At 39.9% G+C, this 72,089-nt stretch overlaps 1 long non-coding RNA gene and 1 pseudogene across 1 annotated transcript; one reads left to right on the top strand and one right to left on the bottom strand.

Moving 5' to 3' along the window:
• Positions 1-11,875: 11,875 nt before the first annotated feature.
• On the bottom strand, positions 11,876-40,425 carry LOC148048218 (uncharacterized). The gene is made up of 3 exons (XR_015695818.1): positions 40,345-40,425; positions 25,959-26,268; positions 11,876-12,097 (listed from the first exon to the last, which is right to left on the bottom strand). It is a non-coding gene; the product is annotated as an uncharacterized LOC148048218 (long non-coding RNA).
• A 3,253-nt stretch (positions 40,426-43,678) lies between these two features.
• Positions 43,679-45,954, top strand: LOC106556667 (kinesin-like protein KIF2A pseudogene; annotated as a pseudogene).
• The last annotated feature ends 26,135 nt before the right edge of the window (positions 45,955-72,089 follow it).

Here is a 72,089-nt window from a genome sequence, read left to right as displayed (position 1 = left end):
CTGTGAAAGGGTCCCCCAAAGGAGTCCCGACCCACAGGTTGAGAACCACTGATTTAGAGTTTTGCAGTTCCAATACAGTAGCTATGCTATTGTCCATCTGTAAGGATATGCTATCCTTACAGATAGTAAAATAGATAACACTAGTTTAAGGCTGACCTATCTGGTCTGTGAAAATCCAGATGGACACTTAAATGGCAGCAATAGCTTCTGCTATTTAAGCTATTTAGTTTTGTTGCTGTTGTTGTTGTTTTGGGGGGGGGATTACAGCCCAATGTTATTTTAATTCATCCAATTCATTACTGCCACTTACTGTATAACTCAAGGATCTCCTCATGCTCTGGTATTCTTTGCCTTTCAATCTCTCCAGAATCTGTCATCTCAGACTTCATAGTTCAGCAATTTTGACTGAGTATAATTAATAATTAAAGTGCTCTTAATTAATTCATCCAATAAATGCCTTTATTATCAGCTTGCTTCCATTTTAATTACAGTGAAGAGTAAAATTTCTGTTCCACAGATACATAGGCTCCTCTCCTGATCAGATCCTTCTGTTCTCATGCATAAAACAGTGGTGTTGTGGATGATGATGATGATGATGATGATGACGACAGTGATGTTTAGTTTTTAAGAGTCGCTTATAGAAGGGGACTGAGTGAAAATTTCCTTCTCTTCCCTACTTTGCTGATAAGGTCATTTTTCGGAATGTGGTAGACTATAGTGCAAAGACAGGAGAAGAAAGGAGGATATCTTCCTAAATTGGGAAGAGATATATATGCATGTTCCTTCCCTCCCTACACACACACACACACACACACACACACACACACAGAGGCACACACGGATGCACACACACACACACACACACACACAAATTACTATGTGTTGAAAATAATTTTCTTCCTAATGGGAAACTCTGACGCCACTTAAAACAATACAAAGTATACCCATAAACTATACACAATGAAATACATAACTCAGAGAATACTACCATCAGAAACTTCCTCCCAAAAAATCTCAAACATAAGAGGAAGCACAAAGGATGTGCTTATTTAAAATATTTCCAAGCCACCTTCAAGGATAAATGTTCTCTTAAGAAAGTTGACATATATAAAAGGATATTAATTTTCAACTTAACCTATCAATAGTTCTTCCACACTTAGTTGGTTCCAACATTCCCAAATAAATAGCACAGTAATTAGAGAATTCTGGAAACAAGAGAAGAGAAATTTGACTGAATTTAAACCTTATAATTCATAATACATTGAACATTTTCTGATACGATTTATAACATATTGGTATTCAGAACCTGAACAGGTCAAAATGTAGATGACCAGTCTGAGTCCAGGGAAGGGGGTCAAATGCATCATGAGTCACTAGTCCCTGCATGCCAACAAGAGATCTAAGTCCAGCCCACCTTGAATGCCTTTTATCTCCCACTCATTTCCCTTGATCGTTAGTTGGTCAGATTCATGTAGAGAGCTTAAGCTTGCAATAAACCTTTATACTAATTTGAACTGTCTGAATCTCCTGATTTCCCTGGAGCTCAATACAAAGATTGTATGAGAAAACAGATACAAAAGTTGAATGTTATTGGATGGAATGGTAGAAATTCCAATGGAAAAAGAATATTGTTCACCTCATATATCATACTTGGACATAATTAATATTAGATGTTTTATTACTGCTGTTTTAGTCCAGTTGTATGACTGCTCAAATCAGTAGTTCCTTTTTCTCAAAATGCAATGAAAATATTGCTTATCTTCATCCTTAAGACTGAAGCAGCCCTCCACTGCTACTTCTAGAAAGCCAGGGAGACTGCCTCACATCATGGACCAATAATGGAACAAGACAGGGCATTCACACCACCCTTGACTTCCTTATAGTCCAAATAAGAGACAAAACTCTATATCCCATTCATTAGAAATTACCTGTTTTTTCACCTTTGAAATAAATTCTGAAAGCATTTTTTTTCTATTTAAACACTAATAGTAAAGAAATATAGATGCAGTTATTTTATCACAGTATTCTTTACATACCCTTGATCAATAAAGTTAAGCATACATCCCCATCCTTCTGTTTCTTTGGACTGGAAGAAATGTAGCTTTCCGCAATTTTACACTCACCAAGAGTGGGATCTCCCACAAAATTTACCCATCCTCCCTAGGAAGCCTCATTGAGGTGATTTAGAGTTGCAGATGGGAAACTATCTCAAAACTGCTTCAAGGAGGCATCCAATTTTTTTTTAAAAAAAAACTGATTGGAATCGCTAGTACTATAACACAATACTTCATTTCTAAAAATCTGGCTTTTGTCACTGATGTAATGCTTTTACAGAATTCAGCCAAAGTTTTAAAAAGGAGAATTTAAAGAATGAATAACAATCTTTCTAAAGCTGAAAAATCTGATCATATCAAGATTTTGGAGTTTTTATTTCTCATTTTACATGGCTTCTTTGACTATTGTTACGGGTCCCGTCCCACCCAGCCCCAAATACTAAAGAGAAATATATTTCTTAAGATCTTTAAGAACTCTTTAATGGAAAAAAAATATCTGATATTCAAACAGCCTCTTTCCAATCACTTTTCATGTCGGCAAAAAGATTTCATTGCTGTATTATATTTCATGGCACTGTATGAGCTTTTTTCAGCTGTGAATTTGATCTGCAGTTTTATGTGATGTGTGTACATTACATTCCTCAGGAAAAAAAATCCTTTTGCACAATTAAAGAACTTAAAAGTCAAAATACAGATGGTTCAGTGCTATAAAATTCATTTGGATGTGTGTATCCCTTTAGATTTTTTTAGACAAATTTTCTTCTCAGACTAGCAGCCGAAGTCCTAGTAATTAGTGGCAGTATTTATACTAAACTGAACTAATTACTGGTCTAACTACTAATGTTTGCATTTGCTGATAGGGACCCAGAGATGGAAGTACAGCTATTCTTTTCCCTGTATCCATGGAAATCAATTGCCAAAATGATGGATAGCTTAATAACATTCAAATCGCTTGAGTGGAAGTCCACTTACTCTCCCTGCTACATTCCCAATCCTGCTACGCAGGCCAACAAAGCCTGCAGGTGTCTAACCATTTAATTAACAAGTGGTTTACAAGAATCATTTTGAGGAAGGCAATGAGGCATTAGGGTGCAAAGACCTGTATCACTTCCACCCTGAAATTAAATGTTGGCTAATCGGGCATCCATCTACATTGTCTCTATCAACCCACTGCAACTTCAACTCTGAAAGGGACGTGCATAAGCGCACCAACGTGCCTTTACTGCAAGTAAGTTGGGGCAGAAGACAAAGCTGAACCCGGTTTAAAATCTAACAAGTTTATTTTATTTATTCATTTATTTCGTCTAGCATGTATTAGATAACATATATAAGTATAAACAAGATTATGAATACATGAAATGGATACGAATAAAAGAGAACATTAGGACAGGGCACGTTGGTGTCTTCTGCACCAACTTACTTGCAGTAAAGGAGGTGAGCTAGGATTCAGCTAAGTCCTGATCTTCTGCTTTTCAATGTCACCTAAACCTGATTTGAGGTCATTGAGACCAACTACTCTGTGGAGATAAGAAGCACCTGTGAGGAACTTTCATCCCCTTTTACTTTTACTGTGCAACCAATTTGTTGGCAATCCTCCCCATCTTTTCACAGAAACCCAACCCAAAAAAATCTACAAGGAAAAGCTGTTTCCCATGAGGATGTTCTTTATCATTTAGCAGCCCATTCTCCTCTGCTGGCCTTGATAAATCAAGTATTAAGAAATTAGTGCCCAAACTATCTTGTTTTCTTTTTCTTCTTTTCCCTCCTCAGTCTTTATTCCTTTTGCATTGGGCTTAATTAGCCTATAAGCCTAACAGAGACATCTAGTTTTTATCATCATGTCATAATAACACCTCTGTTATAACTTGCCTTTCCATCTGACAGGCATTCTCAAGAAGTCTGGCAGCAACAAAGAGTGAAATAAATTAAAAAGGACATAATGCAGAAAAAATTGCCTCCTCATTATCGCAAATAATATTGAAGGGTGTAAATTGAGGCCTGAAAAGTGAGGCAAAAATGCTGTTGCCAATATACTAATAGATGACAGGAACAACAACTATAGCAAAGTACACACCTCATCCTTTATTCTGTTTTGAGTTAAATAGTGTTATACAAAGGGCAGAAAAGGAGTAAGAAGATATTGCAATCAAATTGAGCTAAATTTATCATTACCATCCATTTCCCTCATCGCAGGAAAAATAATGATTTCTTGATAAATTTACACAAAGGCCATTCATAACTTTTGCTCCACAATTTTTTTTTCCCTGAATACCATCTTTCTTTCCATACATTGATGCATACAATGTCTCTTTTTTAAAAAAAAAAAAACTTCTCATTTTTTTTGGTGGGAGGGGGAAAGAATCTCATTAGGTCTACCAACTTTGGCCATTATGGTTCCTATTTTCCACCTCCCTTCCCCAGTAAAAATGATCTATCCATGAATAAATTATTTGGTAAACCTCCAAAGTTGACTGTAGGTTCCTCTGCAATATGTATATTGTACATATTATACAATTTAGTATAGACTTTGTTACAATAGGCCAGGGAATCAGACCTAAATTGCCAGTGGTCCATCCAGATACATTCCCTGGTTAGACCTAGGCAAGGGTGTTACATTCCTTTCCTTCTAAATCCTGACAGATGATGTGGGGGAGGGAAAGGGGGGCAGTATAGTTGCTAGGCAACTACAGAAAATCTCAGGTAACTTCTCATTTCAGGAAAAATAATTGATTTCTTCATCTCAGTTATTTCTTTGCACTAGACGTATTAGCAACAACATTCTCAATATCGTATGCATTAAAAAGCAAAAACTTACATGCTATGGAGAATGTACATGTAAGATGATGACAATAATAATAATAATAATAATAATAATAATAATAATAATAATAACAACAACAACAACAATATAAATATAAATATAAATATGAAAAAGTATGGTACATTGACATTGCAATACCTGAAGATGCACGAATTGAAGATAAACAACAAGAAAAAATCACAAAGTACCAGGACTTGCAAATTGAAGTTGAGCGACTATGGAAAAAGAAATCATGTGTTGTCCCGATTGTAATTGGAGCCCTTGGAGCAATACCTAAAGGGCTACCTCACTATTTGAAAATTTTAAATTTATCAGACTTGAACATTGATTCTACAAAAAACCACCCTACTTGGAACAGCTTATATCCTCCGACATTACCTTAACAGTTCCTAAGTCCTTGTTTAGGACTCGAGCTGTTGAGCTACCAAACAGCCCCAAAGGCTGTGAATATCACCAAAGATTAACCACATAATAATAACAATAATAACAATAACAACAACAACAATAATAATCAATCATAGACATCTCAATACGAGGTGATATAAGGGTCGACGAGAAGGAATATGAAAAAATCGCAAAATACCAGGACTTAAAAATCGAAATTCAACGATTATGGCACAAACCAGCAGTGGTAATTCCAGTGGTAATTGGCACACTGGGTGCTATTCCAAAAGCACTGGAGTTACATTTAAAACAGTTAAAAATTGACAAAATCACCATCAGTCAAATGCAAAAAGCCGCACTGCTTGGATCTGCACGCATATTACGAAAATACATTACGACGTCCTAGGCCCCTGGGTGGGGCCCGACTAGTAATCAATGTCAAATTCGGTGAAACAACTGGCGGCTGTGATACAATTCTGTTGTTGCGAATAATAATAATAACAACAACAATAATAATAAGGCGGTGAATCTCACCAGATTAACCACATAATAATAATAATAATAATAATAATAATAATAATAATAATAATGATGATGATGATGATGACTGAAAAACCAGGAAACTAATGACAATGCACTACAGTTTACATCCACGTGGTGATACTGATAGACTATATCTGCCCCGAAAATCAGGTGGCAGAGGATTATTACAAGTGAAGCAAATAGTTGAAGAAGAAAAACATGCACTGGCTGATTATTTAAAAGAAAGTCAAGAACATCTATTAATCGAAGTAAAGAACAAAAATCTATTGAAGGTCCAACAGACGAAACAAGAATACAGAAAAGATGTGATAAAATCAAGAATGAAGAGTTGGCAGAACAAAGCATTGCATTGCCAATTTCTGGAAAAAATAAAAGATAAAGTGGACAGTGAAAAAACTTGGTTATGGTTAACAGCAGTTACATTAAAGAAATAAACAGTGTCACTAATCCTGGCTGCGCAAGAACAAGCTATCCGCACAAATGCCATTAAGGCCAAAATCGAAAAATCCTGTGATCATGCCAAATGCAGACTTTGCAAAGAAGCTGATGAAACTGTTGATCACATACTCAGCTGCTGTAAAAAAATCACGCAGACTGATTATAAATTGCGGCACAATTCAGTAGCACAAATGATCCATTGGAATTTGTGCAAAAGTTATAATATTAAAACAGCAACAAACTGGTGGGAACATCAGCCTGAAAAAGTCACCGAAAATCAGATGGTCAAGATCTTGTGGCATTTCCATATACAAACGGACAAAATACTGGCGCATAATACACCAGACATCACACTGGTTGAGAAAAATAAGGTCACAATCATAGACATCGCAATACCAGGTGATAGCAGGGTTGCCGAGAAGGAACATGAAAAAATCGCAAAATACCAGGACTTAAAAATCAAAATTCAACGACTATGGCACAAACCAGCAGTGGTAATTCCAGTGGTAATTGGCACACTGGGTGCTATTCCAAAAGCACTGGAATTACATTTAAAACAGTTAAAAATTGACAAAATCACCATCAGTCAAATGCAAAAAGCTGCACTGCTTGGATCTGCACGCATATTACGAAAATATGTTATGACGTCCTAGGCCCCTGGGTAGGGCCTGACTAGTAACCAATGCCAAATCCGGTGAAACAACTGGCCGCTGTGATACAATTGTATAATAATAATAATTTTAAAAAAAACATTCAGATTTGCCTATCCCACGTCCTTGGTAAGGATTCGATAGGTAGACAAAAATGACACCCAGTTTGAACATCTGAGTGACTGTGCAATCATCAATAATATTGGAATAATAATATATATTGAATATTGAATTGCTTCCACAGTGTGTGTATGTATGTATGTATGTGTGTGTGTGTGTGTGTGCGTGTGCGTGCATGTATGTATGTACCAGATAGGGTACATTTTCTTTCTCCCTCTTCCTCTTCCAGGTGGTCCTCAGCTATTATATCTCCTCCGCCTCCTCTTCTTCTTCCTCTTCCTCCTCCTCCTTCCTTCCCAGAGGCAATACCAAGTCATTATCCATTGGGGCAACCCAATGTAAAAGATCGTAGGGCTTCTAAATTTTAAACGCTAAGAAAGGAAATTTAGGTCATTTTTTTTACAGAACTGTACACCTTGCCCCCCCCCCCCGACTTTTGTCGCTAGCTCTGTTCATGGGGGAGAAGGGGCTTTCCACTCCCATTATTCATTTTAATTGGATTGTAGATATTTAACTCTGCTTATATTGTATATTCCATAAGCCTCTGAAAGTCAGATTGCTTTATAATGTCCCTTGTGGGAAGATATTCTGTACTATTTTTTTTTAATTCATCTGTTTGAATGTCTACAGAAGAGAAATTATTGGTGGGTCTTCTGCATGCTGCCCAGAGTGAAGAAAACATCAGAAAGATAGTTGAAAGCTAAGCGGCTTGGATGAGTGAGTTCAGCCAACTGTACTTAAATCCCTGCGAAAAGCAGTGTTGAAACTCAGATTTCTTCCATCTCTACAAAGCCCCTTTCCTTAGAAAGGTTAAGCTTGCAAAGGGCAACTCTTTGTTAATTTCATCTCTACATTGGAAGGGCCTTCTTTCATCTTACTTGGAAAAGGAAGGAGATCAAAGGCAATTTGCAAGGCTTTGCCCAAAGCTTTCAAGATTTGCAGCGTTCAAGAATTAAAAGATGGTGTCAGTTAGGCTAACTCCAGATATAAGTTCTATAAACGTAGAAACCTAAATTCATGACAGTTGGGGGAGCCTTGAAACATAAAAGGTCAGTAGTGAAAACTGTTACTTCTTGTGAAAGCCTGATTTCACCATGGAAACGATGGCTCAGTGGGGTTCATGTTCTTTCACAGAAGAGTTTTGTGTTAATTTTGTATTAGGGGTCCTTCACTGAGCCTGCTTCTTAGGGAGACACATTTAAGCAAATATTTATGATTTGCAATTGTTGAATAAATACTGATTTGTCTGCTTAACTGTGGCATCCTTGAGGCAATAAACAAATATTTGGAGAATTGTTATTCCTGTGACAGCTGGTAATTTTTTGGGCTTAGTTGTGCAAACCTTAATTCAATAGGACCAACCTGCAAATCTCCTTACTGCTCTCCATATATGATATCCCCAATTCCTACCTCAACGTTTCTCTTAGGGTGAAGGAATCAAATCGAAATCTTTATTTTGGTCATTGATCAACATAGCAATGTGCAATCATTGCTACTGAAGATGTAAATAAGCGTTGGAGCCAAATCCTTAATTGTAGATTTGATTCATGTGTGTTTTAGGTGCACCCCTGCTAGTTGCACTCTTTCCCTTTACTTTCCAGGCTCCTATATGTAATCTTTCTCTTTTCTCATGTTCCAAGCTCCTGCTGCCACTCTTCTGAGCCATTTCTTTTAGCTGACCTTTGGATTGTACAGTTGAATTCTTGCCAACTGAAGTCCAGTTTGCTATTTCAAAATATGTCCAGATGGGTATTAAGTGTGGCATCAGATGAGGTGGAGGACAGGGATGAGTGATTGTCACCCGGGAATCCTTTACGGCTTTTAGGGGAACTGTGTCACAGGTCATTGGATGTGAGACCTTGTTCATTTGCTTCGGCTCTAGGGATCAGTTGGGATTGTTGCTCTTGTATTACTCCCCCTGCCCAAGTTCCTTGACTTGGTTAATAGTCCCTTTCCCTAGACTTATGGTTCTGGGGGACTTTAATCTGCTTTCCCTAGGAATGGGGTCTGAGATGGCTCAGTAGTTCATGACCACTGTGACAGCCTTGAGCCAATCCCAGATCATCCAAATCCCAACACAGAACAGTGGTCACACTCCAGATCTGTGTTACTGTTATAGTAGTGGCTGTGTGATCTTTTATTCTCTTGTCATGGTCAGATCATGTCCATTTCCATGGGATTCTCTAGTCTAGTGCCACTATCAACTGCAGGAAGGCTAGATTCATTAGATTGGTCTGCCCACAGAGATTGATGGCTCTGGATGAATTTCAGAGGGAGCCGCATAATCCATCTCAAGTCTTGGTTGCACTTAGAATGAGACAGCTATAAGGTGATCCCCTCTCCGGGATCACACTGCTTCCCATGGTTTATGAAGAATTGAGGGAGATGAAATAAGAGAAGAGTCACCTGGAGCATTGCTGGCACTAAACCAAGGACAAACTCCACTGAATACAGGTTAGAGCTGCTATTAAGACGTACGTGATTTTGACACAAGGTCTGGGATCCGAGGGAACTGGAGACATGTTTAGATGGTCCGCGATTGAGGTGGATATCATCACTCCATCGCTGCCTGGCATTTGTATATTTTAATTTTAATAATCCCCAATTTTTAAGGTTTATTTTTAAATGCTCATTTTGTATGTGTTGTTTCTTACTTGATTACTGTACATCACCCAGACACATTTCTTGTGAAATGGGCAGCCATATACATTTGATAAATAAATCTCCAAAGCATTATGCTCCATTGATGTACTTTAACAGAAGCTAAACTGAATTTTGTCAGCAAGTTTATTAAACAAACCACCAATGTCTGGAAAAATCCACAAGAATGACAGGTGCTAACTTTCATTCTTCCAATGGACAGCTACTGCTGCTTCATGAGGCCACCCCTAGAATCTTTTTTATAGAGGCATCTGTTTTGCTGTATTCTTTTTTTAACTTACTATTTAAAAAAAAACGAAAAGATCATGCTAGTTTCTAAAGTTCCCACTCCCCAGAATCACCGTTGATGCAATTCATTTTGCAACACAATTGTAATGTTAATAAGTTGCAAATTAATGTATTATGTTTATTAATCTCAGAAGAAATGTGTTTTAACATTGTAAGATCCCTTGGCTCATTTTCTGTCCTTTATTTTCCTTTAAGGGCGAAGAGAAGCATTTATATATAGGATTCTGCATGACATCTAATTACAGCAGATGAGAAATGCAAAAAGGCAAAGAAAAGAAAAGAAATGAACATTACGTTGTCCAGTTCGAATTATATTGCACCAATCTGCGTTATCTGAGATTTATACCTTGAATAGAGGGAAGAAGCTACAAGAGGATGGAAAAATAAGCCATAAGTAAAGTTTTCAATTCAATTTTTGTGTGGTTTTTTTTCTTCAAGTAATACCTCACAAAATCCAATTTATCATTTAGGATTTTGGAGTATTAATAAGACACAAAGAGAACTTGCTTAAAAATTAAAAGGCAGATTATACGTTTTGTGATAAACAGCTTGCTATCTCCTCTAAATTTTTTAAGGTCTAAAAAAGATTAGACACACCTGTGAGATCATTTCTGAAGATCTTAGTGATAGTGTCATGTGAATTTAATTATTTTATTTTTTTTATCTTTCTTTTATCTATTAATTCAGATTGATTTGGGACAGAGGTGGGTTCCTACCGGTTCGGCTGAACCGGTAGTGGTATGCCGGCTTGGGTCGCAGAACAGCAGCGATCCAGGCTGGACACACCTCTGAAGTGGTTCCCGGGTCACCACCGTCGCCATCTTGTTTTTGAGTTCTGTGCATGAGCAGAACAATTTCCATTGAACTGCGCATGCACGAGAGAACCAGCAGTAACACTGGCCAGAACCCACCCCTGATTTGGGGTGCCTGCAAGTTTGAACAACATTTCAAGCCATACGTTATTTTCTAATGACAGGCTGCCCAGTGATACAGCTGAAGAGCTCTAAATCTTGTCCTATACATAGTTTCTTGCCAAGACTTCCAAACATGGATAGTCACATTTGGTTCCTAAAACTGACTTCAGCATAAATGGCTAACGGATGAAATGTTGGATTTAGCCAGTTCGGGCGAACCGGTAGCGGTGACCTCCCACCCGCCCCTGCTCTATGCCATTCTATTTAGCCATGTTTTTAAAGCTGTGCACATCCATGCAAGCCGCGGGTGCGAGCAGAGTGCATACGCAGAAGGCACACATGCTCACGAAGGGAGCGTCCACACGTACAGTGAACTGGTGCTAGACTTCTGTGAAACCCACCTCTGATTCAATGAGTTTCATTCCTGTTTGTCAGGGTGCTACCAATAACAAACCAGATCACTAGCACAACTGCAAATAGATTTCTTGTTTTTTAGACATCTCAATGTGTTTCATAATTTCCTTGCACCTTTTCTGTCTTTTATTTTTTCTTTAGGGAATGCTAGCCAACTATATACAGGATTTTGCTTGTCTTCTAATTACAGCAGAATGGAAACTGGGAAAGCTTACAAGAAAACAGATCAAACAAAGGCTGCAATGCAGCTGTGGTTGGTAAAGTCTTTCATGGAATTAACAATGGATGCCAGAAGACTAGATTAACATTCCCCTCTGAAAACATGCTTCACAATAAAACAACAAGCTGAAACTAATAGGGCACATTATATCACTTTTGTATGATGACGGGTCCCCGAGTGTTTGCCTTCAGTGTTTAGAAGGCATCATTTCTTCGTTGCGAGTTTAGCATTTTCACATACTCCTTTCTGATAAAATTCCGTCCAAAATTTTGTGTGTCTCTCACCACTTACACAATAGCGGGCAGTTTGATCACCAGAATGGTTATGAAACCATATGAATAAAAGTACATAAAGTATTGTTAGGTTGCTTGCCATTGTTTTTAGTTTGTTAGCATACAAAAGATGACTTCAGAATCCTAAGAACGGCTGTCTTCAAGATAAGATATGGGTGTTTTTAACTGTTAATAGCTTTTAACTTACTGCTATCAATCCACTCCAGAAGATTAATTTGGACAGTGTACCCCCAGACAGTGAAGAATGTGCCACCATTCAGTCTTATTAATGTTGAATGAAGAGTATGCGAGATTTTCCTGTGGATAAGAACACAACAGTTGGTCTCAGTGGAGGTACCATATTGAAGTCCGTCTAATACAGGGGTGGACAATCCAAAGCTCACAATCGTATTTGACCTTTTTGACTGACTTTTGCAACCTTCAGTGCTCCCCAAGGCCATGTTCTCTCCAGATGGAGACCTTCTTCATCATAAAGTTTGGGCAATTATCAGACAAAAGTAAAGCTAAGCATTAGATAATAAATACTAGTGAATATCTACTGAACACATCTAGGGGGGTAAGGTTAAAGGGAGAATATTGGTATGTGGGAGAATACTTAACTAAGGAAACCCTTAACAAGAACTTTATAGACTTTATTCTAAAAAACGAACAGCTTAAAAATAGAGTTGATTATATTTAAACTAGTGTCTTGTCCTTTTTAAATCCCAAACATAACCAAGAGAACTCTGAAAATACCTGCATGCAAGTAATATGAATAGCTTGCAATCCTCTAAAAAAGCTGTTATCAGAATTATCATCTTCTTGATCAAAACCATAATATAACTAGGAAGGTCTAAACCAATGATGGCTAACCTTTTTGTCGTCACATGCCAAAAGTGCATTCACACTCATAATGTAATGCATGTGCAACCCCTGTGCACGTCCTCCCCCCTATGCATGCACCCCACCCCCCACGGATGCGCACCTAACCCCCACACATGCATGTGTGACCCCCGGTGTTCCCCCATTCATATGACCTACACACCCCTTGCTCATTTTTGGCTTCCAGGTTGGTGCAGGAGGCTTTCCAAAATGGGGCGCGGGGGGGCGTTTTGGGCCTGGAAGGCTTCCTGCACCAACCTGGAAGCCAAAACAGGGTGCAGGGGTGCTGCACGAGCCCCCAAAATACAGTGCAAGCACACACACCCATGCATGTGCCCTGCCCCATGCATATACATGTCCCCCACATGTGCGTCAGAGACCTGAAGACCAGCTGCGCGGCAGGAGGCACACACACATGCATGATGGAGCTGGGCTGGAGGTGACTACTGACGTGCCCATTCGCCATCATGGCCCTACACCATTTCAGACAAATGGTTGTCCAATCTTTAAATGCTTCTTATATGGAAAATCCAGGTAATGAGTGAGGTGAGGGGTGGCTGCAAGATCCACATCCCTCAACAGTCTGTGTGTGCAGAAGTGAATGAGCACAAATGTGTATGCAAACACAGGCAAGAGCAGCAGTGGGACTAGTTACAGCAGCAAGCATGCCTGCCTCTTACAAACGTCGTGATCTGATCGAGCATTACACTTGATATAGTCCAGGAATGTTTCAAAGCCTGCTTAGCTTGTCTGTCTGGCCATGGAGATATTCTATTTGACCTGAAGCTTGATTGTGCTGAACTTCTGTGGTCTTGCTCTCCTGTCTCCCTTGATTTCAACTTGACCTGTACTGCTGTCACACCCATAAGCGATAGCCGCTGGTGGAATAAAGCACATTTCATGAGCAAGGAACAAGGAATGCATGTAATAAATCAAAAGAGGTCTAGCAGTATATAGGCTAGAGGGGAAGTAAATGGATTAGAAATCAAGACATTTTGCAAGGGGGCACAAATGGCCATTACCATACCTTTGAACATCGCTAAAATGGAAGATACTTGCCACTGATACATGTAAAAAACCTCTAATATAATTACTTACTCTGATGCTTGAGGTATCCAAAGCTTTATGGCTGTTTAAAAAGAAGGTTTGTTCCAGAGATATATGGCATGCCCTCAGAAATTTTAGATGCTATTAATTCCTATTACCGTAGGGAAGGTACTACAGTGCTGTTTAGCTCCTAACGTGTAAGTTTTATTTTGACTCTAAACTTCTAGAAAATCAAGGCACAGGTTTAGTAGGCTCAGAATTTAATGTACTGTGGTAGTGAATTCCCCTCTACCACAAAAAAACATCTGGTGGTAAAGAAATGAAAAATGCCAACTGGTTCAAAAGTTACAATTCTGTGGCATTCAAGTTTTAAAGAATGGTAAATAGTATGCAAAGCAGAGGCGGGATAACAGTATAGATCCGGGATGGTGAACCTATGGCACACGTGCCACAGGTGGCACGTGGAGCCATTTGTCAGGGCATGTGAGGCGTGCCTTCCGGTTTGCTCATAAGGTTGTTTTTTGCACTCCGGAGGGGCAGGGGAGGCTGTTTTAGCCCTCCCCAGGCTCCTATAAAGCCTCAGGAGCCTGGAGAGAGCAAAAAAAGAATGCAAAAAATGGGGGGGGGAGTGCCTGTCATGCGCGCATGCGTGCTGGGGGGATCGCACATTGCATTATGGGTGCAGCACACCCGCGCATGACCCCCCAACTGCAGCGCCCCCCCCCCAGTTATGGCACACGAGCCAAAAAAGATTCTCCATCGCTGCCCTATAAGCTGGAGACAGAATTTCCAGCAACTGTACAATGGTTGGCACAATGGAGGAAAGGCATGGGCTGAAGCAAGTTGGTGCTTTTCCTTTAAACATTTAGTTACTTAAAGCTGAAAAAGCTCAGTTGCTTCCACGGCAGACTAAAGATGAGATGAATACAACAACATAGTGAAGATACGGAATAAAATAAGATTGCTGGAATATGTTCATACTGTGATTAGGGGGTAAATGGATCGCAGGACCATCAGTCTCACATCAGCTCTGCTTGTTGCACAGCATAGAAGAGTTGGTGTGTGCCACATCCCTGCTATCATCTGATCAGGTCCAGAAAATGTGTCCAATTGCACACCCTGTGGAACAGCTTAAACTCTCTGCCCACCCCCAAAATCCAGATAGTCCCAACTTCATTGGCCTTTCATATTACTCTAAAGATCTGGCGTTGTGCTATAGCATTGAGTAAACAAACTTATTTCCAGTAAATATAGTAATATTTTAGTTAATATCTTTGGTTGCCAATTCATTTCGGTATTTTGATATTTTTACTGACTATTTCAGATCTGTTTGCATGCTGTGTAGCATCAAATTAACTCATTTAATTCCATGTAAGTTGAATTCATAAATCCTATGTCATTCTCCATCCCAGAGGCTCATCTAGTGCCTATAATTTTGTATATTAAAAAAATGCAATTACTACATATTACTTTGCTACTAACTTTATTGCACTCTTCTTCCCATATTAGTTATTATTCTATGATATCTAAAATATATATAGTTTTTTTTAATAGTTTACATTGTATTTTAGACTACATGTTTACCTATTTGTGTATCATCTAGGGAACTGAGGCAGTACAATAAAGTAAACAAAGAAAAAAAACCAACCCAGTAAAACTCATATTCAGATTTTAGAACAGAAATTGAATCTCAATGCAATCGTGACTGCAACAGAGAATTTAACTGTGAGTATCCGAAACAGCATGTGGAATACAAATATGCAATGGATGAAAATCCTGATCAGCCCAGTCTTGGAACCAGATCGAGTTCATTTAGCCTGAAGGGATGAAGTTCAAAAGGTAATTTATTGCTCATTTTTCATGTTCTCCTTAAGGTCATTTTTATGGCTTATTATATAAGCCAAGACAGACTGTGCAAGAAATGTCATTTTTCAGGTACCCACTAGTCCAGAATTATACTGATTTTTTTTTTTATTGTCTCTCACTCCTATAAGGAGTCTAAAGGAAAAAAAATACATGCACATACATGCCAAAATACATTTAGACTATATTAAAATATCTATTTCCATTTGGAATAGAATTTGCCAGACAAATGATCTCAATGCCAAGCTTGAATGAAAACCAGTTTTCTCTTCAAATTGCACACAAACTTGTTTGGCTGATTTTGTCACAATAGCAGACATTTCTTTTGCTATTGTTCTTTCATCTTCCTTCCTTTTGAAATAATTGGTTGATTAGCTCAATCAAGAGAGAGCAAGTAGGAGGGAGGGAGAAGTTGATTCTATTCATTTTCAACCCAATCAACCATTTAATTTCAAGCTAAAAGCAGAAACAATTTTTTTCTATCATTTTTGTCTGCTGCGCAATCTCTGCAGCTGTATACGATGCGGCTATCGCCAAATAGTTAAGCATCTCCAGGAATAAGATTCTTTGCTAAAACCTTGGGGACCTGCCCATTCATATCAATAACAACAACAATAATAACAATAATTAATTTGGTATAAAGCCACTTCCAATGTTCCTCCAGTTCCTCTACAATGATTGTCACACTCCCTCAAATGTTAAAAATTACATTTGCACAAAGAAATGGTGCAACTATTACCTGATGTACACCCTTGAAGCTCAAAATGATGGCTGTTCCAGCAGGCGTGGGGCTGTTGACCTCACTGTTGAGGTCCAGCCCCGATTAGAATGAATGTATGAAGTGTTGCTATTTTAAACCGTTTTCTTTGTTATGTGTTCATTATGTGTCTTTTTTTTCCTCTTTATTTTTGTAAGCCGCCCAGAGTCCTTCGGGATTGGGCGGCATATAAATGTGGTTAATTAAATTAAATTAAATTAAAATGTGATGACTAAATTTCTGCTAACACAGTTTGCCACAATGGGATTATGGCATGCTGACTGACTGCCCTTGCTCTCTTACCACCAAAGCCAAATGGCACACTAATTTCAAAGTAATGCCCAGCAATGCATCTCTTCTGGTAATATTTAAAGCAGATGGGCTACTATCTCTTTTTCTTCAATATTTTTCTGTCCATTTTTCACTGGCTGTGACTTATGAGAAGGATTAGAATAGCCATACATGATTATCACATCACAGGTCATGTAAATATTAGCAGTAGATTAATGATGGGAAAAGACACTGGTAGTAGGTACATATTTAAACTAGTATGAAGTTCATCTTTTCCCGGTCTGTTGTTCTCTAGATCTGTTGCACTACAATTCCTTGAATTTCCAGCAAACAGACATGCTGGCTTGGAATCTTAGAATTCGTACGATCACAATAATTTGGGGAACATTGGTGTAACACAACCAATGAACTACCCTAAACAACCTTTTAACAGGCTTATCAAGAATGTCAGGATTCCTCCTATTGCCTACATGGAAACGAATTTCCTTTCCGATTAAAAAATCTCTTATTCGAAAGTCCTTCATAAGAAGAACTTACATTTCTATCTTTCCAGGCCTCTGATATTTGGGGAGAAAAGCCATCTAAAGCCTGGCAATATCAGCAGAATACATTTTTTCTTCAAAATATAGGAGAAAATTGAGAATATTAGATTATTTTACAGAACTGGAGACTCCAGCTAAGTTGATGTTAACTATCTCAGGTTGACTTTGCATAATTTTATCACAGTATCTAATTACACTGCCAGAGAGATAATCTTAACACAATGAATTATACAACTCATATTATTAGAACTGTAAATATAAAAAGGAGGAAGAACGGTAAAAAAAGAATGACATGTAGAGACTCAATGAATAATGGATCCAAAGCTCTGTTTAAGCACTGCATTGTCTACATCAAAAGGATCTTCAGCTTGGTTTGACAGGCAATCAAGGTACTGGTACTCCTTGACTTAGGACCACAATCCAGCCCAAAATTTCTATTCTTAAGTGAGACATTTATTAAGTGAGTTTTGCCCCATTTTACAACCTTTCTTGCCTCAGTTATTAAGTAAATCATGGCAGTTGATAAGTTAGTAACCCAGTTGTTAAGTGAATAGTGCGTCCCTATTGGCTTTGTTTGTCAGAAAGTCGCAAAAGGCAATCACATGATATTGGGACACAGCAACGGTCATAAATATGAGCCAGATGCCAAGTATGTGAATTTTGATCACATGATCATTGGAATGCTACGAAGGTCATAACTGAGAAAAACACTTTTCTGAGTCACTTTTTTTCAGTGCCGTTATAACTTTGAATGGTCACTAAATGAACTTCTGTAAATTGAGGACTACCTGTAGAAAGATGTTTTGGGCAGCCCTCACAAACATGACATCCTCCGGGTATTTGAGGTCACAATGCATACAAGTACTAGCCAGCATGGCTAATGGTCATACATGACAAGAGTCATGAACTGAATATTTGGTTAATTGCAGATAGGAAAAGCAGCAAATTGTGTTTGCTATTTTGTTGCTTTACTACACTAGCTCCTCCTTGAGAATGCATGGGGAGAGAGTGTAAACCTCCAATACTTGATTGTCAGAAAGTGGTTTATTTCTGCCTAGCATAACAATACTGTTTAGCATGTTTCCAGCTTTTGGACGAACTTCAAAGGCTATTCGTTCTTCTTACTTTTTAATCCTGGCTATCATGAAGGTCTCCAACTTATAGATTTGCCTCTTGCCTTAAATTGCCATTTATATAAGATTGAGAGTCCACAGCATAGTGTTCTTTGAAATATTCTCTCCTAACAGTAAGGAGGGAGAGATGCAGGGAGGCAGGGAAGGAAGGAAGGAATTGTAAAACAGAAAACAACAACAGCAACAAATAATGTACAGAATAAATTATGAAAGAAAAAAGAAAAAGAAATCAAAGAGAAAGCTAAAACTGCAAGAAAGGGGGGGGGGGGATAAAGAAAAAGGAAATGGCTTCTGATCTTCAAAGCAGTTACAAATAGAATTATAAATTTACTTCTTGCTCTAAACTAATGTCTCTTTTCTTTCTGTAATCTATCCTGTCTAATCATCAAAACCATAAATCATAAATTCATCTCCCTGGTTCTATGCAAAAAGGTCATAATCCAGTATCCAATCAACTATAAACATAAGTATTGTCTTTTCTCTGTTCAAAGAAGTCAATTTGGCCATCTCAGTGAGTCCTATCATCTTTATCAACCACGCCTCCATTGTACGTATTTACAAATTTTTCCATCTTTGTGAATACAATAACCTGCAGTTATCATTCAGAAAAACAGAGTTCCATTACTTTTTTTCTAACTATTTCTCATCAGTCCCAAAAGAAAGACCTCTGGTTTCAAGTGTATATTAACCTTCAAAAGCCTATGAATCAGCGTATGTATTTGAATCCAAAATTTTCTAGCTTTTTTACATGTTCACCAAACACGATAAAATGTTCCTACTTATTCTTGACATTTATAACATGAATATGAAGTAGCTAATACATTCTAGACCACTTCTCTGGTGACAAATAGCTATGGTACATCATTTTATAAAAATTCTCTTTAAGATTATAAAATATAGACTTTGCCTTACAATAGATTGCTTAATGACTGTTCAAAGTTAGAGAGACTTTAAAAAAGCTACTTATGACCCATCTTCAAAGTTGACACTGCCAAATGCTCCAAGGTCACATGATTGCATTTCAGGTGCTTGGCAGTAAACTCAAATTTACAATTGGTTGCAGTATCTGATAGTCATGTGACCACAATTTGTGCCTTTTTTGTTGTTTGCCAGCAGAAATATAGACATGCTGGATTTGCTTAACCACCACATGGTCTGCTTAACAACCATTATAAAAATTGTCATAGCATCATCAGGTCACATGACTTATGATCAAAATTCCTGCTTCAGTTGTGTATGTACATTGAGGACTACCTGTAATATAATTTTCAATTCTTTCAATCACATACTTTTCCATTGTTCAATATGTATATTATATCTAAAATTGTTAATCACATTATTAGACTTTCTAACACTTGTTTTTTTTCTTTTCTTTCAAACTTTAATACAAATTTATACATTTTAGCAATAACATGTTCACCATTTGCTCATAATTCCATCTCAAACAGTGTCACAATATTCAAAACCATACACTCTTTTTGCCTATTTTAAACTTTTCTCATAACTATAAGAAAAATATTGGCAATTATGTCCGTTTGTCACTAGTTCCCCTTGATAAAATTCTACTATCTCAGAATTAGACATTTGTGTTACCTATTATTTCTCATCTTTAAAATGTTTCTTATTCTCAGATCCAAAAAGATGTTTTCACGTAAAATCTGAGTTTATTTATACTTAATTGCAAATTTCTTTAATTCTCCTTTTCTCTTAATGTTATCCAAATTAGTTTGTTTTTCACGCTTCTCCTTTTTGAGTTCATGATTTTATCATATAATAAAATACCTTTGATTAAAGTTTTACTTGCATCCCATTCTTAAATCAATACAGTATCTTAGTTTAACTTTTTAAAAATGTATTTTAACTTGTTTTTAACATGTTAATCCTCCATGATTGCTTTTTTATGTAACCACATTTCAGCTATATTCCATCTAAAAAAGTGGGTATGTTTTTTATAAATCACACTCACAGGATCATGATTCCAAATCATGATTTGGTAATATTTCTTTCTGAACAGCCCAATTCTTCTAAACCCTTTGAAATATCTATTCTAGAAAAATAATGTTGTCTTTTAGAAAAGTAGCTGTATTCTCTTGAATTGCCATTTTTCTTTCTCCATATGTCCACAAGCCCCAAATTGTCCATTAATCAAAGATAACTTTTGGTAATTTAGTAATTTTAATTTTGCCTCAGAAGTTCTATCTAGTTATGGGAAGGAAGAAGCACTCTTACGGTTTGAAAAACTTCATTTAACATTTCCACAATGGCGATGAAGAATAAAATAGTTCACTCCATAGCAAGCCCTTCCCTCCCGGAAGATTGAAATATTTGGGAGAATATTAAAAGAAACAGATTATTATATTTCCCCAAAGGGAGAAATGGAGAAAGATGCTCTTCAGGGAGGCAGAAACTAGCCCCGTTTTCCTGCCCCAAGCAGAAACTGAGGAGGCCAGCTTTTAGAAATGCAGTTTTTATAATCCATTCAGAAAGACAGGGTCAAAACAGAAACTCAGATAAGCAACGAACAAAAGATTGACAAAATTAGCTCAGGCAAATACCTACGACTTGCATTCATCCTTTTGCCTATAGAGCCAGCCATAATCCCAAAGGAATCTGACAACAGCCAATAGAATAAGGACATGTTCTGGAACAGGAGGCTCCAATACAAAGCTCAAGGAAGGTATAAAACCCATCCACCCTCAACTCCATTTTGTCAGCTGCCCAGAATCACATGCGGTTGGTGGTTCTGCTTCATCAATAAAGAGAATCTCTTTCCAATCAGCCTCCAGCCTCCATTTTGTTTCCAGTGCCTTTTCTCCCGGCTTGGAACTGAACCAAATGGATTTTCTTTCCAACAACTTCATAAACCTTTTCCAGATGATTGCATGGCAAATAGCATTAAAACATTCAGTTAAGAAAATGCTAACAAGTGTCCTCACCCCCCTCCCAACAGTAATCCTCAAGCCCAGCTTGTTGTTTGAAAAAAGGATTCTAGGATTAGTAGACCTTAACAACTGCCTGATACTTCACACTGGTGCTTGCTTTTGTCAGAAACTCTGCCTCAGTGCTGTGTTTATTTTTCTCTTCTTTTGCCTCTCTATCATGCTCTTTTGTTTCTAATTTTTCACTTGGTCTCTTTATAAAAAAAAAATCACAGACTCGGGGCCATGTTTCATTACCCTAAATTAAAAGATGCATATCTGCTGCTGGTCGGGCTGCCTCGTTGTAAATTGATTGCAGGCAATCTTTTAATGTGTAAGAAGCAGTTTCCTTTTATTTTCTCAATACCAATCAACCAGGGGAGGTGTAATGTCACCTCAACAAGTTGTGCTTTGTCAGATGGATTTTGTACTGAAGTGCCTGCGTGCTCCCGAACATGATGCAATGTTTAAATCATCCTATATATTAAGACAATACATCTAAGTATGGATTATTTGGTAGTAAAATATTAATAGGGCACTTTATTGCTATTGATATTATCCCTCCCCATTTCTTTGTAAACTGCCATGCCATCCCTGCTGGTGTCACTGCTTGCTTCTATAAAAATCTTCATTGCAATGAATGAACTCTCTCTCCAGGCCAACAAAATTACAGCAATAGCAAATCTGTCCTGGGGTTATTATCTAGTTTATGCTATGAGGATAGCTTCTCCCACTATATTTTTGAAAGCTGTCTGGAAAGAAAAAAAGAAATCAATAAACAATCACCTTGATTTATATAGAAATTTGCAAAGGCCTTCCTGGACTCCACAAAAGGCAGCAGTCTTTTTTTAAAATAAAGTCATTATTGGAATATGGAGTTCTGCAGTACCACCTTGCCATGCAGTCTTCAATGCAGAGATGCATAAAGGACACTTTTTAATTGTTCATCAACCAAATCCAGAAAATTAAAAATGGTATTATTTGGAATACAAGCAGCATTTAGAGGTCAATATTAAACTAGCAATGAAATCTCAGCCTTCTAGGGCAATGCCATTCCTCTTCATTTAAAATAGAAATAATTGCTTCCATAATACTTGTCATTTTCTCATTTTGTCATTTATTAAGATTTATAGGCCGCCCTTTTCCCTGAGGGGACTCAGGGCGGCTTACAATCACAAGGGAAGGGGGTGCAGTATCAAAGGACAAAACAAAATGTGAACAAAGAAAAAAATAAAAACACAACTTTCGTTCAGCAATCAACACTCGGGCGGGTAACTTGGAAACCTATCCCCAGGCCTGCTGGGAGAGCCAGATCTTGAGGGTTACGCGGAAGGTCTGGATGGTGGTGAGGGTACGAATCTCAACGGGGAGATCGTTCCACAGGGTCGGAGCTGCAACAGAAAAGGCTCTCCTCCGTGTAGTCGCCAGTCGACATTGACTGGCAGATGGAATTCGGAGGAGGCCCAGTCTGTGCGATCTAGTTGGTCGAAGGGAGGTAATCGGCAGGAGGCGGTCTCTCAAGTACCCAGATCCAGTACCATGGAGTGCTTTAAAGGTGGTCATCAGTACCCTGAAGCGCACCCGGAGACCGACAGGTAGCCAGTGCAGCTCGCGGAGGATGGGTGTAACGTGGGCGAACCGCGGTGCGCCCACTATCACTCGCGCGGCTGCATTCTGGATTAACTGTAGTCGCCGGATGCACTTCAAGGGCAACCCCATGTAGAGCCCATTGCAGTATTCCAGCCTAGAGATCACAAGGGCTCGAGTGACTGTTGCGAGAGCCTCCCGATCTAGGTAGGGCCGCAACTGGCGGACCAGGCGAACCTGGGCAAATGCCCCCCTGGTCACAGCTGACAGCTGGTAGTCAAAAGTCAGCTGTGGGTCCAGGAGGACTCCTAAGTTGCGGACCCTATCTGAGGGGTATAAAATTTGACCCCCCAGCCTAAGTGTTGGTACATTAGCCAAATTGTTGGGAGGGAAACACAACAGCCACTCGGTCTTGTCCGGGTTGAGTACCAGTTTGTTAGCGCTCATCCAGTTCTTAACGGCCTCAAGACCCTGGTTCATCACGTCCACCGCTTCATTGAGTTGGCACGGGGCGGACAGATACAGTTGCGTATCGTCCGCATATTGGTGGTATTTTATCCCGTGCCTCCGAATGATCTCGCCCAGCGGTTTCATGTATATGTTAAATAGTAGGGGGGATAAGACCGAACCCTGGGGCACCCCACATGTTAGGGGCCTCAGGGACGATCTCTGCCCCCCGACCAACACCGACTGCGACCTGTCCGAGAGGTAGGAGGAGAACCACTGCATAACAGTGCCTCCCACTCCCACCTCCCGCAGTCGTCGCAGAAGGATACCATGGTCGATGGTATCGAAAGCCGCTGAGAGGTCAAGGAGAACCAGGATGGACGCATAGCCTCCATCTCTGGCCCTCCAGAGATCATCGGTCAATGCGACCAAAGCGGTTTCTGTGCTGTAACCAGGTCTGAAGCCAGACTGGAAGGGGTCAAGATAACTAGCTTCCTCCAAGGCCCGTTGAAGCTGGAAGGCCACCACCTTCTCAACAACCTTCCCGATAAAGGGGAGGTTGGAGACAGGACGAAAGTTGTTTAAAATGGCTGGATCCAAGGATGGTTTCTTCAGGAGGGGTCTCACCACCGCCGTTTTAAGTACGGCGGGGAAGTGCCCCTCCCGAAGAGAGGCGGTCACGACTCTCTTCCAAGCAAAAGTGAACAAAAGGCAAAAGGAGCTGGGCTCTGAAACAGCCCAGCTGCAACTATAAGGGGTTGCCACAAAGAAGTGGGAGTCAAACTATTTTCCAAGGCACCTGAGGATAGAACAAGAAGCAATGGGTGGAAACTAATCAAGGAGAGAAGCAACTTAGAACTGAGGAGAAAGTTCCTGACAGTTAGAACAATTAATCAGTGGAACAGCTTGCCTCCAGAAGTTGTAAATGCTCCAACACTGGAAGTCTTTAAGAAGATGTTGGATAGCCATTTGTCTGAAACGGTATAGGGTTTCCTGCCTAGGCAGGGGGTTGGACTGGAAGACCTCCAAGGTCCCTTCCAACTCTGCTCTTGTATTGTATTGTATTGTATTGTATTGTATTGTATTGTATTGTATTGTATTGTATTGTATTGTATTGTATTGTATAAACTTTCCTTTAACTCTATTTTGCAAAAACCACCCAGAATTGTATGTCGTATAAGGGACTTTAAATTATGTTATCTCAGCCTTTCTAGAGTACATTTGAGGGTTGTAATCAAATAGGTATATTTCACTGTGCCTGGTGGTAATATCCAATTAGCTTCTTAGGGTTCGGTCCAACAGTTCTGGAGAAATTGGAAAAATGATGCAAGAACCTTTGGTAATTAATTCTAAGATAACTTAAGTAACAAACGCTAGTATGGTTTTATTGTTCATTCCCCCAAAGGCATAACATGGTAAAAGAGGGGGGGGGAAAGGATTCCATTTCTGGTGCTAGCTGCCCAAATTTTATTCTAGCAAATCACTGGAAAACTAAACAAGTATCTTTATGGATCAAAGGCATTTAAAAGGATGGAAAAATCAGCATTAGCTGAAAAATAAATAGCAGAGAATCTCTTTTAATTTTGTTTTACTGCACATTTGATCTCAATTCCTTTATTACATTATCAAAGTAATTTGTAACGTATAATCTCTGTATCAATCTTTTTGCACAGAAATATTACAACCTTATTGCTTTTTAAGATGACAAATGCATTTTCATACATTTCAGATTACGTGTTTTGTTTGCCTCCTATGTATCTTCTGTGTTTTTGTTTATTCTGTTAAAATGCTGCCATAAAGGTACAAGATTTCTTGATCTAGCCCACATTAAAGGAGCTGTAGCAGATAAATGGAAATATATTATTAAGTTCAGCATTTCTGGAAAACTGTATTGATATTATGCAGCAAGACAGAATGGCTCAAGATGGACTACATATCCCAAATTTGCCTGGGAACCACCCAAACTCCCCCTCCTTTTCCTGTCCCTCGTACTTTCCTTGCCTATCAACCATATCACAGCTGCCTTGAAGATGTCAGGAAAAGAGGCTTGCTTGCTTCTCTTCATTTTAAGTTTCCCTAGCACATATGTGATAGTCATTCCTGACTCTAGGGGACGGTGCTGATCTTCCTTTCAAAGCCGAAGAGCAAGTGCTGTCCAAAGACATCTCTGTGGTCATGTGGTCAGCATGTCTAAACACCGAAGGCGCATGGAACGCTGTTACCTCCCACCAAAGGTGGTCCCTATTTTTCTACTTGCATTTTTACATGCTTTCAAACTGCTAGAGTTGGCAGAAGCTGGGACAAGTAACGGGAGCTCACTCTGTTATGAGGTGCTAGGGATTCGAACTGCCGACCTTTCTGATCAACAAGCTCAGTGTCTTAGCCACTGAGCCACAGCATCCCTTACATCCAGAAAGGCAGCTCAAATATTGGAAAAAAGTCAAGCTTAAATTTTACATCATTAGCTTGCCTAACTCTTGACAGCATCAACTTGAAAATTTTCAGTTAGGATCTTTCTCAGGACTAGTGGGAGATGTCAAATTTTGGATCAAGGATTCTCTGAATGATAGCATTTCTGCAGCGCTAGGAATTTGAACCGCCGAACTGCCGACCATTCTGATCGACAAGCTCAGCATCTTGTTCTCCCTATCTACAACCTAAACTGCAACAAAAAACCCACTTAGTGCAAAATGTAAAGGAGAAGTATGGTACCTTCTTTATTCAAAGGCAATCAGTCTTTGCCATCTGAGGTAGCAGGTTCTGGTAAATCTGATTCTCCTTTTTGCCAGAAGTATTAGAGCTGCAACTCTGAGAACTGCCAGAGGTGATGCTGCCCAACATCTTGGAAGATAACCGGCTTGGACAAGACTGCACTCAATATCAGAAAATTGTCTATTATTTAACAGTTCTTCCTTCAGGGTCTTCCTGCCTGGGCCCTCTTGAGAGATTCATAGTTGAAATGCAGGATAAGCTTCCTCTTTCCGATAGGAATCTTGGCATCATTTTTTAATGGCTCCCATATCTACAATTTTCATAGAAAAATTTAGTAAGCAACTACTGGAAGAGTACAGAGTGGCACTTATGCACAGCTTCACACTGGAGAAAATTTAGGTACCAGTCCCTAACCAAATGTTGCAAAATCCAGCTCTTAGGAGCTCGAGCCAACAATAAGCATTCAGCAACAAGGAGAGAGTCACAAAGCCCAACCCTTGCTTTGAGGGGAAGCAACTTTTTTTTTGAGATCTCACATTTTGGAGCAAGTGCCAGCTGGTTCTCTATATCTGTATCATCCCTTTCAGATAGTTAGGTAGACAGTTTATCTTGCTTTTTGGCACTGTTAGGGATAATTCCACAAAAAATCTTATGGATGAAGTGGAACATCTCTTAATCTAACAGTTGTAATACAAGAGAGATGTGTGAGTTTTGTTTCATTATGTAATTCCTCCTCTGAAGTTCTGCAACCTCAACTTCCCTTATTTCCATTACAACCCAAAGGTCTACATTGTGAGGCAATTCCTCCCAATGAGCTTCTTCACTAGTGATACTATACAGGCCAGTGTTATAGTGATTTTTTCCTTCCCCAAGAATTTAGTGGAGAGAATTTCAAATGCCCATTTGGGTGTTACTCGGCTTCCAGATATTGAACAGACAAAACATGCAACCGCAAACTTTAACACATGCTTCAATTTTGCCCCTAAACCTTTTACTCTTGTGAGATCTCAAAAGCAAAGGCCATGTTTTTCATCGTTTCTCCACCCAAAGGACAACAAACTATTTGCTTGTTTATTTGTTAAGCCCTAATACAATATTAAGCCCAATTGGGCACGTGCTAAATAATTTACAAAGCATATTAGCTTTGGAGGAATATACCCCCCCTCCCATTAACAAAAGGCATGTGTTCTGGTGGTAATGTTTAGGCTCACCACCTGCTCTCCTGCTGCAATCCTAAATGAACACAAAAATATTTGACCTTCAATGAACATGCCACCTCCTTACCATTTAATTGGGGGGAAAAATCCACTTGGGAGATCTAAAAGCACCATTGCTTGTCTTTGTATATTCTTAGAACAAAAATATTACAACAACCACATTCTAATTTCTAGACTCATTCTTTGTTTCTATAATTACTGTGGTATACAATTAGGTGGCTTTGGATCTTTCAGTGTTAATTAGAAAGCTAATAACTTGAAATGCTATAAATACTGAAGGGGGAAGGCTAATGTGCCAGGCAATTAATCCTTTGTCAGTTATTTTTTAAAATCTTTTAACTGGAGACTGGCTTTCACTCAGAGTATATAATATTGTTGGGAAATTAATGGCTTATTTTTCTGCTGCTACCATCTTGGAAATTCCAGCACATTTACATCTTCAAGAGGCTTATTTCTTTTTAAATGACTCAGCCATTACCCAGTCAGCTTCCAACATATCCTGATAAAACCAGAAATATCCCACCATGATTAGTTCCTGCCAGGATAGATAATACACAGACAGATGGACAAATGATTGACTTTTCTGATTCTGAGGTAGGGTTGAGGCTAGTTATCTAAACATATTTCATTATAGGGGATAAATCTCATGAACACAGTGGGGCTATTTCTTTGTCAATATGGATAAGACTGTCATAACTAGCAAACAGTCATTAGATACCATGTTCTATGGAAATTGCATGGAGAGGAGCCACAACCATCTTTAAACTCAAGTCTCAGTGGTATCTTACTGCTGGGTAAGTACTGGTGAAACTATTTGATATCCAATATCCAACTTAATTAGCTTGTTTCAATTGGAAGCCAGAATTGGATGGAGAGAAACAGAGGTGGGCTATTGCTGGTTTGGACCAGTTCGGGTGAACCAGTAGTTCTGATGATCAGCTGGTCCCGCCCACCCACACCCGCCCTATCCTGTCCTATATTTCCTTGTTTCTGGCTCTGCTGATTTGCACAGCACAGCTGATTTCCGCCCCTCCGCTGTTCTACTTAGAAGGTAAGCAGCTGAGCTTCAAATTGCTGTATATGTTGAATGCTATGTGCAAAGCGCTTTAGACGTGCATGCTCGCAAAGTACGCGATCACTGAACCAGTGGTTAAACCAGTTGCAGCTTACCCCTGGAGAGAAATATCTATCTCAAAATCAGCTCCACTGATCTTGAGTCAGGGTTATGTTTTAGGAGTTGCAAACCTGAAGGAATGTCGTGCAGCCAAGGGTTTCATATCTAGAAATAACAGGAACTGCAGAAGGGGAGGCCTTGGGGAATGGTTGCTGCCCTTCTAACATTTACAGTTAGTTCTGACTTATATTCAATCCTGCCTCATGTTTTGAGCATTATTTGATGGAAATAAAATAATTTGTCATCACTGGTCTTTTAGACCAGTGATGACAAACATATGACATGCATGTCAAAGCTGACATACCATAACATTTTGGAAGACACACTAGCAATTACTAACACCTGACAACTATTCTTGAAAGCATTCCTCATACTTGCATGATTTTCAAAGACTGCAGAATGGTGTGTGCTCCTGTGGGGCCTTCTGAAATCATACAGAATAGGACATGCTTTTTCTGGGGTCTCCAGAACCCTCTAAAGATTCCCTGAAGCTGCTTGTGTGACCCAAAGCTGCCTGGGAGTAGGCCTGCCAACAGAAAGAGAACTGAAGCTAAGCAGCAGCACCGTGACCCGTCAAAACCGCGTTCCACAAAAGCGCGGTCGACGAAATCGCGTATGTGACGTCATCACAACGCGACGAAAAAGATCGAAAAATTGAAATAAAAATTAAATTACAGCAAGCCGATTCACATAAAGGTAACGGTTAGGTTAAGGGTTAGGGTTAGGGTTAGGGTTAGTTTAAGGGTTAGGGTTAGGTTTAGAGCGTTAGCGTTACGTTTAGCATTAGGTTAAGGGTTAGCGTTAGTTTTTTGTTAGGTTAAGGGTTAGGTTTAGGGTTAGGTTTAGGGTTAGGTTTAGGGTTAGGTTTAGGGTTAGGTTTGGGGGGGTTAGGGTAAGGTTTTCGCTTTATTTTTACATTTTTCGATCTTTTTCGTCGCACTATGATGACATCACATACGCGCTTTCGTCGACCGCGATTTTGTCGTCCGCGGTTTTGTGGTGGAACCAAGCAGCACATTGCAGGTCCTGTGATCACACACAATTGCACTATATGTTTTAAAATAAGTGAGTACTGTATTTTTCAGAGTATAAGACGCACCGGAGTATAAGACGCACTAAGGTTTTGAAGAGCAAATTTTAAAAAAAAGGTTTTGCACTCTGCAAATCTCCCAAAAAAGCACTTTTTTCTCAAAAAAAGAGGCCTGAATAGCCTTTAGGGGGCTTGCAGAGTGCTCCTGGGGGATGCCCCCCAAAAAAACGAGCAAAAAAAAAACTGCATGCCTAGTCTGTAGAAGGCTTATAGAGTGCTCCTGAGGGCTGGGGGGGGGGGCAAAATTGAGCAAAAAAACGGCCCGTTTTTCACTCATTTCTGCCCTCCCCAGCCCCCAGGAGCTCTCTGAAAGCCTTCTACAGGCTCTGCATGGCCATTTTGAATGGGGGGTTTGGGAGACAAAAAATGATGTATTCAGCATATAAGACGCACCCAGATTTTCAGCCTCTTTTTTGAGGGAAAAAGATGCATCTTATACTCTGAAAAATACGGTATGTAAAGAATTCTCTTTTTTGGGGGGACAGAATGTGTGTGGTGTGGGTGTATCTGTGTGTGTATGACAAGTTAGGCGTTTTCCAAACCTTTGACCTGCTGAGCCCAAAAGGTGTGCCATCAAACTGGCATGACAGGATAGAAATTGACAAATCAAGATCATTCTGAAATATCTGTAAACTCCTGTTGGATCACACATTCCAAAAAATAAGGTAAGGTGAGCCTCCCCCAATCAAGACTGAGGTTGATACTTTTTTTTATTTAAAATGATATACCTCCTTAAAGCACATTTCCCCTGGAAGTACAATTGGATCCCATTCTGTTGCTTTTCCGAAAGGCCCTGAAAAACATGGTTTTGTCAGCAGGCCTGGGTACCACAAATGGATCGAGGGGTTGGTCTGATTGTGTTCTTGCTAACATTGGGGGAAAGGTGTGGTGTATGGTTTTAATATTGTGAATTATTAATGTTATAAGCTGCCCAGAATCATCTACAGCCATATACATTTGTTTCAGAAAGAAAGAAAAAAGAAAGAAAGAAAGAAAGAAAGAAAGAAAGAAAGAAAGAAAGAAAGAAAGAAAGAAAGAAAGAAAGAAAGTTATTCAGAAACATGGGAAATAGAGATAGGCAGTGAAATGCCCATTCACTGATAATACCAAGCCATTTAGCATAGTATGACTCAAAAGAGATGGGAAAAAGTACTTTCAAACAGAGTGAACAAATTTCAAACTTGCAAATTTTACATCCAGTTGGAAAGAACTAGTACTGTGTATTTAAAGGAGGATTAAAAACAAAACCAAGTGATATTCCTTTTTCTTCTCTCAGAAAACTTTACAAAATATTCAGTTGATCACAGGCCAGCCTTTTTCTTGTGCTTCCCAGAGAGCCCTACAAATGATACCAAAACATAAAAAATAGTAAAATTTTATATTATTTTATTTAAATTCCACCTTTATTCTTTTTTATAAGTAAGTGAAGGTGGCGAACATACACAATACTCCTTTTTCAGGCATGAAATCCTCTTACCTTTGTTACCGGTTTCAAAACAAGAGCATGTGCAGCGCTTCTGTGTAGAACTTTCTGCGCATGCGCAGAGCGTCCATGACCCGCCACTGCTATCAGTTCACCCAAACTGGGGGCAAACCAGCAGAATACCACCTCTGTCCTTTTTCCCTTACAACAAGCCTGGAGATGGATTGGGCTGAAGGAGAGTGACTAGGGCTCAAAGTCACCCAACTGGCTTTCCTGTTTAAGGAGGTACTAGAATTCATAGCCTCCTAGTTTCTGGTCTAATGCCTAAACCACTAGACCAAACCATTTTTAAGTTTAACTCAAAGCCGTTAAGAGACAGTGGGATAGACTAAAAATAGCCCTTCGAACGTGACATGAAAATTGCAATTCCCAGTTGCAAAAAAAGGGGGAGGAGGGCCCTCTAATAATAATCAGGCATCCATTCTGTTTCTATCTCACTTTTCAGCCAAGATAGGGTACCAGGGTAGCTTAACAATGATTTCTAAGCTAAGAAATTAACTGTAAAATAACACCAAGTTAAATAAAACAGTGAACTATGTAAGATGGTACAATTCATGATGTTTGAATCCTGAAATGGGAAATTCAAATTCAACTAAAACTTCCCTTACACGTGTCATTGAAATACAATCCAAATTGGATGCTACCAACCACATGCTGGAAGAGATTAGGGAAGGAAAGGAAAGGGGTGGAAAAGTTTATAGACATAAACAAGAGATAGAAGGTGAACCAGTTGAAAGCTTATCCATAAATGACACCTTAGCCCAGGTGAAATCAAGCAAGTGTTCAGAGGACTCAAGGTGACTCCACCATAATTAACTTACTATAAAGGAGGGCTGGAAATTCCTATTACACTTTCCAATACCTTGCATTGATACAGTGCCCCTGGGTGACCCTGAAAGTTACCTTATTGAAGTCTGTATTGTTCTTGATTCCTCAACCTTTTCCAGTTGTGTGGGGCTTAACAAATGCTTACACCTGAAAGATGTAATAAACCATACCACTTTCTCAAGGAAAATACAGTATGCACGCTGTTTCTTTAGGACCCTTTCAATTCAGAACAAATTAATCTGTAAAGAAACCCCTCCATTTCTCCTAGTATCTGAGTAGCTATAGAGTCAGAGGGAAGATATGCCAAGGAAGTCCCAATTTGCATTGCACCTTCAAATTAGTTTGTTGGGTTTAAGTTGTTGTTTGAAGGCTTCATTATGAGTAATTGGTTTCTGCTTTTTGCTGCTATTTACACGAGGTAAAGACAAAATGGCCATTACATGCTGCCTTTTATTTTGCTGCTTTATGTACAAGCTAGTTTTGTAAGCAGGTACAAACAAGGGGAAGGGAGAAAAAATGGAAAGCCATTTCATTTATTGTCTAATATACAAGAGATCAGGGTAATTAAGGGAAGACCGTAAAGCTCCCATTTATAGGCCTGTTGCATGGCAGGGATTAATGAGTTATTTACTGCACTGTTATGAGAATGTACATTAATGGTACTGTGCTGCTCCCAATTTTTTCACTGTTTCAAATGTAGAACTGCTCTTAATATAATGTTTGCTAACCTTGTGGCTTGCCTTTATTTATGAACTTATAAACCAATTCAATCAGGGCAACCAAGGCAAACAAATATTGGTGCATGCCATAAAGAGAATTCCTTATATTTGTGTTGTGCGAAGAACAGAAGAGGGATTTGTACTGAGACAATGTGGACTCACATCCTTATATGCAACAACCTAGAATACTAGAATGTGCCAATGCTGTGTTGTCTAGAGATTTCTCGCCACTGGCAGAAAAGCATGAATTTCTGCAGATGTAGTCTTCCTCACTCTTAGCTGGGTAGGGGTAGGATGCCCATTAATATTTACAGCCACAATATAGGTGTTGTCTTGCCAATTTCATTTGGTTACTATCAAAAAGCCTTTGGGTTGTTGCTCAACTGGTGGCAAAAAGAATAGCATGTTAAGAAAGAATAAGCCACAGGGGTAGCATGTCTTCCTAACTTCAAAGCTGGAAGTTAGCCAACAACATTCTTTTGACCTGCAATAATCTACTGTTCAATACAGAAAGAAAAGAGTTGCTTCAATGTGTAAAACTGCAGAAAAGGTGTATATATCATTCTATGAAACATTTTAATGCTTTTATTTTTTTCCCTGTGAATAAAAGTAGGAGACACCTGGGCTTGAAGTATCTTTCTCACGAGGAAATGCTGGAAAAGCCAAAATTTAATCATTTATTTGTGGAAGAGGCAATCTAGCTTGGGAAATAGGTGACCCAGTAGAAAAGATACAAGATATATATTTGACAGAATTAAATGCTGCTCTCTATACCCAGAATTCAAGTTCACAAATGAAATTGATAGGAAGCAGATTCAAGGCACAGGGCTTTGTGAAGCTTGCTCTTCTACTCTTTGTAGTAAAGAATCAAGAGTATAAGGATATCTGTGACACTAAGAACAGACCCTGGGACTCAATGAAATTTCATATCTATTATAAAAATATTAAGAAGGAAATGTTTCCAAGGATTTCTATGAAGACATACCATAAGACTGGGAAACAGAGTTATGTCCATTGACTTGAACTCTTTTAAGAAAAGGTGGAATGATTATTATGGTGACCCTATATAGAATTCACAACCACCAAAGTTACTGTATAGTCATTTAGTAAACTATTTGTTGTTGCTAGTTACGAACTCGTGCCTGACCCATCGAATCCCCATGGACAACATTCCTCTAGGCCTTCCTGTCCTCTACCATCCTCTGGAGTCCATTTAAGCTCCCGCCAACTGCTTCAGTGATTCCATCCAGCCACCTCATTCACTGTTGTCCCCTTCTTCTTTTGCCCTCCATCTTTCCCAGCATTAGGCTCTTCTCCAGTGAGTCCTTTCTTCTCATTAGGTGGCCAAAGTATTTGAGTTTCATCTTCAGGATTTTTTTCTTCATTAGCAATAGCACTTAAGGCCTCTTCATACTTCATGCTTCATAACCCTCTCTAAGCACTCTACAAAGTCAGCATATTTCTGTCTTCAATCCAGGTCCTCATTTTACCGACCTTGGAAGGATGGAAGGCTGAGTCAACTTTGAGCTGATCAGAATCAAACTCCTGACAGTGAACAGTGAGTTAGCCTGCAATACTGCATTCTAAACACTGCACCACCAATATAAATAAAACATTTTAAGTTAAATGTCCCTGCTGTGCCTGAATAATGGATTTGTATGTCTGTCCAATTTTGGGTAATTTACTTAGGTTTGGGAAGTTCTGTTTTGTGTGTTTGTTTTAAAAAGTAAGCATATTTATGGAAAAGAGGTCAATCAGTGGAAACAACCACAAATCCAAAAAGACAATGTACCTTCCTACCGCTGACTAACAAAGGCTGACCAAGCTAATAAGCCATTACTACATTACAACTGCGTTAATGGAGCTCACATCATAGCAATTGTATACATGTAATCCAGAGAGGATTCCCTTCGCATATATGTGCTAGTTGTTCCTGACTCTAGGGGACGGTGCACATCTCCGTTTCAAAGCTGAAGAGCCAGTGCTGTCTGAAGACAACTCCATGGTCATGTGGCCGCATGACTAAACACCGAAGGCACACGGAATGCTGTTACCTTCCCAGGTGGTTCCTATTTTTCTACTTGCATTTTTTACATGCTTTCGAACTGCTAGGTTGCAGATGCTGAGACAAGTAATGGGAGCTCATTCTGTTACGCAGCGCTAGGGATTTGAACCACCGAACTGCCGACCTTTCTGATCAACAAGCTCAGCATCTTAGCCACTGAGCCACGGCATCTTAGATCCAGAAAGGCAGCTCAAATATTAAGAAAAAAGGTGTCAATCCTAAATTTTACATCATTAGCTTGCTTGACTCTTGACAGCATCAACTTGAAAATTTTCAGATAGGATCTTTCTCAGGACTAGTGGGAGATGTCAAATTTTGGATCAAAGATTCTCTGAATGATAGCATTTCCATGTTTGTTTGTTTTCCTGCTGGAGATGTTAGCATGAATTAATTCCATCTGGTCATGTTGGAAAATTTTGAAATAAATAAAGAAGTAAATATCACCCCTGTAGGTTCTGGTTCTCTGATGAATGTTTCCATAAAAGCTATTTTGCAAAGGGTATTTATCAATTCTAAATACCGTCTGAATTACATACCAAGGCACAAGGATTGATTATAGCCTTTGCCATTTTTTATCCATGACTTGGAAGCACTGCATATGTTGCTCACAGAGGTATTAAAATCAATCACTAAGACTTTAGATTAGCATTTAATTCAGTAGCAACTTGGTCCTTATTCCTAGCAGGAGCAGCACTGGTAAGAGAAGATAACAGAATTCTCAAAAAGGAAAAAATAAAACTAAACTAGGAGGAGAAAGATTCTAAAAGCTAAAGCAGCCTTCAACCTCTGGCATAATAAAGAAAGAAATAGATATTTGGTCCCAGACTAAATTCAAGATTATGTGATCCTCTCATTTATCAGTTTCTTCCTCCATTCCCCTTTATAGTAGTGAATCTTGGTTTTTATGGGTTATGCAACAGCCAGAGACATAATTCTCACTTTATACAGAAGAGAAAATCATTGGATTACCTACCCAATCATTGTATGAAATTGATGGTTTCTTGATGGTTTCTACAAGAGCCGAGGTGGCGCAGTGGTTAAATGCAGCACTGCAGGCTACTTCAGCTGACTGTAGTTCTGCAGTTCGGCTGTTCAAATCTCACCGGCTCAGGGTTGACTCAGCCTTCCATCCTTCTGAGGTGGGTAAAATGAGGACCCGGATTGTTGTTGGGGGCAATATGCTGACTCTGTAAACCGCTTAGAGAGGGCTGAAAGCCCTATGAAGCGGTATATAAGTCTAACTGCTATTGCTATTGCTATTGCAAGCCTTTTGTCCTGTGCTGGACTGAGTAATATGAGGGCTGTATTCCTTTCTCAATTAGATATCACTAGATTGGGGAATACAACATCAACCCTTTAGACATGCTGTTAACTGCCCTTGAGAGCTGATCTCTTCCCAATTTAAGATCTCTTTCTGGGGCACTATCGGCCACCTCCGGAAACAGATTTCATCCTGTTGTTATTGAATTATTACATCTCTGGCCACACCCACTGACTTCTTATTGAAGGTCAATCAATTGGGCACTGACATTTTTGTCCTGGTTCAAGCCAGGGGCAGTTTCAAACCTGGGTGGATTTCAGCACCCTCAATCCTCCAGCCACCAAGACTGTTTCTGAGTTCTAAAAATTGGAATTTGTGCACTTAATGCTCTGATTGGAAAGGGATGGTAAAGGAAAGGCATCTACAAGACTGCTTCTTTACTGAAAATGAGTTTTGAGACATTTGCTTTACATACTTTCTCTAGGGTAGAAAATGCTGACTGATTACTCCCACAATTAGAAAATTGGTTGATATATGAAGAAGTTACTCCAGGCTGTGAGCTAGACTGCAATTATTCACTCAGAGAGCATGGTGAGAATAAGGCTGAAGGCCAAATACTGTTAAACATGTCAGGTCTAAATTATTGCACTATGGCTCACCAGCCTGAATATTTTCACTGGAACTCTAATAAAACAGCCCTATGCTGATTCCTGGGAGAAAATTAGAGATGACTGACCATTTGCTCAGTAAATGGCATATAAAATCAGTTGTTTGTAACAATAGATTGCCAACAGCTCTGCTCTTGTGCTCTTAAAATCCACCAGGCACAACAAAATTTATCAGAGAAAGTTTTTTGTATAAGAAAACTGGCCATAAAAAAGTATTCTCTCAAAGCAAATACCAAGTTAATGTTCAATTTTTTTGGTAATATGTAAATATGTTGCCTTGTCTAGTCAAAGGACTATATTTAAACATGCATGTAGACAATTATGTAATCAAAATGTCTTTGAAGGCATAAAAGTACATAGACATAAAACTAATCTTAGATATTATTATTCTTAAAAGCTGTAAAACTGAAATGGTGTAGACAAATAAATAAAAATACTATTTGCTGTTTTAATGAACATTTCCAAACTCCACTCCTGAAGTATAACTTTCTTAAATATAGTAGTAAACTAACAAACTGTAATATAAAGATATCTGTGGCAGATTTAAACACAAACCTGCCAGATCCCTTCCTTGGGTTTTGTCTTTTCTACTCAAATTCCAAGGTGGAGCGGTTTTTCTCCAGGTGAAAGTGTTTTTAAAAACTGAGATTTAAAACTAAATAGTTCCAGTTTTATCAGATTAACTAGTCCCCAGTGATTTTGGTGTCTTCTCTGCTAATACAATCCAACTCTGAAGTAACAAGGAATAAAGACATTTATTTCAAAAAAAGACCTCAAAGTAAAAGCCGGAGAACTAGGATAGGCTGGGGGGGGGGGGGGGGGGGGGGGGGCTTAGAACTGTGTACCAGAACTAGCAATTGGTAACTTGAAAACAAAACAAGCAAAACAAAGATCAAGGGACAGAGAATGGGAGCAACCATATAGCTGCCTAATTGAGCCAAACAGCACTGGAAATAAAAGTTCCCTGATGCTTCTGTCTGTATTTCCCCCAAAAATGTTCCAGTTCTCTCAGAGTTTGAGGGCAGAGGGGTTATGTTTCAAGCACGCTTGACATCCTAAGCAATATTATAAGATTTTCGGAATCAGTTGCCATGTCTCAATATCTTGCCAATATTATACAGTTATCACTCATTACATTGATTCTTGTATGGTTTCTAGGCATTTTTGCTTCCTTCTATGTTTCTCTGTTACCGGCTGATAAAAACCAAGGAATCAATGCTTCAGGTTGTGCGCTACGTTCCTCCTTTGCATACCAATTATGCAATCACATTAGGATTTTAACTTCTTGTGGCTCTCTTATTGGTTATTGAGATATACTGTATATATTTTAATATGTTCTTTGCGGTAAACTTATATTCTTTCTGGCTGATCTCGGATTGAAATAAATTGAATTCAAAAGGTTTGTATATTTTCTTCAAATGGTTCAATACAAAAATATAAATGAAAAAATGAGTTTCAGTCTTTCTGTGAAAATGTGGATGCTACCTTCTCATACATCTGCCAGAACCAGGCTGCAGAATACTACAATCACCAGGGGCAAACTCATTAATGGAGCATGACCAATTGATGGGCCTATTGTTTTTTCACCCTCCAGCGCAGCCAGGTAAAGTGTCCTGACTCTCAATAATTCACAGCCATGTGCAAAACCAAAAATAACTGTCAAAATCTTCAGGTCCAGTTCCACATATGTCTCTTATGATGTACATTAAAGTTTTGGTGTCTGCTTTGTGCCGATATTTTAGCATTAAAAATGAATGCTAAGAATGTACGATTCATAACCTTATTGACATAATCTATATGATGCAACAGAGCTAGCTCTGCTTGGTTCAGTCATTTAAAAAAAAAACCATTACCTCCGAAAAAAGTAAATACTTGCAATTTCAAAAAGAGCAGAAAGGGCAAATATATTACTCTGTTTTATGTAGAATATCTTAACTTCACTCTTTTTGGTCAGGAGATAGGATATCTATATAGGATATACCTTCTTCCCTGGCTTCAGCTGATAAGGAGGAGGACCTGTGGCCTAATGGTTAAGACATCTGCCTAAGATGTAATACTGCACAGGTTCAAATCCCAGTAAGGGTATGGCTAGCTGATGAGAGCTAAATAGCTTGAAATAGATCTATACTAGTCTCCCTTTATTTATTTATCAGCACAAATACAACATATATATATATATATATATATATATATATATATATATATATATATATATATATATATATATATATATATATATATATATATATATATATATATATATATATATATATATATATATATATATATATATATATATTCCAATTGTAAGAATGGGGCCAGGTTTGGGGATTATAATGCATATTTTTCAAAAGTGCAAGATTGTGTGTTTGTGTATGTATATGTGGTGATGGAGTTTGGGGAGGGGGGATAACTTGGAGGAAAATATTTGAGGACTGGCCCTCGCATTTTGTCCATGGCTGCATTCTCCAACCAAAGATATCTCTACACCTGGAAACTGCATGGGAGAGAAGTAAGTACTTTAAATTTCAAATACTGGGGATTTAATACGTTCTTGAAATGCAAAAAGTCAGAGAGAATGGAAGAGATCACAAAACTCCCTATTGCTTCTGTTTTGCCAAGAGGACTAGCCATTTTTCTGTAAGAAATATCAAGCACACGAAAAATGAAAAATACGCCATATTGTGAGAGGATGTCATCACCCTTTTCTATTTAAATGATAGCAGGAACAAGAGCCTAGTTTCTCACAGGCATAAGAATCTTCTCAGTGGAAAAGAGGGTATCTATAAATATATATAGGAATGGTTTATTTCCCCGCAGCGGACTGTTGAAGGAGACCTCTTTTCTTACATGGAAGTCAGGGGACTTTTCCAAGGGATCTTCCATTCAACTGCTAACAAAAACCAGATCTGCTTATTTTTAGTGAGGTTGCTGCATCATACTCTTGAAAACTATGCTGTGATATGCAACTGTATACAATAATAAGTTTCAAATTCCAGTTGTTTTATTCAGTGAGGAGAAAAACAATAAACTGGCAAGCCACGTTGGGATAGTGGTAAAGGTGCCAGCTTATAAACCAGGAGAATGTGAGTTCTAGTCCTTAGGCATGAAAGCTGGCTGGGTGATCTTGGGCCAATCATTTTCAGTCCAATCCACCTCACAGGGTTATCCTTATGGGGCAAATAGGAGGAAGGAGTATTAGGTATGTTTATTGTGTTGTGTTCCTTACAGCTTTACCACTGTGCCAATGAGTTTAAAGCTAAAAAGTTAACTGTTGGAATTTTGTCTCCTATGAAGATGGTAAGAAATTTGGATCTGAAAACTCTAAATAATTAGAGGTCCAGAGAACAGAAAATAAATGGAGATCTGAATGCAAAATCTGATTATTTTCACCTGCCTTAAGACTTAGGAACAGTCCTAAATATTAGTGATCCCAAAGACAAAGAGACCTAGAGGAGCCGATGAGCACAGCCAGTCTGCATGAATCTTCCTTATATACAGTTCACTTTTTCTCTCTGCATACAAAAATTTCTCTAGATTTTTCCTTAGTATTTCATTACAAATTATATCATATTTTTCACTAAACAGCACCTTATAATTACTTTCACTTCTGTATTTTTATTTCAAATTTAGATTTCTATGACAGTTTGGTACAAACAGCCAGAAATGTTTATCCTAACACATTTTCCTTAGGCCAATATTGAGTGAGGAAGAACTGGTAGATGATTTAATTGAAATACTTTTGGCAATTATTCAGATGATTGGGTTTTATCCAAGATACTAAGCCATCTCCAGGTGTTGTGCTATTAATATATCTATACTCTGAAAAGTGTAAAATATGGCAAGACATCCCAAATATTGCGATGTCTTGCCACAAATACCTGTGTGAGGTTCATCCAGGCAGATACTACATGCTGGTCAGATGGTTCCAAGGGTCCTTCTGCTGTCACATCTTAGATTCCTGGCAAACAGAATGGACAGATTATATACTCACTTTAAGATACAATTCATAAAAATCTCATTGGCATTTACCTTGAAGTAGAATAAAATGGAATGTAAGAGTTGGAAGGGACCTTGGAGGTCTTCTAGTCCAACCCCCTGCTCAGTCAGGAAACCTTATACCATTTCAGACAAATGGTTGTCCAGTCTTGTCTTAAAAACTTCCAGTCTTGGAGCATTCACAACTTTTAGAGGCAATTTGTTCCACTGATTAATTGTTCTTGTCTTTGAATATACTGGCTACTAGCTTGTCATGAGTGGATAGATAAACTATTTCTTTTTGGGATACTTAGAAGGAACTGAAAGGGCTTATAAGGGCTTACAAAGGCTTATTTTGCCTCCATTTACCCCACGGAGGAAGGTTTTTAAAGGGATAGAATAGCCTCTGGCCCTAAAAAATGTTGACGCATCCATTTGCCCTTTAAATCTCTCAACCGTTTTATAAAGACCTTTTCAACAACCTGCTACAGCAGGGGTGTCAAACTGGCAGCCGGTGGGCAGGATGCGATATGCACAGGCCACACCCACCCCACTCACCGGAGAGGGGAAATGTCATGATACATCACATGACAGCAACATGATGCTGCTAATTTGATACCTGTGTGCTACAGGGATGCACTGAGTGCTGTTAAAGGAATATTAGGGGAGAAAATGCAGCAACCTCTTTCTTTAGCATTTCTTCTAGAAAAAACAAATTTGAAAAGGAAACACAAATCTCATAATGTACCTCTTCTAAAATTGAAGAATATAAAACAAAGCTGAACAATGTGGCTAAAGTGGCAAACATCTTTTTTTTCTTCAAAAAACAAACATCCATTCTGTCATTAATACCTTGAGCTGAACATTTACTTTGGAATAACCTCCAAAATTTCAACAAGATGTCCTGATAAACATGCATGAACTGAATCCAAGATCTACTTTCTAACCTCTCATTTGGTCTCTTCTGGGGGATGTCAACTTGTCAGCTGAATGATTCCTGACCTTTTTAGATCTGACAAGTGAAGGCTAGTTTTCTTCTTTGGGTGTTGTTTGTTATCGTTCTCAGTTGGGAAGGCAACACAATCAAGAAAAGCTGGAGGCAATTGCAAAAGCAAGTCTGCAGCACAGCTGTTAGCTGGAAAAGAATGATGAGGGGATTTCCTATGAGATGTGTTAACTGATCTTAAATCTGCACAAAGCCAATACAGTTACAGCGGACATTTCATTTCCTAACTGTCCCCGATAGTTTACTTTTCCATGTTAGTTAGCTCCCTATTTCTGGGAGAGAAGAGAACAAAGCTAAAAAAGTAAGGTACTTAAGCATCTGAGCAATTAGGCTTGTGAAAGCTAAAAGAAATGCATCTTTGGGAGTTATATATTACACTCACTTGTAACTGTGTTTGCTTGATTTGATCTTAGCATCTCATGCTGATCCAACCAATTCTGAAACATGAGTTAGTGCAACATGTCTGTCCCATATCTGTCACACTTTAATGATCACTGTGTCTTCCAGATTTCTGGCACAACCATTACAATTATTAGTAATCATTTTTTTAAAAAGATATTCAACAGGAATGGGCAGCATAATACTTCACCTGTTCAATTTAAACCCGTGTATCCAAAATAAATAAATAAAGAGGCTACCTTTTTGCTAATCTGGAGATGGTACCTCATGCAAACAGTGTCCACTTTTCTGAAATTAATTTGACAGTTTTTCTGTTTGCACCTTCTTCACTGAATTTATCAACACAAATGTTTCAGAGTAACAGTAGTAAAGATCCCAGGATCTCACAAAATAAACTTGATAATATCCTGATCTTGCATCCCAACAGAACACCAATGCAAAATGTATCTTAGCAATTCACACAGTTTAAAATGAGCCTGCAATATTAAATCACAATCCTTTCTTAATAACACATAAACATTAGGGAAAAAAGTATGGCATCTTATGAGTGAGATTTCCAATTCATTAGAAATATTGATTACATTCATATCCTATTTATTTGTAAAATATATATTTATATAAAGGTAGGATACAAATAAATAAAAATCCTGCTTTTTTTTCTAAAACTTCATGACCATATACCAACATACAGTTACAAACCTATCATCTCCATTTAATCCAAACCATTCTGTGGACATTGCCCAATAAGGTTTATTAGAAATCTGAACTTGGGTCTTACTAGTTTTAGCCTACTATTAATGGGAAAATATAAGATACCCTTTTCCTGGAAAACACTCAGCATATTGCTGCACACTTACAAGAAAGTAAAAATCAATTTAGGGAGGATTACTGCTAAAAAGGCTGCACTATAAAGCTTCAGCTCTGGTTCTATGCACACTCAGAGCATAGAATATTGGACCATTAATCTATTATCCAATCAGCAAACTAAGCATGGAATGTGTCATCTTTGCACAACACACTAGCTAAAGTTCTCAATCCCACTGTTTGAATGCTATGAAGGGCAGACTGACTACAGATCTACTTTCTTCAAGGATGGGGAGTGGCACAGAGGACAAAAGCTTTATTTCTATTTTCATTATTTATTTATCAAATTTCACCCACACCTGTGCTTTTTCCAACCAATGGCCCTCTACAACCCCAACCCCCCCCCCCAACAACAACTTAGTGAATGGCTGTGAATTTTAGAAGGTACTACAGTCCAACTAATTTAGAAGGCTATGGAAGACTAGAACTGGTTTATTCGGAAATGATTTCTATATTAATTAGCCTCATTTCAGCCTCATTCAAACCCACACTTTTACCCCGGGAATTCAATCCTATTTGGGAATCCGTATTTCTACCTCTCTGGGACAGCCGGGTGCATAAGAACGGGAGCTCTGAGCTATTAACTTCAAGAGAAATTTGACTACTTCTTAACCCACGATAACAACTCCGAGAGAAAGTACTTCTTGACCCGTGATCACTTTAGGACTACACTGCAGTCTCCAAACTTGGCAGCTTTAAGACTTGTAGACTTCAACTCCCCAGAGATTCCCCAAGCAAGTTTGGAGATCCTGCTTTAGGAAAAAGTACCGATAAAAGTGGCGACGGATTCCCCTGGTAGGTCAAGTCCAACCGGTCGTTCTTCCCCCGCAAACGACCCCAAGAAGTCCTGCAAAGCAGCGTAAAGCCCGAGCCATGGGTCGCAACCACTTCGGGGGAGCCCTTGTGACGCAGGCTATGGTGCGGATGACCGTCCACCCAGGCGGAGGGCCGAGGGCACTGGCTGGGCCATGCGGGAGGGTGCCTTTTACCACCAGGCGCTGAATGAGCGTGACTGTCTAGCCAGGGTACCAGCTTGCCTACCCGCCCCCTTCTCTCGCTTCCCCCGGCTGCCCGGGATCGGCAGAGGCTACCCGTGCGATCCCGAGGCGAAACCGCCGAGCGCCATGGCCAAGCCATTCGGGGCCATCCGGCTGGGGACCTATCTGGACATCAAGAGGAGCGACGGGCGGATCCACCCGGCGCTGGTGACGGCGCTGCACGACGACGCCAACAACCTGACGGTGGAATGGATCGAAAGAGGCACCAACAAGGGCAAGAAAGTGGAGCTCGGACAAGCTTTCAGCCTCAACCCTCACTTGGCCCCAGTGGAGTTCAGCCCGGGGACGCTCTCCCCACCGACCCCGTCAGAGCAGGGCGACCACCCAACGCCGCCGCTCCACTACGCGGGGACCCCCGCCAGTAGAGAGAAGCCGGGAGGGGACGGGGTGGAGCGCGAGCTGAGAAGGGCCCCTTCGACGGCCGGCCGCAAGTCGCCCTGCGTGCTAGAAGTGGAGCGGCTGCGGGTGGAGCGCGAGAAGCGCCACTTGGCTCTGCTAGAGAGGCGAGCCCGGCGCGACGCCCGCGACGCCCACCCGCACGCGGACCTGATTGCCATGATCCAGCAGTGCCGCGAGGCCCTGTTGCGCGGCGGCGGAGGGGCCGCCCTGCTGGCCCAGGGCGGCCTTCTGCCGCCCAGCGGCCGCAGCGACGGCGCCTCTTCCCGCAAGATCTGCGTCTGCGTCCGCAAGCGGCCGCTCAACCAGCGGGAGGCGGAGGTCAAGGAGGTGGACGTGGTGACTATCCCCTGCTCGGGTGTGGTGATGGTGCACGAGGCCCGGCAGAAGCTCGACCTCACCCGCTATTTGGAGCAGCAGACCTTCCGCTTCGACCACGCTTTTGACGCCGGCGTCACTAACGAAAGCGTCTACGAGCACACGGCCCAACCGCTGGTGGAGACCATTTTCCGGGGTGGCATGGCCACCTGCTTCGCCTACGGGCAGACGGGCAGCGGCAAGACCCACACGATGGGAGGGGACTTCTCTGGCAAGAAGCAGGACTCCACCAAGGGCATCTATGCCATGGCCGCCCGCGACGTCTTCTTTCTGCTGCAGGAGCCCACTTACAAGATGCTGGAGCTCCAGGTTTTTGGCGCCTTTTTTGAGATCTACTGGGGAAAAGTCTACGATTTGCTGAACTGGAAGAACCGGCTAAGGGTCCTGGAGGACAGCAACCAGCAGGTCCAAGTGGTGGGCCTGCTGGAGCAGGAGGTCATCTGTGTTGAGGACGTCTTGAAGCTCATTGAGATTGGGAATCGATGCAGGACCTCCGGCCAGACCTCAGCCAACTCCCATTCCTCCCGGAGTCACGCTGTTTTCCAGATTATCCTCAAACGCAAAGGGAGACTGTATGGTAAGTTTTCCTTGATTGACCTGGCTGGCAATGAGCGGGGAGCGGATACCTCCAGGGCAGACCGACTAACCAGGTTGGAGGGAGCCGAGATCAATAAGAGCCTCTTGGCCCTGAAAGAATGCATTCGAGCGTTGGGGCGCAATAAAGGCCACACACCTTTCCGAGCTTGCAAGCTGACCCAAGTCCTAAGAGACTCATTCATTGGAGAAAACTCTTGCACCTGCATGATTGCCACCATCTCCCCAGGCATGAAGTCATGTGAACACACACTCAATACCCTCAGGTATGCCAATCGGGTAAAAGGTCTGGTGGTCGATCCCAATGCCTTCAAACAGTGCCATCGTATCTTGTCAAAGTCTCTCTATCAGCTGGAGGATTCCACCCAGCCTTGGAGCAATCATAGCTTGCCTGAGACCGATCAGTTCAAAATCTTCTGCATACAGAAAGAGGATCAAGTCCCTTTGCCAGCTCTTAGCATCATCTCCAGAGTGAAAGGGCAGAAGAAGAGGAAAGAGATTGAGAAAGCTCAGACAGAAGATCATCAAGAATCACTGCGATGGCTGAAAGCTTTTCTGAAGATGGCTGAAGATGTTGAATACGACATGGAGTTTTACGCCACCCAGTTTGAAACCATGCTGACAGAAAAGATTGCTCTCCTTTCGGAGATACAAGATAAAGTGAAATCTTTTAGGGCTAACCTCTGTAAGGAAGACTTGGAGAACAATGAGATCCTTATGAAAAGATCCCGCATTCTGTGAGCCCTGACAGAGTCTCTTTCTACTCTCCCATTGTTGAGTAGCGCTGGTCTTTCCCCACTATACATTGCATCTAACCATCTGGCATTGTAATGGCTTTTTTTAAAAGAAAAAAAAAACACAATTAAAATTCTATATCTCTGGGGATTTCCTGCTTAAAGAAAGAGGAATTGCCTGTTTTCCTCAATTCTGAAATCATGTAGAAACCTTCCAAGACCAATATAAGATATTTATTTTAGCATTATAAAGATAACATTCTTTAAGGCTGAGAGCACAATCCTTGGGCATTGACAGATTGAATTGGCTGTGGGTTTTTTAGAAAATAAATTAATTTAAAGAGCACTGTTTGGGGGGGAATAATACTTTGAAGGAATGAAGGCTGCTGTACGGATAGTATAAGCCTGAATTTAATGTCATTTGTTGCCATGCTGTCTGCCAAACCCAAGGAACCTGTAAGAGAGAATATTAAAAAAAATGTAGATAGGAAATAGTGTCTTTTTGGTCTGGTTATTCGAAAGGGATGGACTAAGGTAATTCAAAAATGTAGGAAAAACTTGGTAGCCAAACAGTTGCATAGTCTGAATTATATAAGAGGGATCTGTTTTATCATTTACAATTCAGCAAACTCAACACAAGAGGTTGAAGTGCAGGGGACAAAGAACATGTTTTACATACAAAAAGTCAGGCACATGGTTACCTTATGTATAAAACATAAGGAAAGCTATGGAAGATCAAGCCAAAGGTCTGTTTAGATTCTGCTCCCACAGTGGCCCAAGAGAGGCTTTGGGGAATGTCTAATTAGAATATGTCCCCAATTGCAGCTTCCTTGAATCTTTTTAATTTCTGGAATCGTCTTAATTGGAGGACATCTTCCCATATAATCCTTTTATCAAAGCTGTCCACCCACCATTTTTAGATAACATGGATTGTGATAACTCTTTACTCCAAATGTCTTGGGACTGCGACACCAATATTATTTCTATTTATTATGAAAGTTTAGCTTAAATCAATAAATTCAAAACAAAATCCATTGTGGTAAAAGTAACATAATAGGCAGATGTTATTGATCTACTCCCCACAGTATATGTCACTATTGGCTATGCTGACTGAAGTTGTGAGGTGTACTGAACATATGGAAGGCCTCAGTGATATTGAAGGGCAGGCTGCCTTTTCTTCAGTTCGATTTACCAAAGACCCTTGTCCTGGGTCTTGAAGCACTAAGCATTCCATTGAAGATACAGGAAACAGCTTCCTTCTTATATTGTAGGTTCTTCTGCAGCTTAGCAAGAATTTAACTCTTGACATTTTTAGAGTCAGGCAAATAGGATATCTCTCCAGTCTTCTGTGAAGAATAGATTACTGTATAATTGCATCAGTTGTAGTAAGTATGCTAGAAACTGCCTAGAATTGTTGGGAGTTGAGTGACTGATCAATTTAATAATTGTTGAATGTTTTAATTTTAAAATTACAACAATATAATAAATTTATATTCATTTTAAGTTATTTATATTAAATTCTCTTGCTATTACTATTAAATACTTTCCAGAAAGATTGGCAGATTGAGGAAATTAAAATGCTTAAAATGTATTTATACCTTCTTAATGCAGATCATTTGGCTTGATTTTGAAAATACCTGAGATAATGAGTAAAGGGAGAATCATTCAAATATTCACATGGAATTAATTAACTGGAAACAATCATTCTGTCCCTCATTATCATTTGACTTTTGACACCTATGTATATTCTTTTGGGTATGTCTTTTTAAAGTGATACACACCCAGTCAAATGTAGTCACTACCCAGGTATGAATTATATTGCTTTCCAGCCTCAAACAATAGCTTTGTTCCCTATTTCATTTCCCCTGTTAATCTGACAAAATGTATCATTCATATATGCTATGGTAGTTTCCAGATTTCTTTCTTATCCCTTCCTAAAGATGTTGAAGACATAAGACAAAGTCTTCTATTCAATAAAACTACCGTGGCTCAGCATTGGCTCTCCCATTGCCAAATCTGGCATAGAAAATATTTGCTACTTTTAGAACCTGAATTGATAGGATTCCATAATTAGATCAATGGGAACCTTTCTACAGTTTCCATTCACCAAGACAATCAGACATGTCTTATTCTTTGTTACTGAATATATTATTTCCACCTCTTATTGTAGCTAGGAGATTGGTTAATTATGGACAGGCAGCTTGCCCATTCAGGAGAGAAGGAGGGGAAAAGCTACTCTGCATTCTTTCCTATTTTACAACGAGAAATGGCTTTTCAAATGCTTTCTGCTAAATAGAAACCTCTATATTAAGAACTTACATCAGGGGAAAAATCATAGAGGCTAAAGTAGGCCTCTTTTCCTCTGATGTTCAGTGGGAGTTTTTAATCTGAAGAAATAACCGTGGAGATACTGAACAATGTTTTGAAATGTAATAAGTGGGATTTGCACTTTTGTGCTAAGCCATATTTGCTTAGTTTTAGTTTAGCATGTTGTGTGAACTCACAAGGTAGATAGCTTAGTGTGATGTGTATATAATGCTTATCTATGTCTCCTGGATTTTCTGCTTTCTCCCCATAATGGGATCCAGATTCCAAGTAAACAATTCTGCAATTGTTGGGAGGATTTCCCCCCCAAAAGAAAAGGTATGAGAAAACAAAAGCAAATTGCATTTATCTCAATTTGTAATAAAAGTTGGAGCTGCCCGTTATTGCCTGTACTAAGAGGTGAAACAAAACATAATTAGCTTTACAGTTTTGTTCCAAGCTTAAATTAATTTTCACCAAAGAAAGAATATGCTGTAAATCCATGTGGTCACTCAGCCAACACAATCCAGACATTTACCATCAGATACATGACCCCATGCAATGCACCCAACCCAACCTAACCCAATGCAATAGGGCAATATCTAAGACAGTTTAACAAAGAATCCTATTTCCCATGATATTCTAGAATTATGCTTAGCTGTTCCCATTCTATTTTGTATCTTTATACTTAGCAAAATATTATTGAATGCATCTAAAAGTTAGATTTAGGAGGTAAATGTATCCTTCCACTGTTAGAACAGTTATTTCATAACAAATTTTGGAGAATTCTTCTTTGAAGTAGTTTATTATTTTCCATTTTATCTCACCTATAATGTTAGGCTGTGTACATAGAAGCATGATCCTCCAAAGATTTCACTCTTGTTTACAGGTTTTAAGTGCTACTTCTGTTGGTAGCACATATATACATACATACATACATACATACATACATACATACATACATACATACATACATACATACACAAACATAGATACATAGATACTGTTGTCTGCTGTGAGTCTTTTCGGCATACAAGATTCATTATGCAGCTGGGGCTTGTTAGAGGCAGGTTTCGAGATAAAAGGACGGATGCTGCCACGCCCTAGTCGCAGGAGTCAACGTTCCTTCGTGCATTCCTTGATCCTTGATTGTGGTTTCTTTGCTGTACACTTGGAAAAGTGGTTTGACTTCTATAACCCTGATTCGTAGAGACTTTGGAAGAAGGGCTTTGCTTTCGTTTGATTTACCTTGTATTTGCCATAAGAAAGATTTGTGTTTCAGTCCGTTATCTTCTGGCAGAGACTTTAATTAGTTTAGTTTGGCTCGCAGCCAGTTTGAGCTGAGAACTGATAAAGAGAATTCCCTTTCCTTTTATTTGCCTGTCGTCTGTTAACAAGCGAAGGAGGGGAGAACAGAACAGATTGACTTCTGCCGCACAAACCTCCATTTCATTTAATATGGAGCAATTACATGCTGCAAATACGCAACTCGTGCAACAAATGGCTGTCCTGACAGATCAAATGGCTCAAATGCAGAGGTTGGTGCACCCCCAACAGACACGGAGGAAGTGCCCAGTAGCTATGCCGGAGAAATTTGACAGCAACCAGGACATGTTTGCAGCATTCTTGGGACAATGCCAGCTGTTTATTAGCCTGAGAGCGGAGGACTTTCCCACTGACCGGACGAAGGTGGGATTCATGATCAGTTTGCTCTCAGGCACAGCTGCCCGGTGGGCTACCCCCTCATTAGTTCAGTAGAGCCCTTTGTTGGATGACTTTCAGGGCTTCTGCCAGTATTTCAAATGGATGTTTGAAGATCCGATCAAGGAGGAAACAGCGGCTAGAAGTTTGAAATCACTGTAGCAGGGGAGTAGTTCATTGCAGGACTATGTGTCTGAATTCAGGCTACGTAGCCAGGATTCCACATGGAATAAACCAGCTCTAATGGACACATTCCAGGATGGATTGTCTGAGGTCTTGCAGGATGAACTGGTGAGGGTGGACAGGCCACCGACGTTTGACGCGTTGGTCCACCTGTGCCTCCGGATAGACGCCCAGCTGCAGAGGCGAAAGCCTCGCCGTGTATTCCAGGAGACCACCAGTATGCCGGTTCAGCAAGAGACTGCAGTGGACTGGGAGGAGCCCATGGAGTTGGGTGCTGTCAGACCTCGAGTGTCACGGACAGAGATGGACAGAAGACGTGCGGAAGGATTGTGTTTTTACTGTGGGGATCTTGGACACTTGGCAGGGAGCTGCCCCAAGAAGAACAGAAGGGTTGCGCGGACTGCAGCCATCCCTCAGCAACGCACGATCAAGTCGGACAACAGCACGTTGGTGTGGCCGTGATACCCCGTTCGCACAAGATAGCGTGCATTCGGGGTGTGTGGAGTCCCAGGGCAGATGCCCTGCCAAGTAAAGTAAAGAACTCCGACCCTGCGAACTCGCTTCCACCTCAGACTGTTCTACCCGTTGCATCCTGTGCTGCCGTTTGTCATCCCGTGAGCATGCAGGCTCTGGTACGGGATGCGCAGCGGGGTGACGACTGGGTGGAGCGACAAAAGGCGGAAGGTGGGGCCAGCGTCCCCATGGACTTTGGAAGGGGATCTTTTGAAGTGTCGGGGCTGGCTCTATGTTCCCGCAGGGCACATCCGTCAACGGGTGCTTGCGCAGATTCATTGTGTGTCTGCAGCAAGACATTGGGGGTTTGTTCGGACATTGCACCTGGCCTCCTGTCAATTTTGGTGGCCCCATCTGAAAAATGACGTACGGAGGTGCGTGAAGTCATGCGCCCAGTGTCATTGGGCCAGATCTACAAAGAGAACTCCGCCGAGATTCCAGCCGTTGTCGACTCTGGTCCCCGCAACACTGGACTTTGTGTCTAGGTTCCCAGTGGGGTGTCAGCGTCTTGGACCATGTTCTGGGGAGGCCGTCACCAACCCTCCTGGGCCGCACCCCGATCGTCAGCACCGGGGGAAGGGCTCTGCGGGAGGGGATTGCATGGTGGCTCGGCAGGAGTCGGTGGAGCTGCCGCTGGATTCTGACGGCGAGGGGGCATATGAGTTGGCCTTGGAGGAGGTGGAGGACCCTGGACAGGGTGTTAAGGCTCGGCTGAAGCTGGTAGAGCTGCCGTCAACCTCCAACGGTAGGAAGGCTGGTGGGTCGACCTTGCAGAGGGTGAAGGACCCTGGACAGAGTGTTAAGGCTTGGCTGAATCTGGTAGAGCTGTCATCAACCTCCAACGGTAGTGGGGCTGGTGGGTCGGCCTTGCGGAGGGTGGATGACCCTGGACGGGGTGGCGACACCGTTAAGGACGGAAGGAAACAGGGGAAGGCACCAAGGGAAATGGGTGCAGGTCATCCTGGGGACACGTCATCCCAACCATCGGACCCAGGGGAAAGGGCCCTGCGGTGGAGGATAGTGTTGTGACTCAGCAGATGTCTGCTGTGAGTCTTTTCGGGATACAAGATTCATTATGCAGCTGGAGCTTGTTAGAGGCAGGTTTGGAGATAAAAGGACGGATGCTGCCACGCCCTAGTCGCAGGAGTCAACGTTCCTTCGTGCATTCCTTGATCCTTGATTGTGGTTTCTTTGCTGTACACTTGGAAAAGTGGTTTGACTTCTATAACCCTGATTCGTAGAGACTTTGGAAGAAGGGCTTTGCTTTCGTTTGATTCACCTTGTATTTGCCGTAAGAAAGATTTGTGTTTCAGTCCGTTATCTTCTGGCAGAGACTTTAATTAGTTTAGTTTGGCTCGCAGCCAGTTTGAACTGAGAACTGATAAAGAGAATTCCCTTTCCTTTTATTTGCCTGTCGTCTGTTAACAAGCGAAGAAGGGGGGAACAGAACACATACATACATACATACATACATACATACATACATACATACACACATACACACACACACGTGTTTGTGTGTGTGTGTGTGTGTGTTGTATTGGTGCTGATAAATAAATAAAGGGAGACTACTATAGATCATTTATCAGTACCAATACAACACAAATGTAACAGAAGGCAACAGTAAAAATATTGGGTTTCTCTCTGGATGGTCTCTTATGACGAGCCGATGGACAGAGAATGGAAGCAGTGAACTTCCTCCCATATTTGGGCATACCAGGGGTTGTGACTTTAAATATATATATATATATATATATATATATATATATATATATATATATATATATATATATATATATATATATATATATATATATATCATATATCTCACATATATATATCATATATAACTGTCATATATATATGATATATATATGATATATATATATATATATATATATATATATATATATATATATATCTCACATATATATATCATATATAACTGTCATATATATATGATATATATTATATCATATATAACTGTCATATATATATATATATATATATATATATATATATATATATATATATATATATATATATATATATATATATATATATATATATATATATAATACACACATGTACAAACATTTCCTATGGGGTAGGTCATAAGCTTGTGATTTCAAGGGGAAAAATGGGAATTGGAAAAAAAATGTATAAAAGAGATTCTTAACAGAAAGAATTTCATTGGCAGATGAAAATCCCTAGTGAAGCCATAGTACGTTGTTTTCTATTTATTATAGCAATAGCAGTAGACTTATATACCGCTTCATAGGCCTTTCAGGCCTCTCTAAGCGGTTTACAGAGAGTCAGCATATTGCCCCCAACAATCTGGGTCCTCATTTTACCCACCTCGGAAGGTTGGAAGGCTGAGTCAACCCTGAGCCGGTGAGATTTGAACTGCTGACCTGCTGATCTAGCAGTAGCCTGCAGTGCTGCATTTAACCACTGCGCCACCTTGGCTCTACAGTTATATGTTTGCTTGTTTTTTTTACAAAATAGTTCTGCTAAAGTGGCTCCATCAGATGTGAGACTTAGAAGAACTTTACAGCATGAAGAATATTTTAAGGAAATCTTTTAATATAATGCCATATTTGTCATTATACACTCATCTTCCCCATCTCCAGACATTGAACTACAACCTCCATTTAAACACCTCAGGGAGTGTAGCAGCCGGAGACATTGTAGTCTAATATATCTGGAGAGGATTTGATTGAATAAGCTTACCATATATAATGGGGGAGGGGATTCGACTGCTCTTATACACAGAGTAGAATAAATGTGACTAACAATAGCTTCCATTGAACTCAGCAGGATTTATTTCAGAGTACACAAGAATAAAATTGCACAGCAATTCAATTAAAACCTGTGTGATTAATCATTTAGGGATTCTTTATATAGAACAGCACTAACATTTTTATCACCAGGTTGTAGTTGTGAGATTGAATTGTAAGACTTGCTGGAAGTGGGGCATTGAGTTCACAGCACAGGTGAGATGGCTAGCAGTTTCTTAGTTCACTGCTGAATCTCTAAGCTTTTATTCTCTTCTAGCTCTGATACTTAAAGCTGCATGCTTGTCCCCGATTCAGTGGGGATTTACTCCCAAGCTGATTATATTTTACAGAATTTATAGCATATCATCTAGGACAGTATTTGTGTACTTTTGAACCCAAGAAAAGCAGTTCAATAACATTTAAAACAAATATACTTGTGCAGTAGATATATAACCCAGTTTAGCTGATTTTAACTTAGAAATAAACCACACCAAACTCTTGAGAAGTGATCTTACCTCAGAGAAACATAGGTTGGGTCATCTTAAAAAGTCGTCCATGCTTCTGTTTGTTTTACCATTCCCATTTACTCTGTCATCACTTCCATTTTTTTTCCCCAGTAGGATGGCCAGGCTAACTCTATTAATATAAAGAATACACGTCTGGCAATTTTCTTAATAACAGCCTGCTCAACCCAATATTTTTACAATCAATTTGATGATTCAAAACTGCCTAACAGTGGCAGTCTGAAAAAATAATAGGTCTAATTTCTTTTTTCACAGTAAGATTTATAAGTTCACAGTAGAGTGATGCATGAAAAGCAGTGTGCTGTCAAGCACTTTGTGCAATGATACATTTAAAAAACTAAATATGTTCCTAAGGGCCATTACGGAGAAAGGTGATGGAAATGGCAGGATGCTTTTATTTCCTTTTATTTGTTTGGTTATTTATTGCTTGATTTTATTTAAAAGCTGATTCATTATTTCATTTTATTTCCTTTTATAGAAATGCATCTTTTATTGTCGCTTTCATATCTAAACAGTTTAGATACAAAGGATAGACGTCATGGTAGACTATGCTGTTGGCATGAATCTTCTCAGAAGGTCAGTTGTGGCCTATCTCTTACTTGAAAGTTGCTAAGTGTGGAGACAAAGGCACCCAAGTTGTTTATCAGAAATATTTTGCAGGGTGACAAACGCAAATTGGCCTTTTTTTAAAAAAAAAAAAATTTATTGCATTTTGCAACATTTAAAAGACCAAACACAAAACACAAATTTACACTTGTAACAGCTTTTCCATATCAGTATCCATATTTTCCCATAACAATCCTATTTACAAAAATTTATATTTCTATATCATTGGCCTAAGTTATATCCTTATTTAAATACCATCTATATATTATACATTTACCCTTTACGCCTTACATTTTACATTTACTCTCAAGTCAGGAATACCATCTATTCTAAATTTGATAGTACTCGGTTTCTTCCCTCTCCTTCATTTCCATAGACAGTCTATCCATTTCTGCACATCCATAGATTTTCCTTCTTGTAATCGGATCTTTTTGAGGGGGGGGGGGGCTTGTTTCTCTTTTTTTCCAGTTCTGTGCTAGTACAATTCTACTTGCCGTTAATATGTGTGATATTATGTATTGTAAATTTGTCTCCATTTTCCCATCAAAAATTCCCAGGAGAAACAATTCTGGCTTCAGCTCTATCCTCTGCTCAGTTATCTCTTCCAGCCATTTCTTTTATCTTGTGCCATTTTTTTCCAACCTCGGGACAGGTCCACCACATGTGGTAGAACGTTCCCTGTTTATATCCAATACTCTGGCGATCGGTTTGGGAACATTTTAGTCATTCTGACTGGTGATAGATGCCACCGGTAGAACATTTTGTAGAGATTTTCCTTATGAGCAGCTGACATCGTTAGTTTCTAATTTCTCTACCATAATTTATCCCATTGATTTAATTAAATATTATACCCAAAATTTCTCACCCAGCAAATTGGCTTTTTAACCCAGGCCAATGAGAATGAGGTTGGGACAAGATGTACAGGCAGTCCTTGATTTAGAGACCATTTGAAGTTACAATGGCACTGAGAGAAAAAAATGACATGACTGTTTTTCATATTTACGACCATTTCAGCATCCCTGTGGTCACATAATCAAAATTCAGACACTTGACAACTGACATGTATTTAGGAGAGTTGCAGTGTCCCAGGGTCATTCAATCCCCTTTTGCGACCTTTGGACAAGCAAAGTCAATATAGAAGCCAGATTCATTTAACAACCATGCTACTAACTTAACAAAGGTAGCGATTCCCTTAACGACTGCCGAGAAAAGTTGTAAAATGCAGCAAAATTCACTTTAAAAGTATCTTAGTGACAGAAATGTTGGGCTCAATTGTGGTCGTAAATCAAGGACTACGTGTAATCCCTGCTTGAAATTTCTGTAAAGCCTCCCTATCTTCATCTCATCTAGTCATCTAATCATAGCCCACACTTATTTTTTAACCTATGAAAAATAGGTTTCTTTTTTCAAATATCACCACCCATCATTCCTTATCAAGAATATGGTGAGTATGATAAGAATTAATTTTACAAAATGAAAACTCCAAAACTCCTTCATCAGTGGTAGTGTTCTGACCTAGGCTTCCCCAAAAAGCAGAAGGCAGAGCCCTGGTCCCAACAAAACCCCTTTTAATAAATAAATGAGAATTCCTCTCTTCCGCATTCAGCAAGGCCTGGCAAACAGTCTTTCCAAGGAATATTTATGACTTCAGACCTTATCTATTTTGGAAAGCTGCCATGTAAATATTTTCCAAATGTGGTGCTGTGCAAGAAAGACTGGGCACAGAGTCTCTGAGATTCTCAGACAGATCTTCACACTCCTGAAACGAATCTAACGACCGACGAACAAATTGTTTCCTGAAAAAGCCCACTCTCCTTTCACTCCTCTTTTATTTCCTATGGGAGGGGTCAATCACCTTCAACCTGTGATTTTACTCCTAAGTCGATCCTGATTTCTGAGTTGTTCTTTTCTTCTAGCAGCTCTGTGCATGCGCACACTGGGAACAGGCTGTAGCTGGTCCTCTGCTCACTGCTGTTTAACTAGATAGGCACCTGATCACTGCCAGACAGCCTTGGCCCCGTCTCTGCCTCTGATGCAGAGCCCTTGTCCGAGCCTTCCCCAGCCTCCAGGACTGGCCCATCCTCCTCCCCAACCACCTCATTGTCCGACTCTGTTGCCAGCTCTGCTGGCTCCTGGCGGGCCACAACAGGTAGACAGGAAATAGGAAAGTCTATTATTATTCATATTCTGATGAATGGCATACAGAATTTGCTGCAGACTAGTGCATAAAAACATGTAATTTCCTCAGGGCTATTGATAGAAAGGAAACTACATGTATATATACTTTTTAAAAAGAAAATAAAAACAAATATAAAGGAAGAAAAAAAAATCAGAACACTAAAAGTGCAAGAAAGGGAAAAAAAAGTAGAAAAAATTAGTCCAATCTTAACAACAGTTATAAGTACAATTATAAATTTACCTATTGCTCTAAGATTATAACATGATTATATTCTTTCTATAATCTTTTATAATCCTTTATAATTATTACTATAAATTTTAAATTCATTTTCTTCAGTTTTACTCACAGAGTCCATCTTTTCTCTAATCAGATAAGTCAATTAGGACATATCCAAATTTCATCATCTTTACCAATCATTCTTCTTTTGTTGGTAATGACAAATCTTACCACATTTGTACATACAATAAACTTCACTGCCGGAAACTATATTTCCCAGCTATCTTCGCTCATGTTGGTGGCATCTCATAGCAATAGATTTCCCCTTCTTCTTATCACTTGAAGAAAACAATAAGGAGACTAATATATCAAGTAGAAGGGGTGAAAACTGTCTTGAGATCAGTGAGATGATGGGTATATACATCTGGGATTAAAGTCTGACTTGAACTGTCAAAGATATAATACTTTGTATTTGAAATAAAACTATTGAGCTGTTGAGGTTTCCAAGCTGTGAGAGGGAAAAAATTGGCAATGGCCATACTCATAGTACTTTGTGGTTTGTTTGTTTGTCTGTTTTGGCAATTTAAACAAATACAGTGCCATCTAGATATTGCTTTTGCAATGAAATTTGTTATTCTTGTTTCTGTCCAAAGCCATTGCCCAAAGAAAAGCAATGCTGTCTCCCAATCCTATTGATTGTTTCTCTGGCAGGAGGAATTTAATGTGATAAGTGATTCACAAAAGGTATTCATGTAGTGACCTTGCAATTAACCTGATTTCCTTTGTTTGCTTTCCACAATGAACCATGAGACTGGGACTGGCATGACTAAACCAGTGGTGAAATTCAAAAAAAATTACTACTGGTTCTATGGGCGTGGCAGGAGAAAGATACTGCAAAATCTCCATTCTCAGCCCGCTCTAGTGGAAGGATACTGCAAAATCCTCAATTCCATCCCTACTCCTGGGGGAAGGATATTGCAAAATCTCCATTCCCACCACACTCTGGGGCCAGCTAGAAGTGGTATTTGCCGGTTCTCTGAACTACTCAAAATTTCCGTTATCGGTGCTCCAGAACCTGTCAGAACCTGCTGAATTTCACCCATGGACAAGTAATGGGAACTCACTCCATTATGCGGCGCTAGGGATTCAAACTGCCATCCTTTCTGATCGACAAGTTCAGCGTCTTAGCCACTGAGTCACTGCGTCCCATTGAGCCACCGTGTCCCATATTTTATAGTATGTGTGTGTGTGTGAAAATAAAATTATAACTTTTAAGAGACCCAAATCCTGTAAAAGATATTTTCTGTTACTTGTTTCAAAACACAAATCTTGTTTATCATGGGATCTATAAACTTGACTTTATTGCTATAGCAGGGTTTCTTTGGATTGGACTTTGGTTATTTTGTGAATCTAATCATTTATTTAACAAACCATGGCTAAGGAAAGTCTAGTTTATTGCAACATGTGGACTCAATTCCTGTGGTACTTTCAAGCCTCCAATTTTCTTGTGCAAATTTTTTCTTACAAAAAACGAGGATTGCAGAAACCAGCAGTTGGTAACTGATTCGAAACTGAAAATATGCCTTCTCCAATCTAAATTTTGTCAATCCACCAGAACAATACTCTTTTCGAACTTTATTTTCATATCACTGTCCATGTTTACTTCCACGTGGAAATAACCATATCAAGTTCAGTTAAATGTTTGGCTCTTTCTTATGCCAGCATATTATCATTGATTTGGCTAGCCGATAAGCCAACCAGCTCCTTCAGAATTGTAAAGTATTTCCCATATCTAAAGTCATAGGCATTTTTAATCTTTCAGAGAGTGCCCAGAAAAGATTTCAAAATAGTCAAGGCTATAGGTCCCACCCCTGACCATTCTACAGGGGTAAATCTATCAGAGCAGAAACATCTACATAAATCCATCATTAGAGATTATTTTTTGAGACAGAAGGAATCTAGAATGGCTTCTACTGAGATTTGTCTGAAATGGTATATAGAGTCTCCTGCATAAGGGGTTGGACTAGAAGACCTCCAAGGTTCCTTCCAACTGAGATCCTAAAGACTCCTGCTATAGTAGAAAAAAGTGAGTAAAGACCATATACAGCAGTTTTACACATACACACACACACAAAACCCTTCCCAAAACAGTGCAGTTAAATAAATAGTTTTTCAAGGCAAACACTTGGGTTATCAATGTGTCTTAATTTGTGTTGATGGTCATATGCCACCTGAGCCAACCATATAGGCAGCACTGACTGACAACTTTTAAAAAGTCAGTCAGTTACATGTTGTTAACTTGTATAGGTTAACTCTAATATTCTTCCAGAAGGTGCTGAAAACCTGGGGAACCCAGAACGAGATGGAGCCCTTTAAATGGCTCGTGTGATCGGCTGTCGCCGGGGCGGTGGTGAGAGGTTTGTGTGTGGGGGGGGGATGATTTTGTTATATTGTACTATATTAATTTATTTCATTCTTTTTGTTAGTTTTTATTGTTTTAAATGTCATTTATTCTGTAAGCAGGCTTGAGTCGCCATGGGCGAATAGGCGACAATATAAATCCAATGAATAAATGAATAATAATAGGAAGAATACCAGAAAGGGTGGAACATGGTAGACTCCATTTGTAGTTACAAAAACAATGAAAGTGAATATTATCTCTTGCCTTTCACCCCCATTTATGATTTTTTCAGAATCTGAAAAATCCCTAGATTACAGAGGTGGGTTGCTCCCAGTTCAGCCTGGATCAGGCAAACTGGTAGTAGTGGTGGCAGGAGGCTCCGCCCACCCATCCGGACAGGTGGATCACAGGCATGTGCAAGCACATGTGCGAGCGCGCCCAAATGTAGTAAAAAAATTGGCAACCTACCACTGATAGATTACTATACACGTCGTGGATCCAGCAAAGCTGTACTTTATGGGCAACTTCTGTTATAATGAATAAAAGACGCAGAGAGGAACAGAACTTGTAATAAATGTTTTTTGTTCTATATTAAACAAAGTAATACATCATCCACAACCTCAGGAGGAAAGAATATGTAGGCTTACAATTATGACTGAACTACAATTCCCAGGATTCCTCACCACTAACCTTGGCTGGAGCCCCTGGGTATTGTAGATCAGCTGCATCTGAGGTTCTCTGGGCTGGCCCTGAGTTCAACAGGTTATAATCGTTCTAAAAATTCAGTCCGTTTAATTATCTTTCTTTGAAAAGCATGCATGATTTATTTTCTCTGCATTCAGGAAATTTAAATGTAGGTGCCAGTTTTGTTTATAATCCTAGAACACATGGCTTATTTAATTTAGCAAACAAAAGGAAGAAGAGGAAAGAGAAACTAAGCCAACTTCTGCTTGCCCTGCCTATGGATTAAAAATCATGAATGAGGTTAATATATAATTAATGAGCTGCACTACTCAGCTGTGACAGCTTCCCAGAATGATGGATGAGCAGGAGGCCAGGATCTAAACAGCAGTCCAAGGTCAACCACAGTTGAGATTGTTGCTGTTTCCTGGTAGAGCTTTCATTCCTGAATCTTTTAATTCACCAATTCAATACACCAACCTCTCGCTAGTTTAAATCAATATTCAATATTTAAAATACAGTCAACACTCTTAAGAAACCAATCTTCATATTATATTTTCCTAATTTAATCTAGCATATAATATTAAATATGAATAACCATGCAGTGTACTTTAAAAAAAATGCCACCCAAACTACAATATTTCTCTAGTCAGGTCAAATTTAATTTTTAAATCACAAAGTCAAAAATTGATTTTTCTTCTAATAATCTTATAGTTGTTATTACTGTTGTTCTTACTACATGCAGTCCAAACCAGTCCACTGCAGTCTGAATGCCCTTTTATAATGGTTATGGGTTTTAATGTACCACATGTACCCACTGCAGATTGGGGAAAATCGTTGAAAAAATATTTCCAATTTAAAGCTGAAAGAAGGTGAATGCTCCCGCAACCTTGTTAGCTTCCATGCCTCTGAGGACTACAATTCAGTCTCCTGGATCTTGGTCAAGCGTTTTTAATCACTCTACCAAACTGGCTCTCAGTGTTAAGATATATTTGTTGTAGGGAATGTTTATAAGTGTGTGGTCAGTAAGTCACCCTCCCATCGTAAGACCTACTGACCACATGTAGCCCTTATAAGTAGAAGAACACCAGCACTACATTCTACTGAAGATGTTACCTAGCATGGTAACAAAATGTTCAGAAACCAAACCACAAGCTCCACCAGTGGTAGCTTCCTACTTGTTTCAGACCGGTTCATCCAAACCAGTAGTGGATGCAGGAACCGGCAGCAACCCAGGCCTGCCATGCCCCTTAACCGGTTCTCCTATGGCGGCACCATCTTGATTTCGGTTCTGCACATGCAAACAATTTTCCTTGCACAAGTTTGATTTTTTTTCCTTTTTCAATGTTTTGCGCATGCACAGACCTATTTATGTGCAAATGTGCACACATGCACACCGAACTGGCAGTAATACTGGCAGCAACCTTCATGCCTGACCTCCACCCTCATCCTACACCTGAGCTACAGATATTCGCCACTATTGCATATGTATGGGTGTGTGGGTGTATCATAGATAGGCATAGAGATAGAGAGGTATAGATTTAGCTAAATATATCAATAGAGAGATATAGATATAGATATACTGTAGATTAGATAGATGATAGATAGATAGATGATAGATAGATAGATAGATAGATAGATGATAGATAGATAGATAGATAGATAGATAGATAGATAGATAGATAGATAGATAGATAGATAGATAGATAGATGATAGAATAGGTTGCTTTGCAATATAATATAAAATGTAAAGGGATGCTATGAATGAACTACACACAGTAACCTGATTGGCAAAGCCATTTCAAGCTTCAACAAAGGTGATATATTATTGTGGAATATTTGAGGGTATCTGCCAGGTTTGCCATTTTATTTTTTCTTTCTTTGCTCTTCTAGCTTGACTTGTTTGCTTATTGCTTCTCATTATTTTGTTTAGTATTGTCTTGGGCCCTGAAAGCCACTCAAAGTTGTTTGGAGTCAGGAATCATCAAATCAGTCAACAAGGCTCTGCTCTAAAATGGATATTGGATTTTTTTTTCTTATGATCTGTACAGCTTAATTTATTTTACTGGAATTTATCTCTCTTGAACTTATAATGCCTAATGCTCTTACAAATGTCTCAATCTATTTTCATTTTAAGGATAATTAGGATAAAACCACTTTAATTCAAAAATAGTGACTATTCCAAATTAGCTATAATTTATAAATGAATTGATTCAAGCTAGTAGTGTCTTAAATTTAGAATAAATGCTGTTTTCATGGTCTCTAAGCAGATAACCACCTGCACTTGGATAAACATGAATTCAGTAAGAAAGTTACCTACTGCTGAATAAATGAGCAAGATTATATGCTTAACAACGTAAAAGAGAGAGGCTTGTTTGGATTATAGGGCTGGAAGACTGGTTTGTCTATTTATTGTATTGGAGTCAAATAAATTTTACTTCTATTCTAAAAACCATTTTCATTAGGTTTTTTTTTTTCCTTATTCTCAATAATAAACTTTGTTGTCCTGAGGAAAAGGACACTGGATCTGTAAGAAACAGAAAACTTTCTTATGTGACATACATGGACAGATATATGAAAAGAATGAAAATATAGAATAGTGGATACAATTCTGATGTCTTTCTTTCACAGGAATGTGAAATTTGAAAACATAGTCAACAAGAAGTTTTGAAGGTGGTAAACAGAACTGAAAGAATGGCAATTTTAGTTTAGTTTGAAAAAAAGTGAAGCTGTATATACTGTACATGAAGGGACGCGGTGGCTCAGTAGCTAAGATGCTGAGCTTGTTGATTAGAAAGGTCAGCAGTCGGCGGTTCGAATCCCTAGCACCATGTAATGGAGTGAGCTCCCATTACTTGTCCCAACTTCTGCCAACCTAGCAGTTTGAAAGCATGTAAAAATGCAAGTAGAAAAATAGGGACCACCTTTGGTGGGAAGGTAACAGCGTTCTGTGTGCTTTTGGTGTTGAGTCATTCCAGCCACATGAACACGGAGACGTCGTCAGACAGTGCTGGCTCTTCACCTTTGAAATGGAGATGAGCACTGCCCCCTAGAGTCGAGAATGACTAGCATATATGTGCAAGGGGAACCTTTAACTTATATAAATGAACAAGAGGAATATCTGTGCCAGCTAATCTTTTAAGAATATGGATGCTAAGCACATGGGGTAAAAATATTGAAAAATATTATTTTTAAATATATTAAGTAACTAAGGCAAATTTATTCCTTACATTTGGTCATTTGTACACTTGAAATTATTCTGGAAATAAATTTTCCAGGGATGTCAAACTTGTGTCATCACATTGTCATCAGGTGACGTATCACGACTCCCCCATCTTCACTAAAATGGGGGTGGGCCTGTGATATTGAGTATAATAGATTATAACTTACCCATTATCAGTGAAATAACTTTAGGTGCTATTTCAATAACAACATGTCGATTTAGTATTTATGTTGACTTTATGAATGGCAATGAAAAGTAAGTATTGAACCATGTTAAAAAGTTGTAGTCGCACTTATGGATTGGTGTGGGAATATTTGTGAATTAGCATTCCTAATAAATGAACTTCTTAGGATGACAGAATTCAAAGAAGGCGCATTTATTTTTTTAAAGTATATATATTAAAGTACTTTTTAAAAGTAATCTTAAGGGCAAAAATGTCCTGTAAAAAAACAAAATGACAAACTCGTCTCTCAGCATTATTTCTTTTTGGCTAAATTTGTAGATAAATCCGTAAATCCTTCAGGTAGTAAGCCTGGAGCCATATAGCCTGCAGGCCAAGGAATAGGAAACTTGCTAAAGTAGTGTGACCTAAAGCCAGAAGCCTGGAGTTCTCCAGTGATTTCTTCCCAGCAGTGTGACCATAGACACTACATTTCTATCCCTTTGATTTTTCCTTTACTGAAAAGATTCTTTAATTTAAAACCAAATGACAAAGCAGTACACTGGCTTTAGAATCATTTTCATTTTTCATTTCATTTATTAAGATTTATAGGCCGCCCTTTTCCCTGAGGGGACTCAGGGCGGCTTACAATCACAAGGGAAGGGGGTACAGTATCAAAAGACAAAACAAAATGTGAACAAAGAAAAAAAAATAAAACACAACTTTCGTTCAGCAATCAACACTCGGGCGGGTAACTTGAAAACCTATCCCCAGGCCTGCTGGGAGAGCCAGATCTTGAGGGCTGCGCGGAAGGTCTGGATGGTGGTGAGGGTACGAATCTCAACGGGGAGATCGTTCCACAGGGTTGGAGCTGCAACAGAAAAGGCTCTCCTCCGTGTAGTCGCCAGTCGACATTGACTGGCAGATGGAATTCGGAGGAGGCCCAGTCTGTGCGATCTAGTTGGTCGAAGGGAGGTAATCGGCAGGAGGCGGTCTCTCAAGTACCCAGATCCACTACCATGGAGTGCTTTAAAGGTGGTCATCAGTACCCTGAAGCGCACCCGGAGACCGACAGGTAGCCAGTGCAGCTCGCGGAGGATGGGTGTAACGTGGGCGAACCACGGTGCGCCCACTATCACTCGCGCGGCTGCATTCTGGATTAACTGTAGTCACCGGATGCACTTCAAGGGCAACCCCATGTAGAGCCCATTGCAGTATTCCAGCCTAGAGATCACAAGGGCTCGAGTGACTGTTGCGAGAGCCTCCCGATCTAGGTAGGGCCGCAACTGGCGGACCAGGCGGACCTGGGCAAATGCCCCCCTGGTCACAGCTGACAGCTGGTAATCAAAAGTCAGCTGTGGGTCCAGGAGGACTCCTAAGTTGCGGACCCTATCTGAGGGGTATAAAATTTGACCCCCCAGCCTAAGTGTTGGTACATTAGCCAAATTGTTGGGAGGGAAACACAACAGCCACTCGGTCTTGTCCGGGTTTAGTACCAGTTTGTTAGCGTTCATCCAGTTCTTAACGGCCTCAAGACCCTGGTTCATCACGTCCACCGCTTCATTGAGTTGGCACGGGGCGGACAGATACAGTTGCGTATCGTCCGCATATTGGTGGTATTTTATCCCGTGCCTCCGAATGATCTCGCCCAGCGGTTTCATGTATATGTTAAATAGTAGGGGGGATAAGACCGAACCCTGGGGCACCCCACATGTTAGGGGCCTCAGGGACGATCTCTGCCCCCCGACCAACACCGACTGCGACCTGTCCGAGAGGTAGGAGGAGAACCACTGCAGAACAGTGCCTCCCACTCCCACCTCCCGCAGTCGTCGCAGAAGGATACTTTGTCTGCATGAGCAACTCTGAGGTTCACACAGGCTACTGTAGAAAGTTAGTACCCACTCATCTCCTAGAAGAATGAAATATTTTAGGAAATATTAAAAAGGCAGAATATTATATTTTCCTATATGTCAGCACTTATTGAACGAAACCAAGTATCTAGGTAGCTCTATTCATAGGCAAAGCAAATACTGCAGGCAGAAATCCATTCCAGACAGAATATTTTGAAATTCGCTGCAGCAAGGTCTGAACAAAGGTAGGATTTGCCCTCAGCCGCAATAGGAATTGCCCAAAGCCCCTTCATTGCATCACCCTCAGAAACCTCAATCAAACTTAGCTCAGACAAACACCGCAGAGCCCTTATGTGAGCTTACACAACCCCCAGGACTGGGCCATGTTCCTCCCCAACCTCCTTACTGTCCGACTCTTCTGCCAACTTTGCTGGCCACCACCAGGCCACAACAGAAGTTATCTTTTTCATTGGTGCTTCGGGGCTGCCACATTTAGTGCCTGGGAAAACGGGAGGGGGGTTGCAAGGAGCCGGTGGAGGATTAGCCATAACAACATTCTTTTCTATGGGAGTCAAAGACACTCAGCCTGCACCTGGATGGGGCAGGTGGCACGCAGATGGCACAGGTGGTACACGGAAGTTCAGGTTGGGCCATTGGGCCGTTTTCCGCCCTCCCCAGAATGAAACCAGAGCTAAGGGCTGCCGTTCCGGCAAATATGGCTCCACGTCATCACAGTCCTAGGAGTTTGAGCGAAGTTTGGTTAAAGTTTCTGAGAGTGATGCAATGAAGTGGCTTTGAGCCTAAGAAACAAGAAGAATCCCAAATAAATTATAGGAAGGCACTGTCACCAATTTACTTTCTCGGGGTGTTCTTTCTTACTATGGCAGCGTTTATGACAAGCTGTCAAATTTCAAATTGGCTCACTAGAGCAAAAACAGTTGAAGACTATTCCTGAGATACACTACAGTAATAGTAGTAAAAGCAGACGCACTTAATGTCCTGCAGCTGTTTTCAGAACAGTACTTAGACAAACTTGTGCCAGTTTTTAAAGTTGATTTATAATTCCAACAGGGCCCTACCGTTTGCAGTCATACCTACCTGTCCAATACTATACTCTGGCAGTTTCACTAGCAAAATTATAAGTCCAGTTTCCCAGAAATAAGAAAGCCTGTACCACACATTAGAATAGCTTTCTGCTAAACGTTTGGACACAATTTGAAGAACACTTAATCTAAAGTTGAGTCAAAACTGAATTATTTCAATCAGGACTGGGGAAGCTGCACCACCACCACCCCTGATATTCTTCAACAGGGACTCTTAACAACCTTCAGTCAGGCTGACCAGGGCTGCTGGGATGTATCTTTCAACATCCATCTGGAGATTCAGATGTCAGTCCTGGAAGCTGTTCTGATTTAGGCTTCCTTAAAAAGCATGAAACAGAGTCTTAATTCCGGCAAATCCCCTTTTATTTACACAACTGTGAATTCCTTTCATTCACAGTCACAAAAGCTTGGCAAACAGTCTTTCAGAAGAATATTTATCAACATGAACCTTATCTGGCTTGGAGAGCTGCCAGATAACTAGTTTCCAAACGCAGGGCAAGGCAACACTTGGCACAGAGTCTCTTATAGTCACAAACAGAACTTTCCACTCTTAAAACAACTGAAGGAATGAATTGTTTCCTGCGAAAGCCCACTCCCTGATTGCTCCTCTTTTGTTTCCTATGAGAGGAGCCAATCACCTCCAAAGAGTGGCTTTACTCCCAGGTCAACCCTGCTTTCTTAATTGTTCTTGTCTTCTGGCAGCTCTGCGCATGCACACACTGGAAACAGACTCCAGCTGTTCCTCTTCCTCACTGGCTCCCACTTTGCCTCCGATGCAGAGCCCTTATCTGAGCTTCCTCAACCCCCAGGACTGGCCCATGTTCCTCCCTAACCTCCTTACTGTCCGACTCGGCTGCCAGCTTTGCTGGCCGCCATCAGGCCACAACAGAAGCTATCTTTTTCATTGGCGTTTCAGGGCTGCCACATTTAGTGCCTGGGAAAATGGGAGAGGGGTGGCAAGGAGCCGGTGGAGGATTAGCCATAACAACATTCTTTTCTATGGGAGTCAAGGACACTCAGCCTGCACCTGGATGGGAGTGACTGGGGGTCGTCTCCAGTTGGAACATTGAAATGATTGGATCATGTTATGGATTAGTGGGTGCAGGGGATGGATCTTTGACTCTCGTCTGGGTGGGGAAAACCCCGAACTCTCAGAATTGGGTTTTCCCAGATGTGCCAATATGACATTTCTAATAAAATGGAACTTTGAGGAATCGCTAACCTCGGAGTCGTCTTTAGTTGGGGGTGTTACTTGGAACCCTGACATCAGAATTCCTCCATCACCATCCTGGTCTACACTTTGATTTCAGAAACAGAACCCAGATTTCCTCTGCCTGTTGTCTGAGTCTTTTGATAAAAGGTCGGAAAAGGTACAACTAAGATTTCTGATGATGATGATGATTTTTTGCCACCAGAGACAAACATGGACCTCCATCTATAGAACCACTTTGTGAACCTCATCTGGGGTGATTGGCCTGAGACTGATGTTTCTTCGTGAAAGGGAAACGGAGCGGGTCATTGCAATCAGAGTCGGGTGCCCCGCATTGCCTCTCCTGCTTCCCCATGGTGATTGTTTCCCTGTGAGTCGTGTTTGTGTTCCAGCTGCTCTGTTCAAGGTTGAAGCGCTATTCAGGTTAAATAAACATCAAATGGCCTCTTTTAGAAGCCCCATGTTTTATTTATGGTTGTTGTTTTTGATGGGATTGAGTCTTTCCTTTTTTTTCAGTCTTTTATTCCTTCCCCTCCACACGCCCACCAAAATCACTGCTTTAGAAATAATAGAAAAACAGTAAGCAATACCGTAGTTACTTTACATGAGAGTTTCTTGAAGCTGCAGAAAGCTGCCATCCAAGCTCCCACGGTAATTTTCCTGGCTGCCATCACTTAAGTCTCTGCCCTTTATGGATAGAAGGGCATTGCCTGGGGTGGAATGACTCATGATTACCAGGCTCACTTCAGCTTGATCGTTCTCCACCTCCCTGAACTATTCCCCCTGTAATAGAATCATCTAAAGAGAAACAGTTGACCTGAGTACCACTCTGGACCAAAGGATGGCATGACACAAACCTGCAGGGTCTGACCCACAATTACTGGAATTGGCTGACGTCAGCTGGAAAAGTGTAGCAACATGATATTGCACACAATTCCACTCGACAAAAAAAAAAAAAAAGCATAGCCTTTCTTTCCACTTCTCATTTTGAACAACAGAGTGTTTTCAAAAAATGGGAGGACATAGGAAGAGCAGTAAGTAGACAAATGAACAGGGAAAGACAAAATCCTACCACAACATTAAACAGGGAAACAAAAGCATGTAGCTTAAGGACACTTCCTCACTTTCACCCATAATTAGAGAAGAATCACTGATGGTAGAGCATCTGCTTTCCATCAGAGGAAGTTCTGCATTCAATCCCTGTCATCACCATATAGAAGAACTAAAAAAATTGTCCAATACTTTCAAAATAAGGACAATTTGATATTGAATGGTTTAATTAGATTATAAGATTCATCTGATCTGTTACCTTGCTCCTTTGCTGGGATTCTGGATCCCAGTTTAATATTAGAATAGAATAACAGAGTTGGAAGGGACCTTGGAGGTCTTCTACTCCAACCCCTTGCTTAGGCAGGAAACCCTACACCACTTCAAACAAATGGATATCTAAAATCTTGAAAACCTCCAGTGTTGGAGCATTCACAACTTCTGGAGGCAAGTTGTTCCACTGATTAATTGTTCTAACTGTTGGGATATTTCTCCTTAGTTGTAAATTGCTTCTCTCCTTGATTAGTTTCCCTCATTGTTTCAGGTGCTTTGGAGAATAGTTTGACTCCCTCTTCTTTGTGGCAGCCCCTGAGATATTGGAACACGGCTATCAAGTCTCCCCTAGTTCTTCTTTTCATTTTTATTTTTAAGTTTCAGAACAATGGGGGAAAAAAGGAATATGGGAGAAAAGCTGCCTCCTTTTTCTCACATTTTTTTCATTTCCTACCATTAGTTGAGAGCTGAACAAAAGAGAGTATTTAGAAATCATGGCAGAAAGAAAAAGATGCAACAAAGAATTCATCTGAAGTAATTGAAAGAAGTTATCTAATAGAGCCTCTCTTTTTTTACCATGCACAATGGTGCATCATTTCTTTTCTTTAAAATGTTATGAATTTGTCCAAATATAAAATAAAATATCAAAATGCAAAAGAAAATGATATGAAAACAAGGGAGGGAGAAGGAGAGGAAGAAAAGTGTAGGACAGAAGGGAAAAAGAAAGAAAAGTGGTTGACTTCTGAATCCTTTGGTGCAGTAGAATAAGGAGATAGCATAAAACCTCAACTTTTTACTTTGATATAATAATATATACTAGCCATTTCTATAACAACAAACCAATTTCCAGCAATGGGTGGAAACTAATCAAGGAGAGAAGCAACTTAGAACTGAGGAAAAATTTCCTGACAGTGAGAACAATTAATCAGTGGAACAGCTTGCCTCCAGAAGTTGTAAATGCTCCAACACTGGAAGTCTTTAAGAAGATGTTGGACAGCCATTTGTCTGAAATGGTATAGGGTTTCCTGCCTAGGCAGGGGGTTGGATTAGAAGACCGCCAAGGTCCCTTCCAACTCTGCTATTGTGTTGTATTGTATTGTATCTAATCAACACAACCCAAAATCAAAGTTTCATTTTTTCCACCTCAAGTCCAAAAGCAGTTTCCAAATAGAAAAAAAATTAGTTGAATTCTTTTCTTTAATCAAAGCAGTCCATTTAACTATCTTTTCTACCTCCATTTGCAGCCGTTTGTCCTTTGTAGGAATCAATGTGTCCTTCCATTTTTGTGCATAAAGTAATCTTGCTGCCATCAACATACATAACATGAAAAAAATGTTTCTGATTGAATTCCAGGAGTGCTTGGGAGAGCATGTCCATCCCTCATATATTAATTAGCAGTGAGAAATCATTTTAATATTCCAGACCAATAAAATAAAAGAAAGATGTTCAGAAACCTTCTTACAAAGTAAGATTTCAAGACACACACTTACTGCCACCAATCTGCTTCTAGTATATTGCAGAGAGCTGCCAGCAAGGAATAAATAGATTATTTAAAAAGGGAAATCAAATTCTCTCCAAGGACTGTAATCGCAGGGAAAAACCAAATTCCCACAAAATAATTGGGGGGAGGGATAAATATCTATGTTTCAGTCTGACATAAATAGCAGTAAAATCCATCCTACAAATAAGACCAAGAGAATTTGTACCATACATCAGAGGTGATATTCAGCAGATTCTGACTAGTTCTGGAGATCCGGTAGCGGAAATTTTGAGTAGTTCGGAGAACCAACAAATACCACCTCTGACTGACCCCGCCCCCATCTATTCTCTGCCTCCCAAGTCCCTGCTGATCGGGAGGAAATGGGGATTTTGCAGTAACCTTCCCCTGGAGTGGGGAGGGAGTGGGGATGTTACAGTATCCTTCCCCTGCCAGACCCACCAAACCAGGCCCACCACAAAAAATTTGAATCCCACCACTGCCATACATATAAAGAATTCCAATATTGTATTGTTGGGAAAGATGGATCTATACATTAGGAATAAATATTAAAATACATACTTGCGTTTGTGTAAGTGATGTGTGGTGTGGTGGTGGTGGTGGTGGTGTGTTTGTGTGAGAGAGAGAAGGGGGGAGGGAGGGAGAGAGGGGGGGGTTACCTGTGTAGCTGGTCTCCTAAAGCTATTTTATATTTATTTTTAGTATATTCCATCTTTCCACATACAATTATGAGCATTCAAAGGTCATACATTAGCGCTGACCTTTTTGCTCACATTCATTTGACCCTCAAGAGCTCTCAGCAGGAGTCATAATCTTTAGACTTACTTAGCACTGTCTGCAAAGAGACATAATCACCATCAGGTTGTGATAAAATTTACTCAAGTTATTGTTAAAATCAAGATGACATCAAGGTTTAGCTTTGCTGCAGCAATCAATATGCAAGTGCTGCAGGAGGTCATGGCTGGCCTGTAGAAGCCATTGCAAGAGACTGACAACTTTTCTCCAGATGACCTACTGTGGTGACCTGCAGAACTGCCACACCAAAAAGAAAGATTTGATTTATATCCCATGCTTTGTACTCTGATGATCCACTCGAGATAGCTCTCGTCATTGGAAAGTGTAAACTGAATACAAAGAATTTAAAATGTAAATTAAAAATAACAGTAAAGGGTAAACCCATTTTCAAGGTAAAGTCTTGTTGAAATATGTCCATGGAGGTTCTCGGTCATCCAGGTCATGGTTGTCCCAAATGTGCTTTTTCAAGAGGCAACTGGACTTTCTGGTTTTTCTTTTGAAGATGTTTCATCTTCAAAGAACTGCCCTCTCTCAACAGAGGGGGAGGGACATGACATCCTCTATCAGCAGCAGAATGCAAATGACCAGCTGTCTGCAAGGAGTATAAATTCTTCCATTCCCCACCATCCAGTCAGAATTAAAGAAACTTGTTGGATGAGAAACAACTTTACTAGTTCAGCTTCTTGAAAAAGCACCTTTGGGTCTTAGTGAAAGAATTTCATCTTGATAATTGTCCTAAACATTGAGAAAGTAAGATAAACCATATACCCTTGAAGTAATGCAAGAGGCCCTCTCCTGTATGCCAAAAAGACAAGGGGGCAGTGGTGGGTTTCAAAATTTTTTTAGAACCTCTTCTGTAGGTGTGGCCTGCTTTGTGGGAGTGGCTTGCCAGCCATGTGACTGGGTGGGTGTAGCCAACTTGTAAAATGTGGTGAAACTCACTAAACAATGCTCTTGCTTAGCAACCAAAAT

This window comes from Thamnophis sirtalis, unplaced genomic scaffold (genome assembly GCF_051295495.1).
Source record: "Thamnophis sirtalis isolate CommonGarterSnake01/CBP01778 unplaced genomic scaffold, rThaSir2_p1.2 scaffold_3, whole genome shotgun sequence".
Classification (NCBI taxonomy): domain Eukaryota; kingdom Metazoa; phylum Chordata; class Lepidosauria; order Squamata; family Natricidae; genus Thamnophis; species Thamnophis sirtalis.
Note: the sequence above shows the minus strand (reverse complement) of the source record. Positions and strands in the feature narration are given on the sequence as shown.